Consider the following 72,089-nt stretch of genomic DNA (forward strand, 5'->3'; position numbering starts at 1 on the left):
CACACGTGATGCAATTAATACACCACAAAAGAAACTCAACACCAAGTTATATAAAAATAAACAGTATTGCACCAAACATCATTAGACCAAACACAACATATCAGTAATATCCTGCAACACAAGAAGTTGACCGATATATTACTCAGGTACTATTACTCTGTGAAAACCAACAGTAGTCATAATAAAACACATACGTTACTGGTTGTCCTGCAACATAACTAGTAGTCAGGTTGTCATTGTACTAAATGCACAGGTCATACTAAACATACCGTCATAAATGCATAAGCATAATTATGAATGCACATGAGGTGAAACATCCCCCAATAGACCTATGTCAGAGTGAACATATTGCCCTAAATGCTAAGAAATTATCATAAAAGCAACTGCGCTTATGTTGTAGGAGAGGCGGTAACCCCAGACTCATATGTGGAACACAGGAGCTCCTGTGCTCCTACTATCGGGGGTATGGTGGTCCGGGATGCACATGTTTGACCCTAGGAGCTCCTCCACTCTGATTGGAGAACATGCAGAAATAATGGCTGTGGGGCTTCCTTCGAGGGTCTGATATCTATGCCACCAAAAAGGGACGATGTTGCTGCGTTGCTAGCGGGATACTGGTCTCGGTCCCTGCTCTCCACTCTTGAGGGCCACGGACCCTGGTGTCCCCCCACTGAGGAGGGGAAAACAAGAACAGCCGGGCAGCTGCCCGATAACCTACACCGTGGCTATGTCCAGTAGGTTACAGCACCAGCCGGCTCCGTCTCTCTTCAGAGCAGCGGCTGCAATCACCCCAGTAGAGAACTGCCCATGCTGTGGGGCACTCCTCCTGTATTCCTGTGCCCCGGGGTCACCTCCTTCATGAGCCTTTCTCAGCCATGCTTTCCATGCAGTTTCAGATGGGGGAAAGCTGTCTCAACACAGTGGTGCTCTTCTGGGCATTCAGAAGCAGGGACCCTGGCAGTGCTTCTCTCGCACTGGAGCTGCAGATAGGACAGTGCTTGGACAAAGTAATGAGGATCGCTTCTCACTCGCTCAGCAGGGCCACCATAGAGCACTCTCTGGGTGCTTCCTCATTAAATAAATTGCTCCTCCTGGCGCTCAAGAAGAAAAAAAATATATAGCTGGGAAAGCACTCCTTTGCGCTGTGAGGCACCAAAAACATATAGGAGACAGGGGGCACACAACCCAGCCCCTGGAATAAACAGAATGGGCATGGGGTGGAAGGGCCCCAGCAATCAGGCCAGCAAAAGGTCCCAGCAGCAGTGGAAGTCTCTTTCAATGACCTAGCAGTTCACAAGTCAGCACAACAACCACAGTCCCAATGCAGTTCCTGGCTAGCCGGCCAGCAGTACCCATTGTCCAGGTCGGTCCATTTATGTGTCTCAAAATGTTGGTGATATCCCCCTGTACTTATACACATTTTGCACAGTCTCCACAAAAGGGGGAGAAGGGGATCCTACCAGTCCTAACTGTGGGGGGTAAACAAGCACTTTATGGGAGGCCAGGGCATAGCCTTTATAAATGCAGTTGTGCCTCTCCTCTCCCTCTCTCAGCCTAGGAACACCACTCAATATGTAGGTGCCTCTTTGTGACACCTTTGTATACAGGCTGTCTGAAGAGCATGCACAAAGCCCAGCTGTCACTCTGCCCCAGATGTGGATTGAAGTCAAGCTGAAGAACACCAGAGTCATAAGCACAAAGAAATGCACACTTTCCAGAAGTGGCATTTCCATAATGGTAAAAATCCACTTAGACCAGTAAGGAGCATTTCTCACTACCATTATAGCCATAAGAAAAACATGCCTCCGCTACTCCTCATAGATCAAACAATACCACCCAGACTTAAGGCAGGGCGTTTTCAATGCAGTATGCAATACTATGAGAAGGCTGCCCTCACAGCAGTGAGAAACCAAATAGGCTTTCACTACCAGGGCAGGTCACACAATGAGGCACATGTCCGGCCTTTTACATACAGAGCACCCTGACCATAGCGCTAGCTAGGGCCTACCTTAGGGGTGATTTTTAAGCAGTAAAAGGGGAGTTCAAGGCCTCACAAGTCATTTTAAATACCGGGTAACTGTGGCAGTAAGCTGCACATGCAGGCCGTGGGCTAGCTGGCCTTAGACAGGTTTGAAATGCTGCTTCTGTGGGTGGCACAAGCTGCGCTGCAGGTCCACTAGTCACATTTAATTTACAGGATCAGGGTACAGGGATACCACTGTACAAGGGACTTACAGGTAAATTAAATGTGCCAATCAGGTATAAGCCAATCATACCAAGTTTACAAGGGAGAGCACATGCACTTTAGCACTGATCAGCAGTGATAAAGTGCCCAGAGTCCTACCGTCAACAAAAAACGTCAAAGAAATAGGAGGAGGAAGGCAAAAAGTTTGGGGAATGACCCTGTGAAAAGGACCTTTGTATTTTTTGAGCACTAAAAGTTCTGTTTCTTTCATTCATAAATAGTGTTTTTGCAAACCTGCTTTCTGCTCTGCGAACTTCAAAATCGAATCATCTTTTTTATGACCCAAAAGACATTCCAGGACTAGTCCAACACTGCAGTAGCTGAGATGCTCTGGGACTGGCATCGTATGCTTTCTATAAAATGATATTCATCGCCATTTGATCAGGATCGGAGTAGAGAGCCCTGGCACAAAATGCTCATACCAGCCACGCTCAATTTGTATCCTCGTGCAAGCTCTCTTTCCATCCATTCGTTTTACCTTTCTCATTCTCTTCTCTCTCTTTTTTTCTCTCTTCCATCGCTCTCTCTCGAAGCCTCCCTCTCCCAGTTGCAACCAACCTCGGAGCTGGGAAAAGCAATAGAGGCACCAGGAACTGCCCACACGTGCTATTTAAGATGCATGTCAGCACAACTCTGAAATTCCTCTGTTTACCACTGGTGTGACATTGTAGCAATGAACAAACAGGGTAAATGAGAGCAATACAATTATTATAATTATAGATGAGTAACAGTGGATGACAGGGATGTGTTTTACCCATACGTTTTGAGTGACATCAAATAGGTGACAAGTGTGAAGCTCGAGTTGTCTAGAGCTCGCTGAGAACTTCGGCTACCGAGAAGTACTGAGGTGGTCATCCATTGCAGTGCTTCTCCTACCTGACCCAACTGTAATAAAACAAAGAAAATACATAACTAGCCTCCAGGCAATCATGCCTCCAGGCTCTGCCTTCATCACCCCACCCTCCCAGAGCTGTGTTCTCTTCTCTCCATTGGGGCAGAATGCCAGTACTGTGCTAACAACCTTTCAGAAAGCCCTCCACAGCCGCCTGGAATTATTTTATTACATGGCAACAGTCGAAAACAGTTTTTGCTACCCACTGTTTCTATCTCTTAGCAATGAATAACCAGATTTAGAATCTGGTATTCATCGTTGTGGCACTAAGTGAAAGCCGTATATAATATTTTAGTTTAGTTTTTTTAATGAAACTGCGGATTGAAAAAGAAAAAAAGATAAGGACATACTCGTATGGCATTTATTTGTACTACAAATGATAGGCATTTAGAGGCTAGAATGCATGGATACTAACAATCACAAAGTTATATAAAGACGTGTGTGTGTCTCACCTGGGATTGTCTCCAGGTATCTCAGATTCGACTTCTTAATAACCTGTCATAACGTCTCATATCTGTCTTGTTATCAAAGAACCTTATACTCTCTACCTTCGCATGTGTCATTAAATATGACTCAATAAAACAATATTGGCCTCTAACTGAAATATACTGAATATGTGCCAATGTTATTCGCTTGAAATAGTCATGCCATAAAAATAATTTTAGTAAACTCGCAGTAAATTACACGTGGAAGTCATAATCTGCAAACAGCAGTCTGGCATCTTCGTTTGTACTCCCACACAGGTTTTATTGCCAAGTGGGCGTATAGGTTTCATTTTGTACCGAAAATCAATAAAACGTTGTGCATGGGAGAGAGATTCCCTGAATCCTGTGCTGTAGCTAATGGTTGTGCTGAGAGTAATTTTGTTAGCTCCAGAGATTTTGTAGCCTCTGGGTAACAGGTGAGCATTTTCGATGACCAGCTGGAAACAAAGCCCCATGTGATTTGTTAGCAAGTAAGCAAAAAAAATCCCCTCGGTTATATCTTATGTTGAAAGGTACTGTATTGCTGGATTTTGAGGCTCAGTTGAATCTTAACACGTAAGACTGCAGGAAACGTTGTGCAATTTATGCCGCTCGAAATTGTAGGAAGGACAGTAATGAATCTGGACCTTCTTTACGTGATGATGATTTATTATTACTGCTTATCCGCGCTACCATCAGGAAATGAGAAAATTGAGAACCTTTTGGTAGTCAGAGGGATATCCTTGTGAAGTGTCAACCCTGTAGTGAATATCTCTCGTATAACTAAAACTGAAAAGGATCCATACCCTTCCAAACGACTCTTGTGAATAAAATTCCAAATCGAGGCTTCACACCATCAAGTCAAAGCTCGGAGTACGTTCTTATCGCTTCCATGGAATAGACGTTTATTCCGTGCTTAATTGTTAAGATAATATGTGATGGGTCCCAAAACCCTTCTCATAAGCCGTAAACCAGTGCTATGAAAATGTCAGCACGACGAATACCAAGGCAAAGCAGTCCTTAACCCACTTCACACTTCTTTAATCCGCTGCCAGATACCACCTTCCCCTTTGCCTCGCTCTTGCAGGTTCCTTCTTTCTCCTTTTTTGACGGATTCTCTTTGTCATCGTCTTTCTTTCTTCTTCGTGTTTTTCCCTCCTTTGCTCTCAGGATATGTCAAGTGAAGAAAAATAATTGTTGGTCCCTAAAAAAGGGTTCCAGTAACTCCTCCTGACGACCACCGGCTCAAAAAAAGCTCTGCACTTAATTGAACTTAGACACGAATAAGGAAAGTGCAGGATTCAGGCTTTATGTAATATGTGCAAGGGAAAATCATAATCGTCTACTTGAGGCAATTAAATAAAGGGGTTATCAAGAGGCCACAGGGGATGATCATTAAATCTTTCACACAGAGGTGATGGCAAGTGCTGATGGTGTACACAGCTTTGAATCACGTTTAGCCTACAGTCTTCATTTACACGCCCTCAATGATCTGAGGGCAAGAAGATTCTTATGTTTTGAACTCCACTCTGCGTTTTATTTTTCATGCTTGAGTCCCCTGTTTTACGTAACCCTACTAGCTACGACCCCTAGAGAACAGAGGTACCGTTTATGATAGTGCACCTAGCAAAATGTGAGAGTGGTGATATCTCAGGGAAACCCAAATTGTCCAAGTCCTTCCACAGTGTCTGCCTAATTGGTGTTAGCGTGTACGTTTGTGGGAAAACCTGCTGAACTCCATAGGTGAAAGACAGCAGAACAATGAAGAAGACTTCACAACTCTCTTGTTCTGATCCTAGAGGTGGGAATCAGGGAAGAGATGGAGCCTTGTCACTTGTAAAACTTGGATGAAAACCCGCCCAAGCAGGATCACCAGTGGTGAACAGCTTCTCTGGCTCCCGTGCCCTGACAGGGTCCTTTGCCTACTGCCTGTGCCCTGGGGTAATCCTATTGGTACAACCCTTTTTAAAATCCATGGGGATCCTACATAAATGCCTACCTGCTCCCACTACGTACATTTAGGGAAAAAAGAGAATAAAGATCATATTGTCTATATGTCTATATGTTTGTGTACATGCAATTCAGCAGTCAGCTTATAAGCTTATAAGTAGTTGTCAAATCCCCTAAATTGCTGTTTGCTGAGACACTGTTCACTGCCTAACCATCCCTTCTAGCGCTTGGCCATAACTAATCAACAATGACTAGCTAGTACCAGAGAATGAGGGATTCTACAGAGTTCTATCTAACTCTCAGACCTCGTTTTGGTGGCCACAGGAAAGAAAGAAGCAACAGGCCTCAGCAATGATTACTGAAGTCATTTCCCTGCTCATAACAATGAACCCAAACTACACTGGATCTGCAAGCTGAGCCAGTTACAACAATTTTTTAACTTGATTGTCAAGGTGTGGGATTTAATTTTAAGCCCCTAGCTTCATTCTTTTCAATAGGTGGGTGTTGTACTACAAGTGGATGGCCATACAAGGTGCAGGACGTTCACCAGCTCAGAGCTGAAGTATTTTTACTACTATTTTGGGTCTTTCTTTGGCTGAATGAACTTTAGAAGTGCAGTTTATAGATAGCATGGGCTTTCTCTTTTTTAGCCCTCCCCAAAACCATCCTTAGCTGCTCTTCCTTAACCTCTACTTACTCCTCCTGAAACTCCTCCCATATAAGTAGTAGGTATGCCAATTGTTCCAACGACCACACCCTTTGCCTCCCACAATTACTACTTAGTAGTAAACTGAGATATGTGAGGACTGCCTCATAGGAAAGACAGGAGAGTCAGAGGTAGAGCCCTGACAGGGCCAAAGCACAAACCAAGACAGTTCCAGCTGTAACTGGGCAGACGCAAATACAAAGGCAGTTGCACTTTCAACTGTTCTGATGTGTAGAAGCACATATACCCAGGCTACTCTTCAGACACATCCTTTGTGTAAAGTGATGCTTCTCAAAGCACATAGCACTGGATCTATCTCCAAGTTGAAGTACCTACAAAATGGGAACAAAATGTGAGGTTTCGGCAACTGGTTGCCATCAGCCTTCCAAATCAGTAATCACGGCTACACAAAAGGTCAGGCCTCTTTATAAAGTACATTATGCCTATAGATGTCAAAGCGCTACCAATGGGAAAGAAGCTCATAATAGACAATGGAATTACTGATGGAAGACTATCCAGGATTTGAGTTGCTTATGGAAGACCGTGAAAGAAACTAAACTGGAAATGTGGATCAGTAATGTGCTCCACAATGTTGCCATTGCTACCAATAAGGTACGACCATCCCTTCTAGCCTTCTGGAACCTAGGAATGTTGAACTTCCTCAGAGAAGAAGATCTCAGCTGTCTCTATGGAGAGTGCCAATGAGATACTGACTTGAGGGGTAAAGACCCCTAGAGGTGCAGTCGCCGATGGACCATACAGAGTACTTAAAGGTCACCAGCTTCATGACAGGCTGCCATTATAGAGAGTGCAAGAATTCCCTAGCTGAAAGGCTTTTAGATACATTCAATACCAGACCGGCTGCCGCATTTTGAATAGCCTGAAGTTTATTGAGTAAAAATGTATAAATGGTTAGGTATAGTGCATTGCAATAGTCAAGGCGGGACATAATCAGAGCAAACAGTACTGCAGTTCTGAGCTCCCCTGGTATAAGAGCAACCATCTCTTTCAGGATTTTGTTAATGTAAAAACATGAGTTTACGGTCCTATTGACCTGAGTATCAAAGATAAACATATTGGGGGTCTTTACAACCTCGGTGGTCTTTTTGCAAGACCGCCGAGGGACCGCCGTGCTGAAGACCACCAGTGCAGGCGGTTCTCCACTCTTCGAATTATTACTGCTGGCAGCCCTCCATCCGTTTCCGGACGGAGAGCCACCAGCAGACATACTGGCGGTCGGCGGGGAAGTGGAGGTTGCTCCACCTCCACTGCCCTGTCAACAGAACAGCGCCCACCGAATCACGTTCCGTGATTCGGCATGGCGGTGTTCTGTTGACAGGGTGCTGGCGGCGGAGCAGCCCCCATGGATCCCGTCCCCTCCCGGAAGATCAACGGACCAGGTAAGTGGATCGTCCATTAGGGGAGGGGAATGGGGGGGTGTTGTGTGTTGTGTGCATGCATGGGTGTGTGTGTGTGCGTATGTAGAGGGGGTGTGTGAGTGCGTGTATGCATGTGGGGGTGTAGTGTGTTTGAAAATGTGTGCGTGTCTGTCTGTATGTATGTCTGTATGGATGTGTGCGTGTATGACTGTGTGTGTGTCTGTTGACATGTATGTTGATGTGTGTGCGGGTATGTGTGTTGGTGGTGTCTGCATGCGTGTAGGGTGTGTGTCTGAGTATCAATGTTGGGGGTAGAGGTGGGGAGGGGGGTCCTGCCACCTTTGGGGGGTGGCAGGGGGTGGGGAGTGTGGGGGAGAACTCGGGGTGGGGGGTGGAGGAGACCCCTATCAGTGCCAGGGATGGAGTTCCCTGGCACTGATAGTGCTTACCACCATGGATTTCATGGCGGTTCCCAACTCCATGAAATCCACAGCGGTCAGCCGGGTCCTGATACCGCCGGTGGTCTTGTGACGGCCACCGGGCTGGAGACCCAAGTCTCCAGCCCAGCGTTCATCTCCACCCTGGCTGTCTGATCGGAGAAGTGGCGGATGACCATGGCGGTAACCGCCATGGTCATAATTCCAATTTATTTACCACCAGCCTATTGGTGGTAAGACTGCCACTTCTCTGCCAACCGCCAGGGTTGTAATGAGGGCCATTGTCAAAAATGACTCCTAGGTTTTTAGTGGTAACAACTGGTGAACGTATGAAGCACACCCCTCTGGCCTACCACAGCTCTGACCACACTGAGTGCTGAGCCCCAAAGACCAGGATCTCTGTCTTTTCGGCATTCAATTTAAGACAGTTCTCCTTCATCCAGATACAGATTTCCATCTACAAAGTTTGAATTTCTCTGCAACTGATAGCATGTCATCAGATAGCAAGACAATAATCAGGGTGACATCTACATAAGACAGGACCTGGAAACCAAATGATTGCACCATTTTTGCTAGCAGGGCCATATAAAGATTAAACAAGGTGGGACTGAGTGAAGGCACCTGTGAAATCCCACAGGGAGATGAAAAGGTTCTGCCCTGAAGTCACCACATCTGACATTCTGGGTCCTATTGGTAGGAAAGACAGCCAATAGAGCCTGATTGGTATCCCTCACCTCAGAATAGTACAATCTTGTCACCAAGCAGGATGGGGATGCTGTATCAAAAGCCACTAACAGATCTAGCATAACCAGGATGGATGTGCCACCTTGGTCCACCTGGCAACGGATCTAATCTGCTGCAGCAACCAAGGCTGAGTTAGTACTATGACCACTTCGGAAACTGTTCTGTAAGGGTCAAGAAGGTCCTGGGTGGTGATAAATTCAGTCAATGTCTGGTTAATGTATGTTTCAAAGATGCTGGACAGTGCAGACAGGAGCTAGATAGGGTGCAAGTGTTGTAGGTCATCTGGTTCCCCATTCAGCTTCTTTATGAAGGGAGTAACTATTGCCTTTTGCCAGAGTTGGGTGAAAACTCCTGTAATTATTATCTTGTTGTAGGCCCTCCCAAAATAGCAGCAGTCAAATCTGGTAAAAGTTGCAATGCTCTGGGGCAACAGGGGTCCTCTAGTGAACCTGATGCCCAGTGCATGAACAGAGTTTTTATTTGCAGCATGATATGGAAGTAAAGATGGACTTAGTTGCGATGGAATCCTGAACAATGGGAGCTTCATCGTCCCAAGAGAGAAGAAGCCTATCCTCCTTAACTTTAAAATCAGCATATATTTTCTGGATCTTCTCTTTGAAATAGGCTTCAACATTGTTGCAGAAGCTTTATGAGTTCTCCAATGACTGCTGAGTGAGAAAGTAAAAAGATCTTTCTCAATCTTATAAAGTTGATTAGATGTATTGTTGGCAGAACGTATTTTACAAGAGTAATAAGATGATTAAGCACCCAAAAGGCGCATTTGCAGGTAACTATTAACTCTTTGTGTTTAAATTTCTCCTCTAATGTTAGGGCTGCCCTCCATCTCCATTCCTTCCCCCGGCATTGTTATCTGAGGTCTTTTAACTCATCTGAGAAACAGAGCTCAGATGCTTTAATTCTTAGGCCAGTCTTGTATTTGAATGGGGCAACTTGTTCAATTGTAGCCACCACTCAAATGTTAAAATCTTGTTGCTGAGTGTTCTGTAAACTGTTCTTTTTCCTTAATAGCTCGAAGGGGGCTGATTCCATATCTATAAGTGAAATTTTATTCCACCTTCTATAAGATGCATGCTTACATTGCAAATGTTCTATTTCCATCGGCAGTTTGAATCTAAAAGTTACCCCTAAGTGGTCAGACTAGCTAAGTGGGAGGATGCCACTCCCCTCCAATACCAAGTGATTAGCAAAGATTCCATCAAGTGTATGGCCAGCAGTGTGTGTGGGAGAAATAACCAATCGGAGAACCCCAAATTGTTCAAACGTTCTAAAATGTGACAGCCTCTTTACACCCCTTATCTTTATTATTAAAATCAAGTTTAGATTCCCAGCAGAATGAAATTAGAAGACTACAGGGACAAAGTGGCTAAGGTTTCTGGAATTGCCTTTACAAATTCAGATGTGGACCCTAAAGGACGATATACCAGAGACCCTGAAAACGTAAATGAATGGGAGAGTTTGATGGAGAAAAGTAGACGGTCACAGTCTGGAAAGATGTTAGGAGTAGTTTTATAGTCTAGGGTTTGCTTAGTAATAGTAGCAACACATCCACCTACTTTACCCACCTGATCTGATTTGCAGATATGATATCCAAGTGGAAGTGCAACCAAAATGTCTGGCTCGCTGCCCTCCTTACGACATGCTTCAGTAAGGAAGACTATGGTCCTCATTACGACATTGGCAGTAAATACCACTTATCTCTGCGGTGAAGGGTGCCAACATACCGCTGTGGTGGCGAACGTCCGTTCACCAAATTATGACACACACACAGCAATCTGACAGAATACAACCATATACACAAATCCGCCAGCCCAAAGGACAGTGATAAAGTGGCAGTACGAACACTCATACTGTTACGCCACAAAAACAAAGCAAATCACATTATGGCCCGCGAATCACCACGGCAGACATTCAACTGTGGTAAACCATTGGTGGGACATACCGCCGCACTCAGAATGGACACCTACATACAAAACAACACTACAATGGCCAATACCAAAAACACATACCTGACCCTAGTACACACACCAAACCCACAGCACTATAAAACACACACCAACCTTACCCACAACCCTTTACAAACAACAATCACTGACAGAAGATTAACACAAACAGAATAAAGACAACTAGACACACACACCACTTACATCTATACATCCCTCATGCACCTCACAACACACACCCCACCACATTACTCAACACACACCCCACCACATTACTCAACACACTCTCACTAAAGGCACCCACAAAGGCACTGCCGTTTCACTGATGAGGAGTTAAGGGTCATGGTGGAGGAAACTGTCAGGGTAGAGCCACAGCTGTTTGGAGCAGAGGTACAGCAAATATCCATTGCCAGGAAGACGGAGCTATGGCAGAGAATTGTGGACAGGGTGAATGCCGTGGGATAGAAACCAAGAACAAGTGACAACATCAGGAAGAGGTGGAATGACCTACGGGGGAAGGTATGTTCCATTGCAGCAAGGCACCAGCTAGCCATACAGAGGACTGGCGGTGGACCCCCACCTCCTCCCCCAGAGCTCACAGCATGGGAGGAGCAAATCTTGCCAATACTGCATCCTGAGGGACTCGCTGGAGTAGCCGGAGAACCGGACACTGGTAAGTCAATGTTTACTACTTATCACCTCCCATACTGGCATGCCATCACAGCCCCTCACCCTCACTCCCATCACTCCACTACATCTCACATACTGCACCTACACATATGACTAACCACAATGGAAAGCCCTGCACACTATAAAAATGCATGGAAAGCCCTCACAGCCCTGCATGGACACCCATCACTAAAGCATGCACAGAATAGGTGTTGGGAATGGTCTTTCTGCAGGGTCACCCACAAACCTTTTGCTTTCCTCCTTCTCTTTTTTCTGACCTCATTTTTGCTGGCTTTAGGACTCTGCACACTTTACCACTGCTAATCAGTGCTAAAGTGCATATGCTCTCTCCTTAAAACATGGTGACATTGGCTCATAACCAATTGGCCTATTAAATTTACTTGTAAGTCCCTCGTCAAGTGTACTACATGTGCCCAGGGCCTGTAAATTAAATGCTACTAGTGGGCTGCAGCACTGGTTGTGCCACCCACATAAATAGCCCCCTAACCACGTCTCAGGCCTGCCTCTGCAGTGCCTGTGTGCGCAGTTTCACTGCCACTTCAAATTGACATTTAAAAGTACTTGCCAAGCCTTCAACTCACCTTTTTCTACACATAAGTCACCCCTAAAGTAGGCCCTAGGTAGCCCATAGGGCAGGGTGCTATGTAGGTAAAAGGCAGGACATAAACATGTGTGTTCTATAGGTCCTGGTAGTGTAAAACTGCTAAATTCGTTTTACACTGCTGTGAGGCCTGTAACTTTCATAGGATAGCAATAGGGCTACCCTCATATACTGTTCAAATGGTAGATCCTGATCTGAAAGGAGTAACCAGGTCATAATTAGTATGGCCAGAATGGTGATACAAAATCCTGCTTAATGGTGAAGTTCGATTTTATATTACTATTTTAGAAATGCTACTTTTAGAAAGTGAGCTTGTCACTACACTTAAATCCTTCTGTGCCTTTGAGTCCACATCTGGCTAGGTTTAGTTGACAGCTCCCTTGTGCATTCACTCAGACAACCCCAAACACAGGAAGCTCAGTCATACTTGCATACATCTGCATATTGAATGGGTCTTCCCCGGTTCGGAAGGCGGAGGGCCTGACACTTACATGCCAAAGGACAGTAGCCTGCCCTCACACAAAGGACTGACACACCCCCTACTAGGACCTGGCAGACAGGATGGAACTGAAAGGCGACCTTGTGCACTTCTAAGCCACTCTTTGAAGTCTGCCCCACGTCAAATGCACATTTGGATATTTAAGCAGTGTAGGAGGCTGGCCTGGCTTATAGTGGGTACCTTGTGGTTCTTACACCTTGTGCCAGGTCCAGTTATCCCTTATTAGTAGATTAGAAGTGTTCTAGCAGCTTAATCTGATAGATGTAGCTATGGCAGAGCAGCTTAGGCTGAACTAGGAGACATGCAAAGCTCATACTATACCACTTATATGACTTAGCACTATATCATAAGAAACCACAATACTCAGAGTTACTAAAAATAAAGGTACTTTATTTTAGTGACAATATGCCAAAAGAATCTCAGAGGATATACTCCCTTAGGAGGTAAGTGAAATACACAAAATATACACACAAACCAAAATCAGGTAAGTAAACAGTTAGCAAAGTAGTGCAAATACTGTAGAACACAATAAAATGCAATATGAGACAATAGGCCTAGGGGCAACACAAACCATATACTGCAAAAGTGGAATGCGAACCACAAATGGACCCCAGGCCTAGTGTAGTGTGTAGAGGGTCGCTGGGAGTGTAAGAAAACACTGAGGGTGTCCAAGATACCCCACCCCAAGACCCTGAAAAGTAGGAGTAAAGTTACCCTACTACCCCAGAAAGACAGTAAAGTCGAGATACGGGATTCTGCAAAGACAACAACTGACTTCAAAGCACTGAAGATGGTTTCCTGGACCTGAGGACCTGCAAAGGAAGCAGACCAAGTCCAAGAGTCACGCAAGTGCCCGGGGGGGCAGGATCCCACTAAACCCCGGATGAAGGTGCAAAAGGGCTGCCTCCGGGTGGAAGCAGCCAAAGATTCTGCAACAATGTTTGAACTCATCAAAAGCTTTTTGACAGCTAGCTGTCCACAATACCTTTTTAGGCATCGTTTTACTAGTGAGGTCATTAAGAAGAGCTGCTATGGAGCCATAATTCTTAATAAACCTCCTATAGTACCCTGTGAGGCCTGGGTTTGAGTTGTAGGGGGAGCCCATTCCATAATGGTCTGGATCTTCCCCTGCAGTGGTGCAATCTGTTCCCCACCTACCAGGTGGCCCAAATAAACCACTTTTACCCTGCCCTATCTGGCACTTTGAGGCCTTGATAGTGAAGCCTGCCTTTTGCAGGGACTCCAAAACGTTCCACAGGTGGACCAGGTGCTCATCCCAGGTGGAGCTAAAGACAGCTATATCATCTAGATATGCTGCACTAAAAGCTTCCAACCCTTGCAGGACTGTGTTCACCAACCTTTGAAAAGTGACAGGTGCATTCTTTAGACCAAAGGGCATCACAGTGAATTGATAGTGCCCTCCAATCGTTGAGAATGCAGTTTTAGGTTTTGCATCTTCTGATAATTTAATCTGCCAATGCCCTGCAGTTAAATCAAAAGTGCTTAGATACTTGGCAGAAGCCAGTGTATCTATCAGCTCATCTGCCCTGGGTATTGGGTGAGCATCTGTCTTGGTTACTTGGTTGAGCCCTCTATAGTCAACACAAGACCTCATCTCTCTTTTACCATCCTTACTGTGAGGTTGTGGAACCAGCACCACTGGGCTAGCCCATGGGCTTTCTGAAGGCTCAACATTTTCTGAACTTCTTGTTTAATGCAGTCCCTGAAAAGGTCAGGCTGCCTATAAATCTTACTTTTGGCAGGTAAACTGTCTCCAGTATTTATTGTATGCTCACACCAAGTAGTGGTACCTGGTATCAGTGAGAAGAGTTCAGAAAACTGTTATCTTTCCGCTCAGAAGTACGACAGTCTGCAAGTACTACTCCCTCCACTAAGCCATCAGCTTCAGTGGTGGAGAAGAGATCAGGGAGACGGTCACTCTCTTCTTCCTGTCCCTCATCATTTGCCATGAGCAGGGTGAGATCAGCCCTGCCATAGTACGGTTTTAGGGGGTTGACATGGAGCACCCTAAGGGGACTCCTGGCAGTGCCCAGGTCTACCAAGTAGGTAACTTCACCCTTTTTCTCAACAATTAGATGGGGTCCACTTCATTTGTCCTGGAGTGCTCTTGGGGCCACAGGCTCCAATACCCACACCTTCTGTCCTGGGTGGTACTGTGTCAGGACAGCCGTCTGGTCATGCCATTGCTTTTGCAGCTCTTGTGTGGCCTGACGGTTTTTACTGGCCTTTTTCATAAACTCAGCCATTTTTGATCTTAGGCAAAGTACATAATCCACAATGTCCTTTTTAGGAGCTTTTAATGGTTGTTCCCAACCCTCCTTAACAAGTGCAAGGGGACCTCTCACAGGGTTCCCAAAGAGGAGTTTAAAGGGGCTAAAGCCCACTCCTTTTTGGGGTACCTCCCTGTAAGCAAAAAGGAGGCAAGATAACAGGACATCCCATCTCCTTCTGAGTTTTGCAGGGAGTCCCATTATCATACCTTATGATGTTATTAAACCTCTCAACCAGACCATTTGTTAGTGGATGATAAGGAGTAGAGAACTTGTATGGTACACCAAACTCCTTCCACATTGCTTTGAGGTATGCAGACATGAAGTTACTACCTCTGTCTGACACCACTTCCTTATGGAAACCCACCCTGGAAAAGATTCCCATGAGGGCCTTTGCCACTGCAGGAGCTGTAGTGGTCCTTAAGAGGATTACTTCACTGTACCTAGTGGCATGGTCCACTACCACCAGGATAAACCTATTTCCTGAAGCTGTTGGAGGGTCAAGGGGGCCAACTATGTCAACCCCTGCCCTTTCAAAGGGCACTCCAACCACTGGAAGTGGAATTAAGGGGGCCTTTGGAGTGCCACCAGTCTTGCCACTGGCTTGGCAGGTCACATATGAGGCCAGTGAAACAGGGGAACAAGCTTGTCCCAAGTTTTACTTTGGCCCAAATGTCCAGCCAAAGGAATGTCATGTGCCAAGGTAAGAAGAAACTCTCTGTATTGCAAAGGGATGACCAATCTCCTGGCAGCTCCAGGTTTAGGGTCCCTTGATTAAGTATGCAGGAGGTTGTCTTCCCAATACACCTTATGGCTATCACTGACATCCCCATTCTGCAGTATGACAGCTTGCTGTCTCAAACCCTCTAGTGATGGACAGGTCTGCTGTGCCACACTCAGCTCTTCCCTGGCAGGCCCCCCTGCACCCAAAAGCTCAGCGCTCAGCAGTGTCTGCTGCCAGCTGATCGGGTGTAGGTTCTGCAAAGGGAGATAATTCCTCTTTCTCAAAAGGGGAATCTTCTGGTGAAGGAGGGATAGTGGGCAAGGATTTACCCTTCCTACCCCTAGCTTTTGGGAGCACTTGGTCCATTGTTCCAGGATCCAAGTTTCCCTGTCCTTTTTGCTTTTTGGCCTGAGCCCTGGTTAAAGCAAAAATATGCCCAGGAATGCCCAGCATTGCTGCAGGAGCCTCCAACTCCATTTCAGCCCAAGCTGCTGTCTCCAAATCATTGCCTAGTAAGCAATCTACAGGTAATTCAGTGGCTACCACAACTTTCTATGGACCAGTAACACCCCCTCCCCAGTTGAGATTCACAACAGCCATGGGGTGGCTAAGTGTGTTATTGTGAGCATCAGTCACTTGGTACTGCTGACCAAGTAGGTGTTGATCAGGGTGAACCAGTTTCTCTATAACCATAGTTACACTGGCTCCTGTGTCCCTGTAGGCCTCAACACCATTAATTAGGGGTAGTTGCTTGTACTTACCCACATTAAGGGCACAAGCAACCAAGGTGGAAAAGTCAATGCCACCATCAGAGACTAAAACAGCCTCTGTGGTCTCCCTAACAAGACCTACCCCAACTACACTGCCAATAGTGAGACCAGCTACCCCCTTTGGTTTGGCTATTTGTATTAGACTTCCCACCACCACTGCTATTACTAGGGGCACTAGAGGTTGCAGTTGGGGTTGTGGTAGTGGGGGCCTTGGTGTTTTTCTTTGAACAAATGGCATCACTTGCCCAATGGCCTTTTACTTTACATAAATAACACCATGGCTTTTTCTGATTGTGAGAAGAGGATTTGGACCCACCACCCCCAGAGGACTTTTGTGGTCCTGATGAAGAATTTTTTTTTTTATCTTTGTCCCCACCCTTGTCAGAAGACTTACCATCCTTCTTCTTGCCATCCTTGTCACCCCCTGTATGAACATTTCTGTTCACTTTTGTTCTGACCCATTTGTCTTCCTTCTTTCCCAATTCCTGGGGAGAGGTCAGATCTGAGTCTATCAAGTACTGGTGCAACAAATAAGACACACAATTGTTCAAAATATGCTCTCTCAGGATTAGAATATACAGGCTTTCAGTCAGTCACCTTACTGCCATGTAATCAACCCTTCAAGGCCTTCACTGAACAGTCTACAAAATCTGTCCAGTTTTGAGAGGACTCTTTTCTGGTGTCTCTGAACTTAGGGCCAGATGTAGCAAAAATAAAAATTGTGACTCGCATTTTGCGAGTTGATGCGACTCGCAAAATGCTAGTCGCAAATTGGAATGCCAGAAAAAAAAGCGATCCGATTTTGCGACTCGCAGCCGGACTCGCAACGCTGTGTGCGAGTCCGCAGTTTGCGAGGTCGCTGTTTGCGAGTGTGCAAAAACGAACTCGCAATTAGCGAGTGGGTGTCGCAAATTGCGAATACCTTCAAAATTGCTTGCAGATGCAGCAGAACACTCCAGAAAGCATACCAGAACACTCTGGAAACACTTCCTGGCACATGATGATGGTATCACAGCCAGGAAGTTAACAAATACACCTGGGAGGAGGGCTCAACAGTGAGCAGTGTCTCTGCCACTCACAGTAGGGTGCTGAGGAGTGGTGGGCACAGCACCATGGACGCAGCAGGGACCAGCCAGGCTGGCAGGAGGGGCAGGAGATCATAGATAACAGCCAGGACAGATTCATGTGGCACATGGCGTTAATGTGCCACATGACTGGTTGGCATTTTCCTGCCCATGGACAATTTCAAATTGTATATAGTTTCTTCATGACATTAATAAAACAGTTATTTTTGTTCCACTTAACAAATGGTTAATAGGTGAGTATGGTGGGAGTTGACACGTACCGTCCAAAATATTGCGTTGCAATGTTGTCCCGTCTCAGTCTGCCTTGATTAGCTAGACTCCTATCCCCATGATGGCGATGTGGTCGTTCTTGCTCTTCATCATCAGGATCTGGGTCTGCAGGGGTGAGAGGTAGCCCACGTCGGGTGGCTATGTTGTGGAGGATGGCGCATGCGACCACAATTTTGAAAGCGGTAATGGGGGTGTATTGGAGGGCGCCTCCACTGCGGTGGAGGCATCTGAATCTTGCCTTCAGCAGTCCGAAGGTGCGCTCGATCAGGTTCCTGGTCCTCTTATGCGCACTGTTGTATTGCCTCTCCGATTCAGTTCTGGGTGTTAAAAACGGAGTCATGATCCAAAGCCTGAGAGCATATGCACTGTCACCTGTTGGGCACAAAAGTACACGATCAGGAAGTCCAGATTGTCGTGCACAGTGACCTGTGTGTATGTCTGCAAGTGTCTGTGGCTCTACCTAGGAGGTAATCGTCTCCAAATTCCCCACGTTCCAGGCGTTGATGTATCCCACTATGCCTAAAAATGTATGAGTCATGGGTACTGCCAGGAAACTTAGCTACGATGTCCGTGATGACATAATGGGCATCACAAACAACCTGCATGTTGAGTGAGTGGGTACACTTCCTGTTGCAGAAAATGTGTTTCCAGATTAGCAGGGGGGCATATTTGAATGTGTGTCCCATCTACACACCCTATGACATGAGGAAAGAGGACAATGCGGTAAAAGTCCAGCTTGGTGCTGTTAATTTCTGCCTCATTCCTTGGTAAGTATATGAAGTGAGACATGTGCGTGACTAAGGCATCTAGGAATGCCCTGAGGAACCTTGACACTGCACTTTGGGATACCCCACCTGCCACGGCAATGACCCCCTGATAGCTCCCTGAGGCCAAGAGGTGCAGTGCGCATAGCACTTGCACATGCGTAGGGATGGCGCAGCCACGCAGAGTCTTGTGTTCTAGCTGTGGTTTCAGTAAATCTATTAATTCTAGAATGGCTGCGCTGCTAAGGCGGTATTTGTCATAGATCTCCTCTTCAGTTTGCTTAAAAAGAGTCTGCCTGGTTCTATATATCTTCTCCTGTCTGTGGCCCCTCCTCCTCCTCTGCTGGGCTGCGTAGACTCTCCTCCTCACTGCTATCAGGTATATCTCCGCCATCTTGAGTAAGCCAGATGCCTTCTGGGTCCCCTTTTATACTTTGGTAATGGTTACCACCTGCTCTGAGTTAGTGGTAAATGGGACATGCAAACTGGGCTTTTTGCGACTAGTCGCAATTTGCGAGTTGCAATTGCATAAGGTTTGCGACTCGCAAATTGCGACTTGCAATTTGCGGGTCGCAAAATGGGGTCGCAACGGATGCGACTCGCAAACGGGTCCCATCGCTTTTTGCGAGTCGGAAATTGGCTTTTTGCATCCCATTTCCGATTTTGCACTGTCGCAAATTGCGAATCGGCCCGTTTGCGAGTCGCAAACGTTTGCTACATCTGGCCCTTAATCCTGTATTGTCCAGTGGTTAAGCCAAATTCATCCAAGAGTGCATCCTTCAGAACTTCGTAGTTATTAGCATCACTTTTTCTGAAAATAAGGAGCCTATCCCTACCCTTACCAGTGAAAGATAGCCACAAGATAGCAGCCCACTGCTTTTGAGGGACCAACTGTACCATACAGGCCCTCTTAAGTGCAGCAAACCACTTGTTAATGTCACCCCCCTCCTTGTAAGGGGAGGACTATCTTATGCAGGTTTCTGGAATCTTGCTCTCTAACAGGATTACTATCAAAAACACTGCTGCTGCCACCATGGGGAAAAACCCCAACCTCTGCCTTTACCTTTCCACGTCCAGAGATTCCCTGTCTAAGGCCAGCTGCTGCTGTTTAAGCTTCAGCCTGGCCTCTTCCAACCTCAGCTTTCTGAGTTCCCTTTCCATTAAGTTATCCCCACGGCGGGAGGCTTGGGAATTGTGAGACACAGAAGTTATGTGGGAATTGGCAGAGTTGGACCTGTCCCTAAGGGACTGGCCTCTAGTAACCTGGCCTTTAGGAGTGAATGGTTCCCTACTAATGTGTGACCCCCTCCCACTACCAGTGTCACTAGGTGGTCTGTTAGCTGACAGGTCCTTTGAAGAACCATCCCCAGCAACCTCAGGGGACTCCTCTGATTTTGGCTGGGTATCCCTCTCCTCTACCTCCTGATCCTGGGATGGGCCAGACTGGTGCTGGTTACGTTCTAGGAGAAGGCTAAGTAGAAGATCTTTTGTAGGATTCTTTCCAATTGCTAAACCTCTTAGAATGCAGAGACCCCTCAAACTTTTAAAGTTTAAATTCCTATATGTTGCCTGAACAATTGTGGGAGTAAGCTCTACTGCAGACATGATAGAAAAGGTTTAGGATAGAGAGAGAAAAAAGTTTTTAGAACTTTTAAAAGAACAGAGAAAACTTTTTCAAACTTTTGAAAACTTTTTAGAAAGTTTTAGAGAAGGAAAGTTAAACTGTTTAGGTTACCGTGTATATTCTGAAGTATTTGGTATTTGTTTTTCTTATAAAAAGCACTAATGACAAAGTGGTAAAGCAGCTACAAGTACTTATCTCACCGCTGCCACCAATGTAGGAGGCTGGCCTGGCTTATAGTGGGTACCTTGTGGTACTTACACCTTGTGCCAGGTCCAGTTATCCATTATTAGTAGATTATAAGTGTTCTAGCAGCTTAGGCTGATAAAGGTAGCTATAGCAGAGCAGCTTAGGCTGAACTAGGACACATGCAAAGCTCCTACTATACCACTTATATCACTTAGCACTATATCATAAGAAAACACAATACTCAGAGTTACTAAAAATAAAAGTACTTTTTTTTTTAGTGACAATGGGGGTCATTACAACCCTGGCGGTCCAAGTCCGCCAGGGGTGTTATGACGGAAGCACCGCCAACAGGCTGGCGGTGCTTCCCAGGTCATTATGACCGCGGCGGAAGTGCTGCGGTCGCACCGCCGGAGCCAGTGGTTTTCTGCCACAATGGCCCCGGCGGTAGTAATCCACCAGGGCAGCGCTGCTAGCAGCGCTGCCCAGGGGATAACGAGTCCCCCTACCGCCAGCCTTTTTCCTGGTGGTTTGAACCGCCAGGAAAAGGCTGGTGGTACGGGGAGTCGCTGGGCCCCTGGGGGCCCCTGCACTGCCCATGCCACTGGCATGGGCAGTGTAGGGGCCCCCTGACAGGGCCCCGTGCAGCTTTTCACTGTCTGCTATGCAGACAGTGAAAAGCGCGACGGGTTGAACTGCACCCATCGCACGGCCGCAACACTGCCGGCTCCATTTGGAGCAGGCTCCTGTGTTGCACCCGAGATCCCCGCTGGGCCGGCGGGGAACTCCAAATGGCCGCGGCCACCCGGCGGTCCGATCTTGGCAGGCAGCTTCAGCCGCCCGCCAAGGTCGTAATGAAGGCCAATGTGCCAAAAGCATCTCAGAGGATTATACTCCCTTAGGAGGTAAGCAAAATACACAAAATCTACACACAAATCAAAATCAGGTAAGTAAACAGTTAGCAAAGTAGTGAAAATACTGTAAAACACACTAGAATGCAATAGGAGACAATAAGACAAAAGACAGTAAAGCAGAGATAGGGGATTCTGCAAAGACAACAACTGACTGCAAAGCACTGAAGATGGATTCCTGGACCTGAGGACCTGTAAAGGAAGGGGACCAAGTCCAAGAGACACATAAGTGTCCGAGGGGGGCAGGAGCCCACTAAACCCCGGATGAAGGTGAAAAGGGCTGCCTCCGGGTGGAAGAAGCCAAAGATTCTGCAACAGCGGAAGGTGCCAGGAACTTCTCCTTTGGTTAGAAGATGTCCCACGGTGTGCTGGAGGATGGAGAGTTGTTTCCACACAGAAAGACTGCAAACCAGCCTTGCTAACTGCAAGAGTCGCGGTTGACGATTTTGGGTGCTGCCAAGGCCCAGGAAGGACCAGGATGTTGCCCCTTGGAGGAGGAGACAGACGGGGTGCTCAGCAACAGAGGGAGCCCACGCAGAAGCAGACAGCACCCCCAGAAGCACCTGAACAGGTGTATAGAAGATCTGAGCACGGCGGTCATCTCAGCACAACAAAAGGGAGTCCCACGAAGTCGGAGTCCAACTCAGCGAGTTGGACAATGCAGGACGGAGTGCTGGGGACCTGTGCTGGCTGTGCACAAAGGAAGTCTTGCAAAAGTGCAGAGAAGCCCTAAGATTACTGTCTGGCGTGGGGAGGCAAGGACTCTCCTCAACCAAATTTGGACAGAAGGGCCACTGGGCTGTCGGGGACACTTCCATCCAGCTCCTGTGTTCCAGGGACCATTCTCGTCAAGATGAGAGGGGACCCAGAGGACTGGTGATGCAGAAGTTTGGTGCCTGCGTTGGCAGGGGGAAGATTCCGTCGACCCACGGGAGATTTCTTCTTGGCTTCCAGTGCAGGGAGAAGTCAGGCAGCCCTCAGAGCATGCACCACCAGGAAACAGTCGAGAAAGCCGGCAGGATGAGGCGCTATGATGTTGCTGGTAGTCTTCTTGCTACTTTGTTGCGGTTTTGCAGGCGTCCTGGAACAGTCAGCGGTCGATCTTTGGCAGAAGTCAAAGAAAGAAGTGCAGAGGAACTCTGGTGAGCTCTTGCATTGATTATCTGGTGAGAAACCCACAGGAGAGACCCTAAATAGCCCTCAGAGGAGGATTGGCTACAGAGAGAGGTAAGCACCTATCAGGAGGGGTCTCTGACGTCACCTGCTGGCACTGGACACTCAGAGGTGTCCATTGTGCCCCCACACCTCTGTATCCAAGATGGCAGATGTCTGGGACACACTGGAGGAGCTCTGTGCACCTCCCCTTTGGAGGTGCTGGTCAGGGGAGTGTTCACTGCCTCTTTTCTTTGTCCAGTTTCGTGCCAGAGCAGGGCTGGGGGGATCTCTGAACCGGTGTAGACTGGCTTATGCAAGGAGGGCACTATCTGTGCCCTTCAAAGCATTTCCCGAGGCCAGGAGAGGCTACTCCTTTCAGGCCCTTAACACCTATTTCCAAAGGGAGAGGGTGCAACACCCTCTCTCAGAGGAAATCCTTTGTTCTGCCTTCCTGGGACTGGGCTGCCCAGGCCCCAGGGGGGAAGAAACCTGCCGAGGGTTGGCAGCAGCGGTAGCTGCAGAAAAAATCCTGGAGAGTTAGTTTGGCAGTACCCGGGCTCTATTCTGGAGCCCCGGGGATGCATGGGAATGTCCCCCCAATACCAGAATGGTATAGGGGTGACAATTCCATGATCCTAGACATGTTACATGGCCATGTTCGGAGCTACCCTTGTGACGCTACATATAGGTATTGACCTATGTATAGTTCACACGTGTAATGGTGTCCCCGGAATCACAAAGTCCAGGAAATTTGCCCTGAACGATGTGGGGGCACCTTGGCTAATGCCAGGGTGCCCTCACACTAAGTACCTTTGCACCTAACCTTCACTAAGTGAGCTTTAGACATATAGGTGACTTACTAGTTACTTATGTACAGTGTAAAATGACCTAACAATTTAGACACTTCTGTGGCAGACACTCTACTTCATCAAGATACTTCCTGGAGATGAACCTCAACAAGAACCTGCAACCCTCCAAGAAGAACTGCCTGGCTGCCCAAAGGACTTACCTGACCGCTTTCTGAGAAGTAATGCTGCCTTGTTGTTGCCCTGCTGCCTTGCTGCTCTCTGGCTCTGACGAGAAGTTCTCTCCAAGGGCTTGGATAGAGCTCCATTTGGAGCAGGCTCCTGTGTTGCACCCGAGATCCCCGCTGGGCCGGCGGGGAACTCCAAATGGCCGCGGCCACCCGGCGGTTCGATCTTGGCAGGCAGCTTCAGCCGCCCGCCAAGGTCGTAATGAAGGCCAATGTGCCAAAAGCATCTCAGAGGATTATACTCCCTTAGGAGGTAAGCAAAATACACAAAATCTACACACAAATCAAAATCAGGTAAGTAAACAGTTAGCAAAGTAGTGAAAATACTATAAAACACACTAGAATGCAATAGGAGACAATAGGCCTAGGGGCAACACAAACCATATACTCCAAACGTGGAATGCGAATCACAAATGGACCCTAGGCCTAGTGTAGTGTGTAGAGGGTCACTGGGAGTGTAAGAAAACACTGAGGGTGTCCAAGATACCCCACCACAAGACCCTGAAAAGTAGGAGTAAAGTTACCCTACTACTCAAGAAAGACAGTAAAGCAGAGATAGGGGATTCTGCAAAGACAACAACTGACTGCAAAGCACTGAAGATGGATTCCTGGACCTGAGGACCTGTAAAGGAAGGGGACCAAGTCCAAGAGACACATAAGTGTCCGAGGGGGGCAGGAGCCCACTAAACCCCGGATGAAGGTGAAAAGGGCTGCCTCCGGGTGGAAGAAGCCAAAGATTCTGCAACAGCGGAAGGTGCCAGGAACTTCTCCTTTGGTTAGAAGATGTCCCACGGTGTGCTGGAGGATGCAGAGTTGTTTCCACACAGAAAGACTGCAAACCAGCCTTGCTAACTGCAAGAGTCGCGGTTGACGATTTTGGGTGCTGCCAAGGCCCAGGAAGGACCAGGATGTTGCCCCTTGGAGGAGGAGACAGACGGGGTGCTCAGCAACAGAGGGAGCCAACGCAGAAGCAGACAGCACCCCCAGAAGCACCTGAACAGGTGTATAGAAGATCTGTGCACGGCGGTCATCTCAGCACAACAAAAGGGAGTCCCACGAAGTCGGAGTCCAACTCAGCGAGTTGGACAATGCAGGACGGAGTGCTGGGGACCTGTGCTGGCTGTGCACAAAGGAAGTCTTGCAAAAGTGCAGAGAAGCCCTAAGATTACTGTCTGGCGTGGGGAGGCAAGGACTCTCCTCAACCAAATTTGGACAGAAGGGCCACTGGGCTGTCGGGGACACTTCCATCCAGCTCCTGTGTTCCAGGGACCATTCTCTTCAAGATGAGAGGGGACCCAGAGGACTGGTGATGCAGAAGTTTGGTGCCTGCGTTGGCAGGGGGAAGATTCCGTCGACCCACGGGAGATTTCTTCTTGGCTTCCAGTGCAGGGAGAAGTCAGGCAGCCCTCAGAGCATGCACCACCAGGAAACAGTCGAGAAAGCCGGCAGGATGAGGCGCTATGATGTTGCTGGTAGTCTTCTTGCTACTTTGTTGCGGTTTTGCAGGCGTCCTGGAACAGTCAGCGGTCGATCTTTGGCAGAAGTCAAAGAAAGAAGTGCAGAGGAACTCTGGTGAGCTCTTGCATTGATTATCTGGTGAGAAACCCACAGGAGAGACCCTAAATAGCCCTCAGAGGAGGATTGGCTACAGAGAGAGGTAAGCACCTATCAGGAGGGGTCTCTGACGTCACCTGCTGGCACTGGACACTCAGAGGTGTCCATTGTGCCCCCACACCTCTGCATCCAAGATGGCAGATGTCTGGGACACACTGGAGGAGCTCTGTGCACCTCCCCTTTGGAGGTGCTGGTCAGGGGAGTGTTCACTGCCTCTTTTCTTTGTCCAGTTTCGTGCCAGAGCAGGGCTGGGGGGATCTCTGAACCGGTGTAGACTGGCTTATGCAAGGAGGGCACCATCTGTGCCCTTCAAAGCATTTCCCGAGGCCAGGAGAGGCTACTCCTTTCAGGCCCTTAACACCTATTTCCAAAGGGAGAGGGTGCAACACCCTCTCTCAGAGGAAATCCTTTGTTCTGCCTTCCTGGGACTGGGCTGCCCAGGCCCCAGGGGGGAAGAAACCTGCCGAGGGTTGGCAGCAGCGGTAGCTGCAGAAAAAATCCTGGAGAGTTAGTTTGGCAGTACCCGGGCTCTATTCTGGAGCCCCGGGGATGCATGGGAATGTCCCCCCAATACCAGAATGGTATAGGGGTGACAATTCCATGATCCTAGACATGTTACATGGCCATGTTCGGAGCTACCCTTGTGACGCTACATATAGGTATTGACCTATGTATAGTTCACACGTGTAATGGTGTCCCCGGAATCACAAAGTCCAGGAAATTTGCCCTGAACGATGTGGGGGCACCTTGGCTAATGCCAGGGTGCCCTCACACTAAGTACCTTTGCACCTAACCTTCACTAAGTGAGCTTTAGACATATAGGTGACTTACTAGTTACTTATGTACAGTGTAAAATGACCTAACAATTTAGACACTTCTGAGGCAGACACTCTACTTCATCAAGATACTTCCTGGAGATGAACCTCAACAAGAACCTGCAACCCTCCAAGAAGAACTGCCTGGCTGCCCAAAGGACTTACCTGACCGCTTTCTGAGAAGTAATGCTGCCTTGTTGTTGCCCTGCTGCCTTGCTGCTCTCTGGCTCTGACGAGAAGTTCTCTCCAAGGGCTTGGATAGAGCTTGCCTCCTGTTCCCTGAAGTCTCAGGACCAAAAAGACTTCATTCCTGCAAGAAGAACTCCCTGTGAGGCGGAAATCAACGCACAGCCTGCAGAAAACATCACACAGACTGCATTGTGCTGAAAAATTTACTGCACGCTGAACCGGAATGACGCACCCAACTTCGCAAGGAGAAGATCGATGCAGCGCCAGCGTGGAGACCGGAAATTCGATGCACGGCCCATTGGATCAATGCACAGTAGAGCCAGAACGACCGAGCCAAACTTTCTGAAAGGAATCGATGCAGCACCTGCCGTGTAGTCAAATTTTCCATGCAACGCCCACCGGATCGCCAGAGCCCCTGTGACTTTGTCCTGCCAGTGCCAGATTTCAACACATTATCCCCGGGGATTCCGAAAACCCCGCAACCCGAAGAGGATCCAAGACCGAGAGCCAGAAATCGACGCAAAGCCTTCCCTGTGTGGAAAATAAACGACGCATCGCCGTGTGTGGCTCAAGAAATCTACGCACACCTACCTGTTTTCCACGCACCTCCTCCTCTGAGGTTCCTTGCGGAGATTTTGAATGCAAACCAGGTACTTTGTGCTTGCTAGAGACATTTGTTGCTTTTAAGAACCTAAAGACACTTTATATCATTTTTACAGTGATATCTCAACATATACCTATTGCATCTTAATCGTTTTGACCTGCATTTTACCAGATAAATATTATGTATTTTTCTAAACACTGTGTGGTGTATTTTTGTTGTATTCTACTGTGTTATTGCATGATTTATTGCACAAATACTTTACACATTGCCTTCTAAGTTAAGCCTGAGTGCTCAGTGCCAAGCTACCAGAGGGTGGGCACAGGATAGTTTGGATTGATGGTCCTTGTTTGGACACGGGTTAACCTGGCTGCCAACCAAAGACCCCATTTCTAACAATAGGAAAACTAACAATAACACAATACATCAACATACACAAGCAAAAGGTGGCAGGGCAACACCAATGATGGAGGGGGAGCCAGGGATGTACAATATGTCACAGACATGAAGAATAATACATCACTTACATCCCCACAGGTGCCCCAACCAATCCCACTGTAGAGCAGGTGCCACCACTATCCAGTCCCACAACAGAAGATGCCCCCAGTGACGACAGTAAATCTGGACTTCAGGATCTGCACCAACAACCTGGCCCATCAGGGACCACTGGACAGCCTGTCACCCAAGCCCACTCACAGTCCACCACAGAGCCTCACCCATCAGTATCCAACACCAGAGCACCAACCCAGCGTACCCACACCTCTGTCCCAGGATACGTCAATCAGAAGTGTGCCCACCTGTACAGGGACCCCAGGCCACACCTCATACCCAAGAGAATCAGAGACCTAAGGTCAGTGGCAGTGGGCACACTGTTCAGTGGACAGAGACACAGGCAAACAGGGAAACTGGGAGGACTGCTGTGCGCCAGGGGGAGGACAGGACCAGGGAACCGACTCTCCAGGAGGCCCTCTCCAAGATCCTGGAAGCCTACCAACATTCCCAACATTTCCAGGACACAATGGGCCAGATCCTTGAAAACGTGCAGGAGAACAGGCAGATGCAGGCGGGACAGTATCAGAGGATCAGGGAGGACTTGCATGTCACTAACACCACCCACCATCTCCATAGCAGGGGTGCTGGCAGACATGGTCACCATCATGAGGGAGGCAACAGCACACTAGTGGGCCTCCACCACTAGCCACTCCATTGACCAGCCCTCCACTTTCACTGCAGCTAGTGGGCAGGATGCCCTGCCACAGGACCCACAGGCCACCAGCACCCTTTCCCCTTTAGAAGGTGAACCACCCAGCAAATGTTCCCTGCAAACCACACAGAAGACAGAGACATTTGCCAAGACCGCCACCAGGAAATGAGACTCTCCCGATTGTCCCCCTTGTGTCCCACCCTGTCACCTTGTCCACTTTGAATTGCTTTTGCACCCCTTGCTATGGCCCCTTGGACACTGCATCAGTGCTACAAACAGACTGGAACAATACCCTGGACCTTCCTCCATCCTCACCCCATTCCATTGCACTTTTCCCTCAATTTCTTAGCACTACAATAAACACCCTTGAACACAACTTGACTACTAGTATTTTATATTTTGAAAATGTACATATATGGAAACAGTCACATCCAGTGCAAATGATCTGAACGCTATGAGAGCATAGAAATAAGGATCTGTAGCTGTCTGTAGTCAGCACATCAATACACTGTCATCATATCACGAACATCTGTAAAATGACAAACCATAGGTAACAGTAAGTTGAGATGCAAAGAAGTAAATGTCATCATGCTACAGCCACACAGAATACACCAATAGTCATAGGAATGGTCAGTTGCACTGCCTCACATGTGTGTCACTAGAAGTTTTGATGGATAACTGATGTTCTGTTGTCCTCATCCTCAACTACTTCATCCTCACTGTCCTCAGGGTCTACTGCTGCCACAGGGGTATCTCCAGTCTCCTCCTCTGGCAGACCTTCTCGGGTGAGTAGCACAGGGATCCACCTGTCAGATGGAGGCACCTAAACCTGGCCTTCAGGAGCCCAAAGGTCCTCTCGATGATCCGTCTGGTTCACCCATGTGCCTCCTAATAACGTTCCCCTGCCCTTATCCTGTCATTCCTCACAGGGGTCAACAGCCACAATAGGTTTGGGTAGCCAGAGTCACCTACAAGTATTGAGGGATCACATTTAGCCTCACACAATGATTTGGGGATGACACCTAAAGGCATACACTAACATGTAGTGGGTGGGGACCAAGGATCACCTATTAGCCACATCCTGTGCCTCTGTAGTCGGGTCATCACATTTGGGATGCTGCTATTCCTCAGAACAAAGGCATCATGCACCGACCCAGGATACTTAGCGTTGACATGGGAGATGTACTGGTCCGCCAGGCACACCATTTGCACATTCAGTGAGTGGAAACTCTTACAATTCCTGAACACCTGTTTATTCTGGCGGGGGCGGGACAAATGCAATCGGTGTCCCATCAATCACCCCAATAATATAGGGGATATGTCCCATTGCATAGAATCCGGCCTTCACAGTGACCAAATCTTCCACCTGGGGGAAAGCAATGTAGTTGTACATGTGTTTGACCAGGGCAGACAACACTCTTGCCAGCACGATTGAGAACATTGGCTGTGACATTCCTGTTGCCAAGCCCACTGTCACTTGGAAAGAACCAGTTTCCACGAAATGGAGCACTGATGGCACTTGCACAAGAGGAGGGATCCCAATCGGATGACGTATAGCAGATATCAGGTCTGGCTCTAATTGGGCACACAACTATGTGATTGTGGCCCTGTTCAGTCTATAGGTGAGGATAATGTGCCTGTCCTCCAGTGTAGCAAAGTCCACAAGGGGTCTATACACTGGGGTATGTCTCCACCTCCTATTCATCCGCAGCAGTAAGTATCTAAGGCACACAGTACGCTGTCACAATTTGAACAATGGAACCACAATCTAGTCTGTGACGCAGTTATTGTCTATATGACCGTTGTCCCCCCCCCCTAAAAGGGCGACCGCCTGTCCTGTATGTAGGGACAGATATAAGTGAGGTAATTCTGCCGACGTTGGGGGTCGTGGCAGAAAGTGGTCTTGCACTGCTGTGCAATTCCTCATTGCATGATATGGGGATCTATGGAGTACAATGGCCAATGGGGATCTGTGCCGGTGGTGACGGTGTACACCGCCACGGATGTGACCGCCATTTCCTATCTGATTCCTCACTTGTTTTCTGACCTTCAACAGGAGAACACCTACACTGCGTGTGCTGCTGTGACCTGTGTCTGGAACCTACCATGGCCCGTGTGTCTGGGGAAAGGGCACCTGCCTTCACTTCAAAGGAGTTGGAGCAACTGGTGAATGGGTTCCTACCCCACTACGGACTGCTGTATGGGCCGCCAGACCAACAGGTTAGTACACATTGGGCATGATGCATGTGGGAAGGATGCATGGAGATGCATGGAATGTCTTGTGGTGGTGTACATAGTGTGTGCCAGGCTATGTGTGGGCCATATATGTGACAGGCTGGACTGTTTGTTTAATGGTGTTCTCCTGTCTGTATTGCCTCTGCAGGTCGTGCCCATCAAAAGAAAGGATTATGGCATGCCATCGCCAAGGACGTGCTGACCCTGGGGATCTATGGCAGGCGGAGCACCCACTGTTGGAAACAGTGGGAGGACCTGAGATGGTGGGCACAAAACACCGCGGAGGCCCAGCTGGGGATGGCTTCCCAGCGAGGAAGGGGCGTCCATCGGATGCTGACCCCCCTGATGGCCAGCATACTGGTGGTGGCCTACCCAGAGCTGGATGGATGCTTGAGGGAATCACACCAGCCACAAGGGGGTGAGTACAGTGGGTATTATTCTAACATTTGGCAGGTGGGATGGGATCTGGGTGGTTGATGTGAGTTAGTGGGTGCCCCTAAGGCCAGGCCAGACATTGCAAAGTCGGTCAACTCTAGGGTAATGGGTGTATGGCAAATGCAGGTAACATAGCTTGTTAGCATTCCATTTCAGGCAGGGCTTTTTGGGTACCAGGAGGGGTGCATTTGGCGGTGTGTGGCCCGCATCTTGCAGTAGCATCTAGCCAAATCACTGGCAGTGCAAAGCATAGTGCTCAAACCTGATTCCTATGTGTGACGGTGCTGTGTATCCCAACTGTGGTGTTGGTGCAGTAATTGAGCCAGTGTTTCCTTTTTCTCTCTCCCCCCTTTTTTGTTCTGTCATCCTGTCCGTGTGTGCATTAGCATCATCTGGCAGAGGAGCAGGCGCACCGGTGACAGAGGGAGCTGCATTCCACAGGACCCTGGAGGCAGAGTCCACCGACTTCGAGGAGACCAGTGGGATGGAGGGCGAGGGGAGCACCATGGCGGAGACAGGAGGTGAAAACACAGACTCAGATACCTCCTCCGATGGAAGCTTCCTGGTGGCGGTGGACACCTCTGTGAGCACCCCAGCTGCAGGTACAGTTGCCACCCCTGTACTAGCACTGTAGTAGCACAGTAGCCCCTCAGCAAGTTGCCTGTGCCTGCTCACCCAGGAGGGTGGGCATTTCCTTTGCCCCAGGCATTTCAGGTCCTGCCCTAGTGAGCTCTGCTCCCCTGAGTGAGGAGGCTTTTGCCCTCCAAAGATCCATCTCTGTAGGGCAGTCAACAATTGTGAGTGCCATCCAGAGGCTGGCATCCCAGATGAGCAATGCAATGCATTCTTGGCGGGCATTCATGGTGGTTTGACGGCTCAACAGACATCAATTCAGGCTCTGGCCTCCTCTCTGATGGCAGCTATTGTCCCTGTTTCTCTTGTGCCCCCTCCAACTACCACTTCCCAGTCCCAGTCTTCTCAACCCCAACCCATCCCATGCACACATACCGAAGAGCATGCACACAAGACAGCACCCAAAGGTGGCACAGTCAAACACAGGCACCACACTTCATCCCACAAGCACTCACGCAAATACAAGACAGTGGCAAACACAACCACATCCACTGCCTCCCCCTTTTCCTCCTCCTCAACCTCCCTCCCAGTTACGTCCACACTCACACCTGTTTGCACTGCACTAACATCCACCACCAGGATCACCACACCAAGCAGCACACACACCTTACTAGCAGACACCTCCACAACATCCATGCACACTTCCCTGTGTCCTCTCCCACCCTGTCTGTCCCCCCTCCTAAAGGACACAAATGCAACCACTCACACACCCAACAGCCATCCACCTCACATCAGCATAATGCCCTTGCACCTGTACCTAAATCTAGCAGATGTACACCTCCTACAACCACTCCCTCAAACTCCACTCCCATCCCTCCTCCCTCCTCCCACCCCCCCATCCCTAAGAAGCTTTTCCTTTCCTAACTTGACCTCTTCCCTTCCCCCGTCCTGCCCATAAGAGCCTGGTCCCAATGACCCAGCCCAGCACCTCACTCAAACAGTTCACGTGGACAGTGGTGACCCCACCTAGCCGTGGTGGCAAGTCAGTGAAGGATCCCATTCAACCAGCCAAGAAAGGGAAGGATCCCACACCTCCTGCCATGAAGGGGAAGGAGCCTGCACCTCCTGCTTTGAAGGGGAAGAAACCCTTGACTCCTGCTTGGAAGGCTAAGGAACATGTACAACCTGCCATGAAGGGGAAGAAGCCCTCAACCCCTGCCAGGAAGTGTAAGGATTCCATGCCCCGTGACATGAAGGGGAAGAAGCCCTCTACTCCAGCGGTAAGATGTCAGGATGACACCTCCATCACCAGTGGTCACGGGGCCCCCACTGCCAGCTGTGGAATTGCATCCCTCACCACCAGCATAGGCTGCCCAGGAGGCACCTCCATCTGCTACCAATGTGCAGACATCACCACCAGCAGAGGCAGCCCAGGAGGCACCTCCATCTGCCACCAACGTGCTGCCATCACCACCATGAGAGGCTGCCCAGGAGGGACCTCCATCTGCCACCAACGTGCAGACATCACCACCAGCAGAGGCTGCCCAGGAGGGACCCCCATCTGCCACCAATGTGCAGCCATCACCACCAGCAGAAGCCATGTAGGTAACCCTCCCGGGGCTGCTGTATGAGGGGCCCCCTTCAGAACCAGTGGGAAAGTCACCCACTCCAGAGACTGTGGCCTTGCACTCCCAGCAAAGAGAAATGGGCATGGAGCCCCCTCCAGAACCAGTGGGAAAGTCACCCACTTCAGAGACTGTGGCCTTGCACTCCCCAACAAAGAGAAATGGGCATGGAGCCCCCTCCAGAACCTTGTTCACGACTTCGGCTAAAGTGTCCCCAACCCCTTATCCCCCTGAGGCGCCTGCCCACTTGCAACTGATGCCCCTGCCAAGCTCTGCCTGAGAGTACACCAGCTCACCTGTGCTCAGAAGGGCATGATGACTGTCCCCTGGTCCCAATCGGGTGCGGACAGGTTTGCCTTAGGCATGCCTTCGAAGCACCAGCTGTGTGTCCGCACACTGGCCTCCATTAAATAAGGAGGAGTGCACAAACAGACAGCAGTCAGCAGCGTCCCATTAAAAATAGAAAATAGACTATGGCACCGAACACAGCCGAGTCCACAATGCTGCAAAGTGTTACTAAATAGTGAAGCTTCTCCCCGTCTCCACTCTTGTCACCAATCTCTACACCCCAAAATACACTATTTAGCTCATTAAAATATTAAACACGCTGTTTACCTCAGTAAAATCTTAAGAGCACTAAAACAGAGCAAGCAGGAGTCTTACCGACACCTTCCTCGCGTCTACAAACTGGTCTCCATTTAATAGGGAGGAAGTGCACCACCGGACCGCCAACTGCTGCATCACGTTCAAAAGAGAAAATGGCCTCCACTAAATAAGGAGGGAGTGCACAACCAGACCGCAGTCCGCAGCGTCCCATTAAAAATAGAAAATAGACTAGGGCACTGAACACGGCCGAGTCTACAAAGCTACAAAGTGTTACTAAATAGTCAGGCTTCCCTCCGTCTCCACTCTTGTCACCACTCTCTATACCCAAAAACACACTATTTAGCTCAGTAAAATAGTAAAAACACTATTTAGCTCAGTAAAATCTTAAAACAAGGACGGCAGTAAGGCAGGCTCTTACAGGCTCTGCCGGAAGTGCCAGAATGAAGTGCAAACAGCACTACAAGTATATAAAATAGCAGCAGGAAGGTGTATCAAGTTAATACATCCCCCAACAGGGTTTACAGTAAAATTAAAAAAAGTGCACAAGAATTCTAAAGACTGTTTTTTAAAACAGGCAGAAAAGAAGTAATGTATCACTTCAAAGTGCCCCCATACAATAGTAAATCCCAATTCAAAACAAAAAATATTATTAAAAAACATACACAGAGAGCAAGGGGAGCACTCTGTGTTAAGTGTGAGCTTCTTACTGAGGCCTTCTCACCTTGCAAAACTGAAAGTGCAGTGGGGCTATTCACCCCTACCACTCACTAACAGCCCCTTGCTAAAGACGTCTTCACAAGCCACTGCTTATACCCTTTTATATTATATCACTTATACCATGTGAAATAATACAATTCATAGCAACACTTAAGACACGTCAACTGACTCTATTTGTGAGAATACTGTGCATGGTAGAGGACTGAGTTACAGTTAATGTACTATGGCTATCAAGCTATGTAGGGAGGTGAGTGACATAGTAATTTGAAGGTGGTGTGATGAAAATTATAAGATGAAGTTATAACTATACATTTAGAATTTATAGTGTTTGAGTAGTTTAAGTGGGGTTTGTGTAGAAAGAGTAAATTAGAAGTTTAAGTTACAACTATAACTTTAGAATGCATTCCTAATTTTTGTGTAGTTAAGTTGAGTTTCCATAGAAAGAGTAAATTATAAATTTAAGTTAGAACTATAATTGTAGAATTTCCAATGTTTGTGTAGTTTAAGTTGGATTTGTACAGAAAGAAGAAATAGTTTTCCTAACTATGATTGAGCTTTAACCTTTGTTTTTTATTGAATATATGCATATACAACTAGTTTGTTACTCAATGCAGCTGCTGTCTTGAAAGCTTTGGGGTGATCTGTCAAGCAGAGGCAGAGAAAAAAAGGGGGGGCAAAACTCTTTTCCCCTGGTAATGGATTTTTACCCACCTACAGCCCAAACCGCTGGAAAGAATTACATCATATTTGTCAGAAAGGTAGCTTGAGTCCAGAAAACTTTTTTTGTTATTTGTTAATCCGTTCAGCAGTTTTTGAGATATTAAAGGAAAAAGAAAACTTCTATATTTGGGTGGAGCCTAAGCCCAGATCTCATGGTGAGGTCTGATTGGCTGTCAGCACTTTAACAAGGAAGTGCTGGCAGCCATTTAATATATGATAGCACCCCGTTGATATTCATTGTAGTGAATGTCAGATTTTGAGGGTCACAAAATGAGAACGTATAAAGGATGATAACAGATTTTAGTTACAAGGTAAATCATTTGTTGATGGGACCATACTAATTTTTAGGAATTGTTGTGTTTTAATTTTTATAATTTCTAAAAGGCAGGTGTGAGGAGCAGTGGCAGCACAACCAACCATGGAAAGCAGGGTGGAGGATAGCAGGGACAATAAATCAACCATGCAAGACATGCAAGAGAGGTGGTGGTAGCACAACCACACATGCCAACAGACCCGATTAAGGCAGGAGACACCTGATGTTTTTAAGCCTAAAAGGGTCCTATTTTATCTGTCTCCTGCCTAAAATCTCCTATTTTTCAATTTAAGTCAATGGGGAAAATCTACCTCTTTCCAAGGTTGCACGTTGGCAATTTTTGAATATTGTATTCCGGAAGACTGGAGGATTGGAATAGAGACATGGACTCGGATAACAGAGGGCAGGAGGGAGATGAGCATGGGCACCAAACTGACCTTACAAGGCAGGTGTCAGTGATTGCAGCAGCACAATACACCACACAGGGCAAGTGGTGTGGCAGTGCAGCCCAATGGAGCATGGAAAGCAGTAGGGAAGGGACAGGGCCATGCACATGGACAAAAGAAAGCAGAGGGGAAAGAGGCAAGGGAAGCAAGCTGACCATACCAGAGAGACAGGAGGGACAGCTACAACATAGCAAACCATTAAGGACAGGGGGAAGTGGTCCAGGGCACAGCAATGGACCAGTCAGGAGGGAGGGAATGGGACATGCACATGGAAAGTTGAGGGATTAGGGAAGGGGAAATGGCAGGAGCAAGCTGTCTATGGAAGACACGCCGGATGGGCACTAGAAGAACAACATACCATGGAGTGCAGCAGAGAGACTATAATGGCATACACACAGACAATGGAGGGAAGGTGGAAGGGGGTCGAGGGCAGTAAGCTGACCACACAGGACAGGTGAGAGGGGCTGTGGCAGCACAGAACACCGTTCATGGCAAGCAGGAGTATTAGTGGCAGCACAATGGCCATGGTGGGCAAGATGGAAGGGGCAGCGGCATGCACAAAGGACCTCCAAGGAGAGAAAGGAAGGGTAGGGCTGGACACAGACAAGAGAGGGCAGGAAAAAGGGCTTCACAAAAGACCATGCAGGGTAGGCAGGAGGAACAGTTGTAGCACAACAGAGCATGGAGGGCAGGAAGGAGTTGGAGCAAAATTGACCATGTAAGACAGGAGGGAGGGGATGGGGCACAGACCTCAGACATGCAGCATCAAGGTGGCAGAGATAGGTGGCAGCCACCTGACCATGATGGAAGGAGGGACAGTGGCAGCTCAACAGAACACTCAGAGTAGATAGGTGGGACAATGGCAGGACCCTGGAACACGATGGGCAAAAAGAAGGGAGCAGGGGCATGCACACAGACATCAGAGAGCAGGGGGAAGGAGGGTAGGGGCAGCAAGCTAAGTACAAAAGCTAAACAGGAGGGCAGAGAAGGGGCATAGAATTTGGAAACAGAGAGCAGGTGGAGTGGGCAGGAACATCAAGTTGAATGGAGGGCAGTGGCATTACATCGGATCATGCAGGACAGGGGCGGGTTGGTGCATGGACATGGATGGTGGGGGAGAGGTATGGGGCAGCAAGCTAACTGTTTCGGGCAGGTGGGATGGACAGTGGCAGAACAGTCACACAGGGCTGTAAAGAGGGAACAGAGGCATGGACTTGGACAATGAATGGCAATGAGGAGGGTGCAGAGTAGCAAGCTTGGATGAGGCAGCACAATGCCAGGCCAGTACCTACGTCCAATCCCCCCACAGTGGATTGCAATGGGCATCTTACATAACATTAAAAAACCCTAATACTCCACTGAGAAACCAAGGTTACAATAGAGTTAGGAAATAGAAGTAAAAAACCTTAGAAATTCACTAAAAAACCAAAGGTCACCGGGACGTTAGGTTCAGATTTTACACATACAAAACAATAGAAATTCAGCTGTTATGTTAGCGTTATTTCAAGTAACTACAGCTCATGCCCTTAGGTACCTATAACTCCTGCATTTGCCATGCACTGCTAATTATCCCATATATTACATCACTCATGACATCTTCTATGAAATTATTGTTAATGTCACTATGACATTTGCAGTAAAATTATTGATGAGAAAACTGTGCACCCACCGGTAAGGATGCTGTGCACTTCAGCCCATCAGAAAAACTTACACTCATAGAAATTGTTTATTTAGTAGACAGGGTGGTCATAAAAACAACCCAGTGTGTTTCAGAGCTACAACCATGCACCTTGCTCACAAGATGAATTCACATTAATTACATCAGTGATATAGGTGCAACATGATATCAACAACGTAAAAGAAGGAGTGAAAATAAAACATAACTTGCTTAAAGTATAAGTAAACATGGTGGCCATCTTGATGTGTGTGAATGCAGTTCTATGAAAATTGCGTATGCAGATACCTCAAGATAACTGTGCAATCAGAAAAAATACCAATTCATGAAACACAACATCAAAATCAGACATTACCTAGTGTCTCTAGTGCCCCCATGATATTGTACATGATAAGCCCTGTAATACCTCTAATCAGGTCCATCAATAGATAATACAGTTGTGTCCAAATGGGCTGATAACACCAATAGCATTCCCAAAAGCATAAAGTGTAGCAGAATACCATCAATCTGTCGCAAACTTAGAGATACTAACTCGAGTAGGTCATATGTACACATATGATAGAGACTTCCCTAGTTCACGAGTCTACCAATAGGGACAAGGGAGTTATGCCTAAGTGTCCATGTCTAACGAGCCACTTGCCAAATATGTACGGTGTGAAAAAGTATCAGAATCATGTCTGTAACAAAGGATGGCTGACCCAAAGAGGTCACATGTAAATAAAGTACAAAATAGTCCCTTGTTAAAGCACAGCATTGTGGCAATCATGTGATAAAGGTTGAACCCACCAAGTTCACATGAGACCCAATGCATGCCCAAAGTAGAAATGCATGTCATGGAAACAAATAATAAGTACTGTCCACTGAAGATAGTATAGGGAGGGCAAGGCATGTGTGTGCTATCATAGGGAATGTAATGGATATTGACAAATCGGAATGGAAACAGGAGGCATATGACAAATTTAAAACAATTGAGGCACACCAAGGAACAGGGTAATAACCTCTTAAATGTGAAAAAATGATAACTGCCACATATCTTATATCATTTGGCATTGATCATCATTCAGGATTGAGGAAAAAGAGGCCAGTATGTAGAAATTCAGAGTCACAGCAGGGATAGGGGCGCTTGCTGTGTCCAGAAAGGGTCCACAGCCCTATGTAAAAACATATAAAAGACTGAAGTTAAAAAGAACGAAAAACATGGAACAAACTGAGCTGCAAAGAGGAGAATACAAGTGCACAGTAAATGCTTAAAACATCATTATAAGATATAAAGATAGGAGCACTCAGCAGATATTAAAAAGCAAGGGAAGGGGAAAACTGGGAAGTACTGACAATTATGGTACACAGTTTCAATCATCCCCTAAATGTATGGCCATTTCTAGAACAGTGTTCAATCCATAAGGAATGTTGGTACTGAGTTCCAAAATGAATCTGAATTCAAGTTGTCTCAAAATTCGAGTGCAGATACCCCCTCAGTTTATTTCTGGTACCAATCAAGGGAAATGTTTGTAAGCATTGCTCTCATGGAAACTGGCCAACTGTGCAACTTGGTATTGTCCCTCCAAAGTCTTTTATTGCACAGATGTGTTCCAGGATCCATTTCTTTACTGAATGAACAGTATTACCTATATATATCTTCTCACAAGGACAAATCAAAGTGTGCACACAAGACTGCTCCCCCAGAAAATTCGACAAGGGATCCGCAGTAGACAAAACTTCCGAACATTCTTTCAATATGGTACTTACTCCCTTAGACTTTTGATTGAATGTGCTTATAAATTTAACCATGTTTGTGGTATCACTTGTCATTGGGTATTTGGTAGCTAAAACATCCTCCTGTTAGATATTCTGTGCTTTAGTTAGAGCATTTTGCAGTACCATTTTCTTGTAACTCCTTTCCTTGAAGCTTGCTACCATGGTCTCACATTCTGCTGAAAATGCTTCATCTGAACTGCAATTCCTCCAGGCTCTCACAAAATCCCCATATGGGAGGCTGTTAATCAGATTGGGAGGGTGACAGCCCTGGGTGTGAAGCAAAGTGTTCCCTGCTGTATGATTCCTATTCAACTTTGAAATACATTTTTTCTCTGTTACTTCTACTTCAGTATCAAGGAACTCAACCCTATTTTTACTAATAGTTTCCTCAAATCTCAAGTTTAGGTCATCGTTATTGAGCTCAGAAATTAAACTAGTATCCTGTGCCTCTTCACCACTCCAGATCCAGAAAAGATCATTCATGTAATGAGATCAGAGAATGATGTGTGAATTGTAATCATCTATTGTTTCCGTCACCTGCTGCTAGCACCACACCATTAAAAGGTTGGTGTAGCTGGGAGCAAATTAGGTGCTGATTGCCATACTCTGTAAATGTCTGTACAATTGGTTGTTGAACCAAAACAAATTGTTTCCAAGACAGAATTGAATCATAGTAAGTATCATTGCAGTATCAAACAATAAAGAAAGGTATCTCAACGTCACAAACATGGATCCCGTCAGCATGTCAGAGTAATGAATAAGTAATTATCCTCCTAGGGAGTGAATGCTGTAAATCTTGCAGAGGAAATCCTTACTGTCATATGTATGAAGGCAAGGAAGCAACATGAGAATGTAAGTAGAGATCAATGTATTTGGAAGTATTCTCCAGCAGTGATCCCTTGGATTATGCAATAGGACTACCAGGTGGACTGCAGGTGTTTTTGTGAATCTTAGGCAAGAGGTAAAAAAATAGGTATTTTGAGAAACCTTTTTTTGTAGGAACTGGTATTCTTCTCATACTAAGAGGCCTTGGTCTCTCCAGTCAATCAAATGCACATAAAGCTTTACCTTGGCAGCCTTGACCTCCCTCTTGGAAACCGTGGCATAACAATCTTTGCCATTAAGTTGTCTGAGACCTCCCTTAGTAAAGGCATCTGTGGAGCCTGTTAAATTCTGGGAGGATTTCCACGTTCTGTTTACTTCATCATATTTGTGGCTAGACATCAGGATTCTGCTTAATGGTTGTCTCTTTGATCACGTTGGAATTTCGTCTGCTTTTAGAGTTAGATTTCTTCCTCATATTTCCCAAATCTTTTTGTGAACTCACTCTTCCTATTCTTGAATGATTCTTTAGTGTTGCTAGCTTTTAACTTTTGAGTAATTAAATCAATCTCCTTGAGAAGCTCACCACGTTCCAACCAGGAAAATTTAATGAGTGTTTTCATCATGCGGTTTGAACACTCAACTAAGTAGCCCGTCCTTTCTTTAGGTAACTCTGCTTTGGAATGCTCAATTGAGAGGGCACTCAGGGCCATATTTATACTTTTTGACGCAAAACTGCGCTAACGCAGTTTTGTGTCAAAAAAATTTGCGCCGGCTAACGCCATTCTGAAGCACAATGCAGGCGCCGTATTTAATCAATGACGTTAGCCGGCGTTAGCTGCCGGCGCTGCCTGGTGTGCGTGGAAAAAAAAGACGTACACCAGGCAGCGCCGGCGTAGGGGGATATGGAGCTTGGGCGCCAAAAAATGGGGCAAGTCAGGTTGAGGCAAATTTTTCACCTCAACCCGATTTGCGCCATTTTTTCCCGACTCCCAACCCCCATAGAAATGACTCCTGTCTTAGCAAAGACAGGAGTCATGCCCCCTTGCCCAATGGCCATGGTCATTGGGCATAGTGGCATGTAGGGGGGCACAAATCAGGCCCCCCTATGCCACCAATTTTTTTTAAAAAAATGACTTACCTGAACTTACCTTAATGTCCCTGGGATGGGTCCCTCCAGCCTTGGGTGTCCTCCTGGGGTGGGCAAGGGTGACAGGGGGTGTCCCTGGGGGCATGGGAGGGCACCTCTGGGCTCCTTCAGAGCCCACAGGTCCCTTAACGCCTGCCTTTTCCAGGCGCTAATAAACGGCGCAAAAGTGGCCGTACGTCATTTTTTTTGACGCGCCCACTCCCGGGCGCGAATTTTGCCCGGGAGTGTAAATATGGCGCACATGCCTCGGAGTCGATTTTTTAGACGGGAACGCCTACCTTGCATATCATTAACGCAAAGTAGGTGTCCACACAAAAAAAATAACGCAAACTCCATGGACTTTGGCGCTAGACGCGTCTAACGCCAAAGTATAAATATGGAGTTAGTTTTGCGTCTGAATTGCGTCAAAAAAAACGACGCAATTCCGGCGCAAACAGAGTATAAATATGCCCCTCAGTATTCTCTGCCCTCTTGGCACTTGTTCACATTGAAGATATTCTTCCAATGTTGCTGCCTCCCACCATTGGGAAATCTCTTTCCTCAAAAACTCTCCAACTTGCAATATTGTTGATTAACTGTTGATGTTACTGTATTCCCCAAAACACTGCCCTGTTGTGTGGCTTGATTAGTGAAAAGCTCATGTGCTTTTACTGTCCTACTCAAGTTAGTTTCATCTGAAATGAGTCAATTAGAGTAATATATATATATATATATATCGCATGAGCCGTGGGGACTGAAACACATAACAACTGATGTTGCACTGAGGAATTGTGACCCTGAATAAACATGAAGGAATTGGAGAGCTTGTTGTCCATGCCTGCCTTTGTCAACTGTCGACTTTGATGGTGACAGGTGGATATAGATATATAGTTGTAGTTTTGACCTAGTTTCTACAGAAAAAGCTGTTTTTGCTTGCCTACATCTTTGGTTCCACTTGACGAATCTTCACAAACATTTCTAAAAAAATTTAAGTTTCAGGGTGATCCCTGAAGTGGGGGGCCAAGATAAAGTGGAGGTGAAATTTAGAGCATTTCCAATCTTACATCCAATATAAAAAAAATGAACAGCAATAGTGGCAAATCCACGAAAGTACACAAAATTTGGCAGAAAGGTAGTTCTTGGTCCAGAAAGAGCCCTCTTTATTATTTGGTGTAAATCTGATCAGTAGTTTTTGAGAAAATAAAGGAAATACAAATATGCACATGTATGGACACAAAGGATTTGCAACTCCTCCTGATCTCATGCTGAGATCTGATTAGCTTCCAGTACTTCAACAAGGAAGTGTTGGTAGCCATGTTGGGACTTGGCTTGAGTGGAGTCCCAGACAAAAATGTAAAAAGAAGAAAAGGGGCCAGAGTACAGACACCTTGACCCCTTAGCTGTGGGGTCCCACAGAGACCCCCCCCCCCCCGGACTACAAATCATTTTTTTAAAATGTTCAGTGGGAGTCGCAGTGGATCTGCTTAAATATGTTTGAACAAATAAAGCACAGTCTCCTGAGCTTCATTTATTTCAAGCCCCGGGTGGTCCAAGTACCAGAGGCATTGTTTTAAGGTAACAGGGGGGCTTCCCCTTCCATAGCCCCTGGGACCGCCACCTCCCCAGGGCAATGCTAAAAATATGTGTGGGTGGAATCATGGCCCTCCGCACCCCAGAGACAAAATGGGGCAAAAAAATGTATTCTGTAGGAAAGGCCCATCAGGCCCCCTCACAGCCCCAGGGACCACCACATCCCCTTAGCTTCAACAGTTTGGGATGGAGGGTGCTACGTGGCCCCCTCAGGCCCAGAGACCACTACCTCCCCGGAGCTTTAATCAAAATTAATGCTGGGCCAACCAGACCCCCGCAGCCCTGGGGACTCCCCCTTCCCCAAAGCATTGATAATATTGTGTGCAGGGGTGCACAGTCTCCCAGCAGCCCCAGGGACCACCACATCCCCAGGGCCATATCAAAAAGAATCATAGGTTGTTCATTTTGGACCCACTGTAGTTCCAGGAACGCCACCTTCCCAGAACTATTATTAGAGGGAAGGCCGTCTGGCCCCCCTTTGAGGAACCACTGATGGCCCTGGGGACCGCAACCCCCTATGGCCAGCTCCTGCTGTAGCCCAAGGTGCCCACCGCCGGGACATAGCAGTTTGCTGTGGTTTGGCTGTAGCTTTGACAGATGCAGCCAAGTCACAGCAAACTCTCTGCTTTCTGACAAACAGGTCCTGCTGTCAGAAAGAGGAGTTTTCATCTCTGTTTCCTGCATGCAGAAATGCAGGGAACAGAGATGAAAGCATTTCTTCAACAACCACGGAGCTGCTACTTAAATCAGCTCCTTGGTTGCTGGAGGACTGGGACCATGAAGGAGGCCTTGACACTCCCCCCCACAGTCCCAGATAGCCTGCAAAGGACAAAAACATTTTTTTTAAACCTGTGAGGGTTCCCCCAGTATTCCCAGGTAACCCACAGAGGGCATATAGTAAAATACATTTTACAAAATCATCAGGGACCACTGGAGAGGCCATGAGGCTCCCCCTGCAGTCCCAGATAGCTCGTAAAGGGCATATAATAGAATACATTTAAAAAATCATCAGGGACAGTGGGGGAGGCCCTGAGGACCTCCCCACCAGTCCTAGATAGCACATAAAGGGCTAAAAAAAATACCAAAAAAAAGAAAATGAAAGTGTGATGTTACTCTTTTTACCTGACAAATACATTTTTCTTTTCAAACTGTGCAGAAATATCTTACTCTAAGTATATCATACGTCAAAACCTAAAAACCTCTCTGTCTCTCTCCCTTCACTCTCTTTCTCTCTCTCTTTCAATCTTTTTTTCCCACTCACACACCCACCCAGACACTTAGGCACCTACTCACAGACTAACTCAGACTCACACACCCACACACAGACCCTCCCAGACCCTCATGCACTCACTCACAGCCCCAGTCAGACCCTCACGTACCCACTCACGGACCCACTCAGACCGCTGCACACCCACTCACAGACCCACGCATACTCCCACACACCGACTGACCGGCCCACTGACACCCTCGTGAAACCACTCACAGATCCGCACACACACACTGATACACCTACTAAAACACTGATGTGGCCAACTCCTGAGGTGCACAGCTAAACATTCCCAATTACATAAATTAGCCTAACAAAGGGCCTTATTTAGATTGTGGTGGATAAGTACTCCATCACAAAAATGATGGCTATCTCAATTAACTTGTTACATGTGCCATATCATTGAATGCATTTGTACACAGTGGACCGGATATCTATGATGGAGTGCCTGTCCACCAAGCTTTAAATCAGACTCGAGGTCAAAATAATTCTGCTTTACAATGAAACCCTTACAAAATACATTTAAAATATACTTACCTGAACTGGAAACCAGCAATGGGAATTCTCAACCACAAACTACACAAACAGCCCAAACGCTGCAAAATCACTCAAAGAAACTTTAAAATTCAGTGGAAAATAAAAATATAAAAGATTTCCACACTACAGAAATCAGTGCTAAAAAAGCCAGTTTGTTTATAAATGTTTATAAAATATTAAACAACAAATTAAAATGTTTTCCATGACTAAAAAAGTGCAAAAAGTGCTTTATGATTTTTAAACTAAATATAGTTAAAGTATAACCAATTTTTCAAAACCTTGTAATATGTCACAATGTTAAAAATATGTATGCAATGTAAAGAATTACATATTTTAATAAATTGCATTGCAATATGATAACAAAATTCATATAACTATAAAGAAGAGTATGTACACTAGACGTTTTTCATGTGTATAAATATAATTATTCTGAAACCAAAATATTTATTAGAAATTCAAAAACATTTAGAGCAAATAATGCATGGACACAATGTAATGCATATAAAAAGAGAGTTTTATAAAATGATATGACAGTTCTTCATAAAAATAATACTTCATGAAACCTACAGTAAAATAATACAAACAATTTATACTAGAAAATGAGTGTAACTTTTCAATGTACAAAATGAACATTACAATCAAGTTGTAACAATAAATTAATATCACATTCACAACTCCCACTTTAAACATAACCACATTGGGAAAGTGGTGGATTTGAAATGGTTCAGATTTATTATTCATATTGCAAACTTGACCACATTGTGAAAGTATTGGAAGTTGGGGGAGACAAGAATTACTATTCCCACAGAAAACTTAAGCACAGTGGGCCATGTGTTGGACTTTGAATAGTTCGAATTGACTAACTCAGCCCCCACCATAACCACATTGTGGAAAATCTCTAACTTTTGGATGGTTGGGTCCGATTTACAATCCCAACTCCAAACTATCTGACATTAGTGATAGTGTTGGAGTTTGAGTGGGGTTTATATCTGCTACTGCCAATCCAAACTTAAGCACAATGGGGCACGTGGTGGTCTCTGAGGGGTTCCGATTTGCTATTCCAATTCCAATCTTAACCATATTGGGGATTATGATGGACTTTGAGTGGGTCAATTTTAATATTTATACTCCAAAATTAAAGAAAGTAAAGAAATGTTGCACTTTTAGATTTCAAAATTAAATACTAATATAAATGTATAATACACATTGCCCTAATAGGACTACACTACAGAAATTCCTTTTATTATCCTAAAAATTAAACTAAGGAATATAAAAAACTAAAAACAATAAACTGAGAATACCAGCAAACAAATTTAAATGTAACAAATATTTACTCTAACTTTCAAACTGTTACCACTAAATAATTAAAAAATAAATATACAAAATTAAACATTTTATAAAAATAATATTAAATAACATAATATACCACTTAAATAAAACCAATAGATATACATATTTTAAATGTAAAAATATAGAGTTGTAAGCATTATTTACTACAAATATTTAAAACATAACAAATGTAAAAAAACAACGTATTAATTGCTCTTCCCTATACCCCCTTATAGATCTAAAATACTGTTCCTAAAATTGTTAAACACATAAACACATAAACAAACATTTTGAAAGCATTCAATTTATCAAAACCAAAAAAATAAACAAAATTAATCAAAATATAAATTACAGGTTTCTGTGCTTGAAAATAAGATTAAAATAAAAACGAATATGTTTTTAAATGTAAAGAATCTATTTTAAAAACATTACAATGTACAATATTTAGTAAACATGTCAATTATTGTGATCCACATACATTTAATTCAATATAGTACATATCAAATAATTGTTATAGTGCTACTGAGAGTGTTTCTTTTAATTTTGATTAAGAAAGTTGATAAAGCGTATTAAGTTTTTCCATGTATTGTCCCATGGGAGATATCTGCCCCATGTCAATGATCTGTGCCTACCTGTAAAAATGTACTTTTAGTAAATTTAGACAAGTACATTTTGTCTTAGATGTCTCCATTACAGGATTTGCCAGGGTGGAAACATGTAAGTGAATGGTGAAAAAGTATAGACTTACTTTAGGTGCAAAGTTAATTTACTGGTGAGTAAATGCAAACATGTACACTGCCCATTGTTTCCAAAGAACACCTTGCAGGGAAAAACATCAAGGGGTTGAAGACTGTGAACTGCTATAATGGTTCAGTGACACTGAACAGGGAGGCATTCATTTGATAAAATGGTGGGGTTCAAGGAAAACCTCACACTCAGATGCCTGCTCAGAAATATATGATTGAGCTTAAAATTCTTTCATCAACTATATTTCAGTCACAGTCAATGGCTCAAAAGTGTTCTAACAAAAAGGACCTTTAGATTTGAGATTTTATCAAGAACACAAAGCAGGATTGCAGTGGGTCTAACACTGTGAAGTCATCCAAAACACCCATCATATTTGTTGTCCTTATATGGCTGTTACCTTTGTTGATTGTCAGGACTGCTTTATATTAACAACACTCTTGAGTAAGGAAATGTGTTTAAGGGAAATGTATGGAAATCACATGCCCTTGACCAGACATGAGAACAAGTGCTTGGGTCAATATGTTTAAGAGTCAGCCTCTTTAATTAGTGTGCATTTGGCTCCTTAACATTAGGGCAATTGATGAAACCATCTTGTAAAATTGGATTTCTGATGCAGTCAAAATTAAATAGACAAGGGAAAAGCCAGCATCTCATGTTTATTGGCTCAGCATGGCACATATATAGAAAAATAAAGCATGACCAATCCAACTTGCCAGTTGTCTGGGAGGGTGGGTGATCTGACAAAGGGCCATGTGAGACCATCAGTGTAGTGGAGGTCCGCTTGGGTTAAAGATAGGCATAGATATTAAAATCTACTAACATCTTAAGTGAATACTCACATATTTGTTATACTGGGCCCTGCCACTATCTACCCCCAAACATGTGGCACTCAGAAGTATGTCTATCCAAGTCTAGCCATGTTTTGCTATTTTGTCTGTGTTGGTTTTCCAAAAGAAATAATTTTTGATGAGTGCACCAAATTCCTGCCCATATAGAGGAAGGCCTGGTAGCCTGGATATGGAATGTACATTTTTTATTTTTTATTAATAGTTGAGAGTGATTGGATGTTTTACTCCCAGCTAATGGATTGAGGTAAGCCCTGTAAACCTTGTGACAAGTGCTTAGAAATTTGAAATTAATTATAGATTCTATCTAGATTTTAATGCTATATTTTTGAGAAGTGACAGGAGAGTAGCTTGGCTTTATTTAACTCTATGGGCATTATTAGGACAGCCCAGATAAGCTTTGAAGGACTTGTATGGTTTCAATACTATAAGGTGTTCATGGTTGGGAAAGGGATGGATTCCACAAAATCATGGGAAGAAGGTAACAGCAATTGGAGGCTGCAGTACATGATATACTGGCATAAACAGATCTATACTGGCAGGGCTTACCACAAGCAGGCTGCCTTTACCAGATATGTCTTATCATTCCCGACCCGATCCTGGGGCCCTAGACCAATAGCAGTGCTGACAGAGTACGCTGGAATTTCAATAGGGTGCACATTTCCGGTCTCCCTGGAGGAGCAGACATGAGCATCAAGAGGAAACAGGAGGCAACCTCTGTAACAATGCTGCCTAGGGCAACAAGTTGAAAATGGATCCAGGGAGGGAACAAAAGGGAACATGAGAAAACCTCCAGTTAAAAGAGAACCTTTTTTCTACTATTGATGGAAAACTAGTGTGACTGCAGCAAATCTGAGTTGTGGTTTTGACAATATTTTTTTAACTCTGCACACTGGGCCTCGTCAAGGACATTGGAGTTACAACTTGAAATCAGTAAATGGGCTGAGCAATTTTGAATGCACAAACTGAGATGTAAGGGCAGGCAGTATAGTGTGCTGCTTACTGGAACTACCTATTCTCATATTAATGATCTCCCCAATGGGGATTATGCAAGGGAGGACAGGCTGATTCACCACCTATTTTGCCAGAATGGAGGGCTGGTCAATCATTAAATTGTCTAGGAATGAATGTTTGATTTTGTAACACTGGCACCGTGACACTAGTATGAAGATGCATCAAGGGGGCAAAAACGGGGAGCGTGAGAAATTGGGATTTTGAGGTGGGGTCCTTCTGAAGCAATGGACACAATCCTTGTCAAGGTGGACCACAAAAATCACTAAATTAAACTGTGATTAGTCCTGTGGTAGCATCACTCCAAAGTAGTCAGACTGAACTTGGAGGCAACGTGTGAAGTATTCATGAAGCTTATAAACAATAAACAATTGAAACTAAAACATAATAAACAAAATAATAAAAAGACTACACCACTTTAGAAAAATAGACTGCAATTTACTAAATTATTTGACACCAAAATAACAAAAATCCAATGAGTAGAACTGGTTACATGAAATTTTGAAGATTTAAGTAAGTAGAGCACATAAAGACACAAAACACTACTTGTAGTCATCTGATCGAACCCGACCAGGAGAATAGTCCAGCTGAAAAGTTGTCTTCTCGAAGTTCGGTGCAAAGAGTCCAGGAGGCTGTGATGAGCAGTGAAAACATCAGGGATGGTCGTCGCTGTAGTGCGAAATCTGGTTGGTCGTCGCTGATTGTCTTAACTGTAATCCAAAGATCCTGTTGGGCATCACTGATGATTGATTCTAGAGCTTTGTGTTCATGGTCAACACAGGCTGTCATCACTGTAGCATGAAGTGCAGATCTTGCATTGTCAGTAATCACTGGTGCTCACTGTGGTGCAAATAGTTAGGTTCACCTGGGCTTTGCGTTGTCTATCATTGCGGCTGGCAAAATTGTGGTATGTCCTGGCCCATTCACAGTGGAGGAAGAGCCCAAAACCTCAGGATTTGTCCTTTTCCTTCAGAGGAGTGTTCTCTGATGAAACCAGGTGTCTAAGATCTGATGAGATGCCCCTTGGGGATCACAGACTCCCTCTAGCAGAGGCCAGCAGAGCTCAGGCAGGGTTAGTTGCAGCAGGTCGGCTGGGTAGCTGCAAGGAGGCCTCTGGAGCTTGTTGTGTTCATGTAGCTCAGAACAAGAAGTCAGCTAGCTGACCATTGGAGTGACTCAGGTAACCTGGGATGAAGAGATAAGGTCTGGTCTTTTCTCTCGGAGAGCAGGACAAGCACAAGGCAGCAAGGCAGTCCTCTGGCATTAAAGCAATCCTTTTTCTGCATTGTCCACAGGCCCTGGAGTGTACTGAAGAGCTGGTTTGAGGGTTCAATATTTTTATGAGATGCAAGCCTTAAAGTAGGAGTAACTTCTAGACTGCCTCACACATCTGGTTCTGGAACATCCTTCCTTCCCCTACCCATGGACCAAGGAGTCTAGGGTGACAATAGCCTGGCAGCTCATTTGAAATGTAAGTGGGGCAGAGAACAATTCTGCACATCCTATTATAGATTGCAGGGACTTTAACATCAATATAGTGGGATAGCTGATGGATGCTGGCAGTGACTCCTATTCTGGTCAGAATCCCAAGGTTTTTCAATCTTTACCTGCTGAGGGATTATGGTCATGGGGTTGTTGATGATTGGCATACAATCAAAATGTCAGATCCCGCCTTCATTTTTTTTCTACCCCATGTAGGTCCCATGCCTACCTAGTTTACCATTTTATCTCCTGCAGCTTGCTCAGAGGAAGCAATGTTGAGACATTTCCCCGGGTTATGGCCGACTATAACCCATTGCTCTTATGAGATTTCAATGACAGGTTTGATGAGGAACAGACAGAATTGGGCCTTTAAGAAGACACTGCTTAACGACAAAGAAATTGGATCCCAGAATTCAAAGATGCATTTAAGGCAGAAGTGAGGCGGGGGTAGACACTTAGCTTTAGCCTGAATGGGCAAAAAAAAGAGAAGTCCCACCTGATGGAACTGCACAGGGCATTTGGCAAAGTGGAGACACAGCTAATCCTGACAGCACAGGAAGGGATGGATCTTGAAAGGCCACAACATCAGGTGGCGCTAGCCAAGGGCATGACTAATGATATAGTGGCAAAGAAGGCAGTGGATAAATATCTTGCCTGGAAACAAGAGTGCCATGAGTATAATGAATAGGTGGGTCATCTGGTCACTCGTCACATCAGATAGAAAGCAATGTAAGGTGAGATAACTGAAGTTAGGGACACCTATGGAGGGGTGGTTACCGACCTAGAGTATATTCTAGAGGTCTTCCAGGGGTACTATGAGAGGCTTTATAGAGAGAAAGAGGGGAAGGATGATGAGGATATAAAGCAGCCTCTGGAGTCTATACCAGTTAAGTGCTGAAGAACAGCAGGTTTTTGGATGCTTCCCTCTCTGGTGAGGAAATGGTAGAGGCCATAAGGAGTCTTCCTTCAGGGAAAGCTGTAGGAATGGATAAGATCCTGTTAGAAATTTACAGTTTTTTTTCCTTCTAGGAATAATTCTGACAAAATAATTTTCAAAGCTACAAGGGGGTAGTTGGCTCCAGAGTTGTGGTTCACGGCAAATGCAGTAGTGTTTCCAAAAAATGATAAACCCCTACAAAAGCCTAGGTTGTACAGATCGATCACCCTGATTAATAGCGACACCAAGATATACTCAAAAGTATTGACCAAGCGCCTAAGTCAAATTATTTGTAAGGTTGTTTCTCCTAGACAACACTGTTTCATTTCATGAAGGTGGTCTGCAGATCATCTTTGCCAGATAATTACACTCTTCGATGCCTCTGCCATCTCTGGGGACCCTATGACCTTGATTTTATTCAGTGCAGAGAAAGCGTTCAATATGGTCTCCTGGAGTTATCTTTTGGCCATTATGAAATAGTTCGGCATTGGCCCTGGCTATATAAATGCAGTAAAAACAGTTTACCATGGGCCTACTGCTAGGCTTCAAGTGATGGGGGGGGGGTTCTTGGGTCATGTTAGCTTTTTGTGTTTCTCCCCATGGCTATAGTGCATTTGTGCATCACATCCGATTGGCTTGACCACTCTCCCCTTATATTTCTTCAGTGGCTTGCATGCTTGCTAGCTGTATAATTTGGAAATGTCTTTGTTCTTGCATAAAGGCATTAAAGCTTGTAAGAAGGGAAAATGGGTGTGGTCACTTCTATCAGTCTGGGCTGCCAGCAAGCAGGGCTTATAGCAAGCTGGAAAGATTAGAAATCATGGCAATGCAACACGAGGTAGCCCGCTAGGCTTGTAACAAACCCTTCTCACTTTCTCCTTGTTTTGTACAGGGTATACCCATTCTATGTTGTTATCATGTGCGGGGAATCACTTCGGAAGGCACCCTGTACACCTTGTGTTCGCTGGGGCCTGGTTTCTTTGCATGAAAACAAGGAGCCAAAGTATGTTTTTTGTATTTACTCATTACTTATGCTTATTTTCATAACAGAAGTATTGTCTAATATGTTTTTAATTAATTACATTTGGCTCTGTTGAGGTTCTAAGTTTAAAGCTTATTTCCTCAAGTTTGGGTATGTCAGGAATCCCAGCCCCCACCATACTATATTTATTGACTATCAGCATGAAATGTAAGCTGTAATATGGAATAATAATTGCTGACAGTGAGAGTTGCAATTAAGCACTTTACTGATTCTACTAGATGTGGCTGCTCATAGAGGGGAGTTGGAGTCATCCAGGAGGGTATATGTGGGTATTGCACTATATGCACTATATGCACTTTTTTGGCTCAGTTGCATTTCATATCATTGTGTCGATTGGATTGGGGTCTCTGGTATCCTGAGCGCTCTGATTTTTTATGAGTATGGCTTCTTCCTGTAATTTTTGGTATTCATCAATAGTATTTTCTTCTTGTGTAAAATGTCCAATAAAAATGTTTAAAAAACAGCTAAATGACAGGAAATGAAATACCCACAGCCTTCCTGGATGTATACCTGAGGTGTTGGTAACAGAACTGTGGGAACACACCTTTATGATTAACAACAAGGTGGTAGTAAGAGTGATCAACAAATTCTTTGCAAATAACAGATGGGTACTGAAATTGTTGAGACAGCTGGTCTTGAGGTGCTTGTGATTAAATATGTGGCGGAAGTGGATCGACATGTGGAGATGGCAACAGATGAAAAGTAGGAGGTAGGCACATGAGAATGTTGAGGTTTGCAGACGCTTTCCTGTCAGGCATTGGGGAGGATTTAATATAGTTATGATGGGTAGAATTCATTAAGAGCAGAGCCAGGAAGAGTAGGAGTAACCTGGAGGTGATATGCAACAGGAGACAGAATGTGATGAATTTTGTGATGTCATTGGTTGGAAAAAGATTATTACTAGTTACCTTTACCAGGAGAATTAGCTGGCATAGCCTTCTATGGCACATACATTTGGGGTTATGACCTGAGTGAAGGTGAGTTTGTGAAGTGGGTCTTGGAGAGATGTGCCTTTAAGCTACCTGGAAACCTGCATTTCATGATATGTTTTTGTGATGGCCTTTGTGGCAATTCGGTTTTTGGGAGTAGTGAGGCCAAAGTCTTTTCTAGTCATCTGTTTAGAGCACTTGAGTCTAAAAGTAAACAGGATGCATGTATGAGTCAGCAGACGTAACACAGTTCATTGTGGGTTAGAGGTATGGGTTAGCTTAGGTACATCCAGTAGGGCAGTGATATACAAAGTGAGGCTGTATGGAGACTACCTGGAGAGAACATTTTTTCATGATGGTGGGGACAGAATGACCAATAGGAACGTTTTGGAGATGCTGAGGGAATACTTTCAGAGGGGAGGCTGGACAGAGAAGTGCTTTGGGACACCTTCCTTCACAAGAGAGAAAAATAACAGTGGCATGAGGATTTGGTTGGTGGGAGGACAAGCTAAAGGAGCTGATAGATGAAGGTGAGTAGGATTTTGAGGAATATGAGACATGGGATGGAGCAGTAGGTATTTTTTAAGGTCATTATTACTCGCACCTGATATTGATTGACGAAGAGTGATTCACAATTAGGGGGCACAGCTTATTCATGTATCTTATGTTACAGGAGACGAATGCTGACTTAAGCGCATGCACCTTATATGAACCTCTATTCATTATCAAAAGGAGTGATGTTATGATCTACTATTTTCATAGAGTTTATACATTTAGGTAGGTGTTAGAGAGTAATGCATATTAGTATACATGTATGTGAACAGTACCTGTTGAGATTCTAATCTTGAGTTCTGTGTACTAGACATAGTGAAGTCTAGCCAATAGAATCATGCACCTAAAAGGGAGCAGGGACAATAGGTAATAAACGTGGAAGGGAATCTCAAGGTATATGTTTAATGTTCTAAAGTTTTTTTAAATGTTTTTTAGAAACTGTCAAGATGACTTACATCACACAGTGGAAACTTGGTGCTAGCCTTGTTAAAGTTCCGTCACGTTGTCCTAGGGGCTCAGATGTGACCTCTTTTGGAGTCCGTTTTGGTTTGCAGGGAAGCAGGGAACTACGTTGTGTCAATTTCACTCCTGCAAAAAACGTATTGTGCCTGACACATGTGAAGTGACAGTGATTTGGGTTGCAAGTTGGGTTGAATAAAAGCAAGGCGGAGGTGTGGAGGCATGGTGTGGGGATGATAGGATAAGGACAACTCCTTCCCATGCTCTGGAACTAGACAAGGGTCATGCTAGACCAGATTTGATTCTATTGCGATTGGGTGAAAATGATTTGGTGCAGATAATGGGCCTTGAGTTTTTAACAATGCTGATGAAGGACCTGTTGCCAATCCAGAAAAAAATGAGACAGGACAGTTATTCTGCGGACACAGCAGATGCTGGCGAGAAGGGAATGGAGGGATTACAAAAAAATCTGTGATTAACAAGGCATGCCGATAAGTAAATAGGAAAGTTTCCAGATTTTGAAAGGCTTAGAACATTGCAATAGTGTGAGACAGGGACAATGATTATAAATGGCCAATGTTGTTAAGGCAAATAAGGATGTACTTGTCCCTGCTGATTAATGGGATTTACATATTGATAGTGATGGAGGTTCTGGAGGATTGGTGGGGCAAGAGGGGTTAAAGAGAGGGCAAATGGAAAAAAAATCTTCTAGTAACTGATATTCTGGTGTAGAAAAAATAGACCTCATGATTATTTGGGTTGAGAGATGTAAAAGCTGGGGGAGAAAAGTACGAGGGAAGATAGCACTGAAGATGGGCTACAAGGCAACTTGGGTCTAGGGAAAGCAGGCAGATGAAGATGGCTTTAAATGCTTTTGATGAGGGCATTGCCCAAGGCCGATGCCCGACTCCAACTCCAGTGCATCTATTGTGTGATACTGGGGAGGGTTGAAAAGAAATCTCCGTTGACCGCACTGGAGGTTTCCTTTCCCAAACTCATGGGTGGGGCTGAAGTGGAACGGATTTCGGTACACCACACCTTGCCATGCCTACTTGTAACATCAGCATGCCATGAGGCACACTGACTTCACAAATCCTCATTGGACATGGAGGAACAAGTAGATAAGTGATCTTTCACAAATTGGGTAGGATTTTTAGGGCAAAGAATGCCTCCTCACATTTGGGGAAGGCATTGTTGAAAAGGCAGAATCTCCCCTTCCCAGCGATGCCTGCCTCAAATAGCTTTCTGACTGTGGATCACTTATGCACTATGATCCATGATCAGGAAAACACCAGGGATGTCTGTTTTTTTAGGAGTTCACCCTCCACAGCATATGGGCCGACGTGCAGAGATATCCATCTGTATAGATATATGATTTTAAGCTGGGGCACTATCTCACCCCCAAGGATGGTGTGATCAAACCTCCCAAGGGAAAATAAAATGATGGTCGGGCATTGTGGGGGTTGCCATCCCTAGACACAGGCTAAACCCCCTCAGGGCAATTTATTGTATGAAAATGTATGCTTTCCCCTAGGGGGAGCAATCACGCCTCCCAGGGAAAATAAAGTGGCAGTCAGATGTTTTGGGGGTTTTCCCTCCCAAGACACCGGCCTAACTCCTGGGGGCAATTTATTTTACAGTATAGAATTGTATCCTTTCCCCCAGGGAATAGAATGGCCCATAATAGCAAGAAAATCATGCACACACTCATTTTTAGACAGCTCTCGTCATCAATTGATCTGTTGTATCACTCACATAATTCTACCACCCACTAAAACAAGAAGCACACCAGCACAAAAAGTAGAACGTATTAGTCCTGGGGCTACTATGTGCTTCATGTAATCAAAGTTAGGCAATTCTTTTTATACTGGCAATGGCCCAGCCCAGACAAGCTACTCCCTTAGTAAGAATGTTTTGCAAAGGCCATGACAAATCTTGCATTGATGAAGTCAGAAGGCTGGCAGCAAATTCCAAGCCCAATGACTTTACAAATGGTTGTTTAGCTATCTGATTTGCTGATGAAGGACATTTGTATTATTTTGCTGGACCTAGTTTTTAGCCCTATCTCACTCTGGTGTGCCTTTTTTTAGTCGTCTACCACATAATATTGTCATCACTGCATGTGAACGCCATAATAAATTAACAGTGTCTAAAGTGGGCTCACCCCTTGAACCTTGAAGTATGATGTGGTATTGGGTATGTGACAATGTCCCGGCCCAGGCAAGCTGCACCCCTATCATGAATATTTTGCATCAGCCATGACAAAGCTTGAATTGATAAATTCAGAAGGCTGACAGCAAATGCCAAGCCTGATGGCTTTGCAAAAGATTGTTTAGTTATCTGATTTGCTAATGAGGGATGCTTTTATTATATTTCTGGGTCTAGTTTTTAGCCTTATCTCACTCTGGTATGGCTTTTTTAGTTATCTACCACATACAATCATTGTCACTGAATGCACATGCCATAATAAACAAACAGTGTCTGAAGTGGGCTCACCCCTTATATTTTGAAGTATATTGTGATATTAGGTATGTGGCAAGTTGAAGTAATACTTTGTTCATTTTTTGCTTACTTTAGCACCTTTGGAGAAGTTTTTGAAGGAGTTCTTGGGATTGCAGTATATCGAAGCTAAGTGCTTTCCCACTTTGACATTTCACACACACACACCCACCCACTGCATATATTTGCTTTCTAGTTAGGACACAGTGTTTCAGAAAAAATGATTTAGATAGGCTTTAGACAGTCAGAAAAATGGTGTCTCAGTGGATGATTCTGCCCAGGCTCTAAAACAAATTATGGAGGATGATCTCCACGACAGAATAAAATATTGAGACAGTATTTGAGAGAGAGGAAAATGGAGTAAAATCTGAAAGGGATTTTTCAGTCAGCGGACTTCCATCCAATGACTTATGTTCCAGTGATTCTAAGGAATAAGGTAATGACAATTGTGATGTCACTTCGCAAGCAAAATCTGTGCAGTGGAAAGGGACTTATCAGAATCTGCTTCTGCAGCTCCAGAACCCGCAAGGGTGGCACGGTCAGAGACGCCATTCGCTCTGATCCTGCTTATGCAGGGAAGCCTAGTTGCAAGCCAGTCATCACCAGGTGTATTTGCTTGTCAGATAGTGCTCCAGCATTCAAAAGCTTTTGACTTTAATAAAGCTAAGAGTGGGACTCCCTGAATTCAGACTGCTAGTTGGGCTTAACCTGGATGTTTCCTATAAATGTTAATACTACCACTTGCTTGAGCAGAGTGGGAATGTAGAATTCACCTATGAAATACTAGAACTTTGATCTTAGGGGACAGTGTATATTGTTTCTAAATGCCATATTTTACTTTGGAGCCATAGATAAATAATTATTTTATCACAAAAATGAATACTTAACTGGACAGTCATTTATAGATGCTACTGCACGTATTTTAACCTGTGATCCTGTGTTCACCCCTATATGTCTACTGCCCCCTTGAAAAGCCTTGGAGTGATCTACATGTACTATCACTGAGAGTCAAGTTCTAAAGGGGTACTTGGTCCAGTTGCTCAGGATCGATACTAGATCACTCCCCAAGATATCAGAGGTAACTCTGTGAGGTTAGAACCCTATACCTCCTAGCCAAAAGCCTGTTTTTTAGGGTTCCTAAGGGGTCATCATTATCTCTTCATCTATTCAACCTCTTTATAAAGCCCCTTATTTGCTGAATTGGCAAACCGAAGTTGTACAATTATGCAGATGACATCCAGTTAGTATTTCATTTGGATGACTCGCCTTCAGTGCAGAAATATTTTCAAGACACCATGAGATATATCTGGTTGGATGGAGAGGAATCAAATTAAATTATATCCTGACAAAGCAGAAGTTATCTTGTTCAGAAATAAGACTAAGGTTTGGAATCAACACTATTGGCCGATGCACAAAGGCTCAACACATTCCTCTTCAATTGTAGTTGTTAGAAATGGAGTCTGTGGTTGTCAGTCAGATTACTCCCTGTCCAAGCAAGGACCCTCACTCTAGTCAGGGTAAAGGAGAATTACCCTCAGTTAACCCTCGCTCACCCCGTTGGTGGCTTGGCACGTGCAGGCAAGCTTAACTTCAGAAGCAATGTGTAAAGCATTTGTACCAACACACACAGTAATACAGTGAACTACTATAAAATGACACAACACAGGTTAAGAAAAATAGGTAATATGTATCTAAACAAAAGAAGACCAAAATGACAAAAATCCATCATACACAAGTCAAGATATGAATTTTCAAAAGAATAAGAGTCTTAGGCCCTCATTGTGTCTCTGGCGGTCAGGTGACTGCCACACCAGCGATGGCGGTAGTACCGTCGCCAGGCTGGCGGTAATGACTGCCATGTTATGACCATGGTGGTGATCCCTCCCATAGACAGCCAATGTACCACCCCAACTGCCAATACGGTACGGCCACTGACCACAGTGGTAACCACCTACAAGCAGGGGGAAAGCAAGGATCTGCCCACCATATTATGACATAGCAGACCTCCAGGATTTCAGGGGTGGCAACACATCATGAAAATAGGAGACACTCTTCTCCAGGGACACAGAGGAGTCCTCGACCGCTATAGAACCCAAACTGGAAGTCTTCACGATGCTGTACCACGCAATGGCCGTCCATGAGCACCAATGCCGACAAAGGCAAGAACGGTGAGTACAGCCGCCTAGCACACAAGGGAGGGGGGAGAGTGACACACACATGCATAACACACACCAAACACACATGCCACACAACCAGAACAATCTGCAGAACAAATCAACAGGAACATAACTCAGGAGCAAAGAAAGCCAGGACACATACCTGTTGTCCAACCACTGTAATTAGTTGGAAACAGTGATCTCAATTGCAAAAATAGATAACTATAAACATATAAATGACCAGAAAGGGCCATTGGCCAGTCCAAAGTTCTTAATGGCCACAGGGCAATATCCAAGGCCCAAATTGACTCCTGACAACCTAGGCACTCCACTGGGCAGGGGCATCATAGAAATGGCAGGCAGGCACATCAGGGGGCAAGAGGGTGGAGAGGGTGGTGGGGATTTCTTGGGAGGGGGTCCGTGGGCTTGGGTTTGGGAGAGGGTGGCTCTTTGCCCTTCCTGTGTGCCCTTCCCAAGGCCAGAGGAGTGGCCTTGGGAAGGGGGGCCGGAGTGCCACTCTTGTTCCCCTTAGTTGTGGGGGAACTCTTAGGGGGAGGGCAAGTGTCGAATGGGAGCTGGAGGTACTGGGCTGGAGGGGACTTTCCTCTTATGAACAGGACGCAATGGGGTGGGGTAGGGAAGAGGTCAAGGCAGGAAGGGAAAAGCTTCTTAGGACCAGTGGGTAGGGATGTAGTGGGAGGAATGGGAGTGGAGGTAGAGGGAGTGGATGTAGGAAGAGGAGGTGTTCATGGACAGTGTGCATGTGTGAGGTGGATGGCTGTTGAGTATCTGAGTGGGAGCGTTTAAATGTCTTTGGAGGGGGCAGACAGGGTGGGGGATGACAAACAGGAAATGTGGATGCATGTTGTGGTGTCTGCAAGTGAGGTGAGTGTGCTGCATGAGATGTTGGTGGTGACTGCACATGTAGTGTGTGGGGTGCATGTCTACATGTCTGATGTTGTGGTGACTGTGGGCAAGGCTGTACAGGTGGCAGGATCTGGGACTGATGACGCAGGGCATGCAGGTGTGAATGCTGATGTCACTGTGAGGAAGGAAGAAGAGGGGAGACAATTGAGGCAGTGGTAGTATGTGCATCTGGGTGTTGGCTGTGTGTGTGTGTGGTTGTGGAGTGAAGTGTGGTGCCTATGTTTGTGCAAGTCCTGTCTGTTCTGTGGTTTATGCTTGTCAGATTGTGTGTGGGATGGGTTGGGGGAGAGGGCTCTGGGACTGGAAACAAGTAGTTGGAGGGGGGATGGAAGAAACAGGGACACTGGCTGCCATCAGAGAGGAGGCCAGAGTCTGAAATGATCTCTGTAGGGCTGCCAACACAGTGAATGCCCTCCAGGAAGGCATTGCTTTGCTGCATCTGGTATGCCAGTCCTTGGATGGCATTCACTATGGTTGACTGCCCTACAGAGATTGATCTCAGGAGGTCAATAGACTCCTCACTGAGGGCAGCAGGGCTGACTGAGGCAGGGCCCGAGGTGCCTGGGGCGAGGGGGATGCCCATCCTCCTGGATGGGGGGCAACTGGGAGGGTGGTTCTGGTACAGAGGGTGGCTTGTACAGACCCCTTGTACACTTAGCTACACTGGAGGACCGGCACATCATACTCACCTATTGTCTGGACAGGGTCACAATCACAGAGCTGTGTGCATAATTGGAGCCTGATCTGATACCTGCTATCCGTAGCACCGCAGTAATGCCCCCTCTTGTGCAGGTACTGTCAGCGCACCATTTCCTGGAAACTGGTTCTTTGGCTGCAGGAATGTCACAGCCAATGTTCTTGATTGTGCTTGAAAGGTTTCTGGGTGCCTTGCTCAAACACATGAGACGCTATATCGCATTCCCTCAGATTGATGATTTGCCGACTGTGAAGGCTGGATTCTATGCAAAAGGGCACATACCTCATGTGATTGGGGCCATTGACAGGGCCCATATTACCTTAGTCCCTTTCAGGGCAAATGAGCAGGTGTACAGGAATGGGAAGAGTTTCCACTCTCTCAATGTCCAGATGGTGTGCCTTGCTGACCAGTACATCTCCTACATCACTGCCAAGTATCCTGGATTTGTGCATGATGCCTATGTCTTGCGGAATCATTCAACAAAAAAGGAATCTACCCAATTAACCCCACTATACCTAGGTAAAGTTAAGCAAAAAATAACAGGTGGTGGCTGTTGTGAAAGGACATGAAGGGAAAGAGGATTGTGTCTGACATGAACAGAAACCAATAAAGTGGCAATTTCATGATTGAGGTGCCGGAGGTGTCCTAAGATAATATGTGTTTTATGTAATTGCATCCATGAGGAGCCATGATGGCCCTCAGGTTAGTTACGGCAATATTCTGCATGATTTTAACACAATAGGATAACTGCTTAATAATAACAGTATCTTGTGCGATTGCGGCCTATAGAATTAATATCTAGTGAAAGATGGCTGCCCTCAACAAGATATTTAACCTAAGATGTCCGGCACCCTTGAGTGGGAAAAGTTATGCAATCATTTTCTAAAATGGCCGCCTGTTGGAAATGGCCTTTCTGAAGGGTCACCCCCAAACTTTTTGCCATCCTCCTTTTCTTTTTCTGTCCTCATTTTTGCTGGCTTTAGGACTCTGGGCACTTTACCACTGTTAATCAGTGCTAAAGTGCATATGCTCTCTCCTTAAAACATGGTGACATTGGCTCATACCCAACAGGCTTATTTAATTTAATTGTAAGTCCTAGTAAGTGCACTGCAGGTGCCCAGGGCCTGTAAATTGAGCGCTACTAGTGAGATGTAGCACTGGTTGTGCTCCCCACATAAGTAGCCCCCTAACCATGTCTCAACCCTGCCTTTGCAGTGCCTGTGTGTGCAGTTTCACTGCCACTTCAAATTGTCATTTAAAAGTACTTGCAAGCCTTAAACTCCCCTTTTTCTACAAATAAGTCACTCCTAAGGTAGACCCTAGGTAGCCCATAGGGCAGGGTGCTATGTAGGTAAAATGCAGGACATGAACGTGTGTGTTCTATATGTCCTGGTAGTGTAAAACTCCTAAATTCGTTTTACACTGCTGTGAGGCCTGCTCCTTTTATAGGATAGCATTAGGGCTACCCTTACGTACTGTTTGAGTGGTAGATCCTGATCTGATCTGATCTGTCACATTTAGTATGGGCAGAATAGTGATACAAAATCCTGCTTAATGGTGAAGTTGGATTTTATATTGCTATTTTAGAAATACTACTTTTCGAAAGTGAGCATTTCTTTACACTTAAATCCTTCTGTGCCTTCCAATCCACGTCTGGTTAGGTTTAGTTGACAGCTCCCTTGTGCATTCACTCAGACATCCCCAAACACAGGATGCTCAGTCACACTTGCACACATCGGCATATTGAATGGGTCTTCCTGGGCTGGGAGGGTGAAATACCTGACACTTACATTTCAAAGGACAGTAGTCTGCCCTCACACAAAGGACTGCCACACTCCGTACTGAGACCCTGGCAAACAGGATGGAACTGAAAGGGGACCTTGTGCACTTCTAAGCCACTCTTTGAAGTCTCCCCCACTTCAAAAGCACATTTGAGTATTTAAGCAGGGTCTCTGACCCTACCAATTTAGACGCTTCTGAGGTATACACTTCTACTTCACAGACACTTCCTGGAGAAGAGAATCTGAACCTGAACCTGCAACCTGCCAAGAAGAACTGCCTGGCTGCCCAAAGGATTCACCTGACAGATTTCTGTGAAGGACTGCTGTCTTGCTGTTGCCCTGCTGCCGTGCTGCTCTCTGGCTGTGCTGAGAAGTGCTCTCCAAGGGCTTGGATAGAGCTTGCCTCCCGTTCCCTGAAGTCTCAGGACCAAAAAGACTTCATTCCTGAAGGAAGAACTCCCTGTGCGGCAGAAATCCACGCACAGCTGGCAGAAAACGACACACATCCTGCATTGTGTTGAAAAGTTCACTGCACGCCACCCGGAATGATACAGCAAGACATCGCAAGGAAAAGATCGACGCAGCACCGGCGTAGCTACCGGAAATTTGATGCACAGCACACTGGATCGACGCACTTCTGAGCCATTACGATGCATCCCGACTTCCTGAGAGGAATCGACGCTGCACCTGCCGTGCGGTAGAGTTATCCACGCAATGCCCACCGGATCGATGCAGCCCCTGTTACTTTGTCCTGCCAGCGCTGGATTTCAACGCATCATCCCTGGGGTGTCCAAAAACCCCACAAACCGAAAAGGATCCAAGACCAAGCAACGGAAATCAATGCAAAGCCTTTCCTGCATGAAAAACGAACAAAGCATTGCTGTGTCCGGCCCGAGAAATCAATGCACACCTCCCTGTTTTTCCCACATCTCCTCGTCTTTGCTGGGATTTGCAGAGATTTTGAACGCAAACCAGGTACTTTGTGCTTGCAAGAGACATTTAATGCTTTTAAGAGGCTAAAACACTTAGGCGGTCATTCTGACCGCGGCGGTCGCCGCCCGCCAAGCGGTTCCTGCCGAAAGACCGCGGCGGCCATTCCGGCTTTCCCGCTGGGCCGGCGGGCGACCGCCAGAAGACAGCCGGCCGGCCCAGCGGGAAAGCCCCTTCAACAATGAAGCCGGCTCGGAATGGAGCCGGCGGAGTTGCAGGGATGCGACGGGTGCAGTGGCACCCGTCGCGAATTTCACTGTCTGCACAGCAGACAGTGAAAATCTTTGTGGGGCCCTGTTAGGGGGCCCCTGCACTGCCCATGCCAGTGGCATGGGCAGTGCAGGGGCCCCCAGGGGCCCCACGGCAACCTTTCCCGCCATCCTGGTTCTGGCGGTGGACACCGCCAGAAACAGGCTGGCGGGAAGGCGGTCGGAATCCCCATGGCGGTGCTGTAAGCAGCGCCGCCATGGCGGATTCCCTGGGCCAGCGGGAAACCGGCGGGAAACCGCCGGCTCCCCTTTTCTGACCGCGGCTTTACCGCCGCGGTCAGAATCGCCCAGGAAGCACCGCCAGCCTGTTGGCGGTGCTTCCGCTGCCCTCCGCCATGGCGGTCATGGACCGCCAGGGTCAGAATGACCCCCTTAATATCATGTTTACAGTGATATCTCAGCATATACTTATTGCATCTTAATCGTTTTGACCTGCATCTTACCAGGTAAATATTATATATTTTTCTAAACACTGTGTGGTGTACTTTTGTGGTGTTCAACTGTGTTTTTGCATGATTTATTGAACAAATACTTTATACATTGCCTTCTAAGTTAAGCCTGACTGGTCAGTGCCAAGCTACCAGAGGGTGGGCACAGGATAATTTGGATTGTGTGTGACTTACCCTGACTAGAGTGAGGGTCCTTGCTTGGCCTGGGGGGGGTAACCTGACTGCCAACCAAAGACCCCATTTCTAAGATCACCCCTGTAGGACTCTCAACGAAACAGGAGGGGGCTCCCAGACACATGGTGGCCATCAAAGGGGCCTCCAATTTACTATCCTATGGCCGGAGTGTCCCGTAAATAGGGTGCAAAGTATGCTACTGCATCCAAAATGAACCATCAACTCGATGCCAGAGCGATATATAAGTGAGTCACGATTGTGAACATGAATGCGTTGGCATTTATTGAGAGGAAAGAAATTGTTTTAACTTTGTTTATGTACTTGGTAAGTCATCCAGGAAGGAGATGATCGTGGTCAAGGAAAACAGTTATATTTATTGAGGTTTTTGGCATGGCTGTGTCAGATGCGGTAGTATTGTTTTCACATAGATTATATAACCCGCACAAGAGATGTGGCACCTAGAGGGCTTCCGTGTTGGATGATTATCACTCAGCCATGCATGAGAATCTCTAAGTTTTTAATGAGTCTAGTCTGTGGAGACACTATTTGTGATTTTAAGTTTCAATAGAATTCCTCACAGTGGCTGTGTTGAATGGTTTAAAGTTGTTCTTTTAGTAATTCATTTTTTTGTATTTATTAGACACTTCTATCTCCGTTAGTCCTGATGAGGCCTGTATTTAAAGTGGGCCGAAACTCAGCAACCTTTTCAAAAGAGCTTGCGAGGAAATCAAATATGCTTTAGAAGGATTATTCCACACATCTTTCTTTGAATATGCATGAAAATAAGGATGATGTAGAGATGTGTAGACAATGGAACCATCTCTGTGTTGTAGATTTATATTGAAAATATTGGTGATAAACAGTGCCTTAAAATAAGGAGATGATGGAAGGACTACTTGTTTGATGAATTTCATCATTTGTGTGTTTGTATGTTGATTTATGTGTAGTATACCTTTTATACAGTCTATATGGTATTCGTATGTGTGAGCAAAACACAATGAATTAAGAATATGTAATTAAATTGCAGTTTCAATGAGTGATGTATAGCTTCATTGTTTAATATTGCGAATTGCATTTTCCCTACTATTTCACCACTTGTTATCTTTTGCTATGTCTTGAGGAATAGCAGTGTCCTACAGGTGATAGCACAACTACAGAGGCAAAGAGTGTGGCTTGTAGGTGAACTTGAGGCCCCACTCAATGTGTCAGTGTATGCCTACTGGAGTCATACCCCATGCCATTGTGCGTGGCTAATGTGTGTCCCTCACTCATTCCAGGTGACTCCGGCTACCCAAACCTGTCCTGGCTGTTGGCCATTAGGAATCGGAGAACAGGGGCTGAGAATCAGTATAATGATGCACATGGGCGTACCAGGATTGTGGAATGCACTTTCGGTCTCCTGAAAGCCTGGTTCAGGTGCCTCCATTTAACAGGTGGATCCCTATGTTACCCCCCTGAGAAGGCCTGCCAGATTGTGGTGTCCTGCTGCATGCTGAACAATTTGGTCCTAAGATGCCATGTGCCCTATCCTGCACAACAGGACACATATCATTCAGCAATACTTCCAATGACACTCAGGTAAGACTGTTGACCTATACATGTTTTAGTAATGTGTTCTGTGGCTGTTGTGTTGTGCCAGTCACTACCTTTGAATCCCAATTGATTGTCACTTATGCCTTACTTTATTGCATATGTTGGTTTGGTTACAACAGTGTACTGATGTGATGACTACAGACTGTTGAGGCACATTTGTTGGATGGATTCACACATTACAGGACATTTGCACAGGATAATGCAGGTCAATACAGTTCAGTGTAGTGGCCCAGTCTGTTTGTAGCACAGGTCCAGTGTCCATGGGGCTGCAGGAGGAGGAGCAATGGCAGTCCAAAGTGAACAAGGTGAATTAGTGGAGCACAAAGGGGACATTCTGGAGTGACTTATCTCCTGGCTGTGGTCTTGGTCTTGGCAACTGTCTCTGGTGTCTGCATGCTGTCAATGCATTGCTTTTGGGTGTGCATGTAGAGCTGGGAGGGATGTGCTTGCAGTGGGTATGGCATGCAGGGGTATACATTTAGGTGTGGTAATTGGGGTGGTGCACTGTGTGGGATGGAGTGCCATGAAGGAAGTCAGGATGATGGGGTGACATGGCATGCAGGTATGGGTGGTGGTAGGTTGGTAGTGGTGACTCACCAGTCTCCAGTCCTCCAGCTACTTCAGCCCTCAGGATTCAGCATTGCCAAGACTTGCTCCTCCCCTGCTGTCAACTGAGGGGGAGGAGGTGGGCTCCACCGCCAGTCCTCCTGATGGCGAGCTGGTGCCTTGCTGTAGTGGAACGCACTTCCCCCATAGGTTGTTCCACCTCTTCTGAATGTCATCCCTTGTGCATGTGTATTGTCCCACGCTGTTTACACTGTCCATAATCCTCCGCCATAGCTCAATTTTCCTGGCAATGGAGATCTGCTGTACCTGTGCTCCAAACATGTGGCTCTACCCTGACTATTTCCTCGACCATCAACCGCAACTCTTCATCAGTGAAACAGATGTGCCTTACTGGGGACATGGGTGCAGAGGGTATTGAGTGATGTGGTGGGTTGTGTGGTATGTCGTGCATGACAGATGAATGGGTAGTTGTGGGGTGTGTGTGCAGTTTTCTCTGAGATTGGCCTGGCAAGGTGTAGTGGCCGTCTCGTGTTTGCAAAGGATTGTGGGTGATGTGGGGGGTGTTTTATAGTGCTGTTGGTGTGTGTGTGGGGTGTGTGTCTTTATGTTAGGTGTGTTTTTTTTGGACTTGCCGATGTTGGCTTGTTTTGGTTTTCGGTGGCCATTTCCGCAGCAGCAGTGTACACCGCCAATAGTTTACCACCGTTTACTGTCCGCTGTGGTGATTCATGGGTCATTATTTGGAGGGTGTTGTTTTGCTGGCATAACGGTTTTGGTGCTAGCTCCAACAGTTTCTTGTGTTCATTGGGTCTGGCAGATTTGTGCTTGTGGCTGGTTTCTGTTGGTTTTGGGCATGTGTGTCATAATATGGCGGGTGGATGGCCTCCTCAGTGGCAGTATGTTGCGGCTGTCACCACAGTGGTATTTGGAAAATACCACCAATGTCACAATGAGGGCCTTAATTCTTAAAAAACAGTGACAAAGTACCTGGTTGGAAATAAAAATAAAGCCACACAGGTGACTGTGCGTTGGAAAAGTCAGCAATGCGTCGATTCCTTACTCGCAAGTGAGGCCGTGCATAGTTTCCTTCTCTGGTCGGGTCGGCGATGCGTCGGCTTTTTCCCTCACAAGGGAGCAACACATCTATTTCCGGATGAAGACCTCGGATCCACACAGAGTCGTGTTGACTTTGACATCCAAGGACGATGCATTTAAAATCCGGTAGCACAGTGTTAGAAAACTGCGCTGTGTGGGGTTTGCGTTGTTATCAGCCTCCATAAGCAGGTGTTGTGCGTCGTTTCTCCAGCTGTGTTGTGTCAATCTCCCAGCCACGATGCCGATGGAGCATTGATTTCAGCTGAAAAGCAGGTGGCACATCGTTTATCAGCTGCGTTGCGGAAGGTGTGTTGTAAATTTCCCCTAATGGCGTTCCTCTTGGGGGAGTAGCTTGTACCATTAGAGGAATGGCCGCAAGGTGTTTTCACCCCATGAGCTCGAAAATCCCTGGCTGGCGATCCTGGCCCCTGAACTCAATTTACCCTAGTCCTCATTCATCAGAGATCTTAATTGAATTTTGGGGTTCTTTCAATCATAAAGACTTTTGGATCACACAGTGTGTATTTATCAAATCACCTTTTTGTCCCCCTTTCAAAGAGCCTCTGTTCTAGGGTTTTGTTCTTTCCCTCTACTTACTCTAAGACCACCCATCGCATATCCTTAGTTGAATGTCCCATCTGCAGGAAATGCTCAGTCAATTTTGTAGTACTTCATTTACAATGGATATTACTGCGATGTTCTTCACCTTCCTAGTTGTCATCCCAGTGTAACATAGCTGGTAGGGGCAGGATATTAAATAGACAAGATTATTGGTGTTACAATTGATGTGTCCCCTTATAATCCAAACTTTTCCTGTTTCTAACACCGTAGATTTCACCAAGCTTGTGATGTGGCATACACTGCAAATTGCTACATGCATAATGGCCTGTAACCCTAGGTAATCCCCAGGTATCCCATATAGTTGTTGTTTGTCTGGGTTTCTCAGCTTGGCCACATTTCTACCAGATTGTCCCTTAGGCTTCTAGGTCTTCTATAGGAAAAAATGTTTTTTACCAAGCTATCTGCCCTGTCCATTGTATTGCCCAATTTTTGTTAATCACCTTTTTTACCTGATTGGAAATGGGGTAGATGATTACACATGTCAGGGGAATGAGTGTTGTCTCATGTGGTATCTCTTTTAACAAGGACCACCGATTCTGGTTTCTAGCTCCTTTCCCAGCTTTGGAAATCTCCATGTCTGGGTATCCTCTTGACTGTGACTTTTGTGTCAGGTTATTTGCCTTTTTTATTTAAATCTGAAACTTTTGTACAATTCTTCCTTAGTCTCAAGAACTGTCCACAAGATAGGTTTTCCCACAGGGGTCTGGGATGGAAACTATCAAAGTGTAACAGTTTGTTTTTCTCTGTTGGTTTTTTAATGGTACTTGTGCATCGCCTTCCTCCCTCAATAAAAATAGTGATATCCAAAAATTTTATGGTATTAGAATGCACTGTGTGGGTGAACACTGCAGTAGGATCACGTTCGGTAATCCAGGTTAAGAAAAGAGAGGCAGTATCAAGGGCTGCTTTCCGAGCAATTAAATCAATCAGATCAATCATCGATTTGTAAAGTGTGGCTAATCACCCATAGGGTCTCAAGGCGCTTAATGTAGGTATGCTGCTCAGTCAAAGAGCCAGGTCATGAGGTTCTTCCTGAACTGCTTCAGTGATGCAGTCTGCCTGAGCTTGAGGGGTAGTGTGCTCAATGTCCGGGATGCTAGTTGTAGAGGCTGGCTTGGTGTGTGGTGGGTTCCTACGGTACTTACACCTTATACCAGGTCCAGGTATCACTTATTAGTGTAGTGTAGCTGGTGTCTAGAATCCAGGTTCTCTAGAGGTAGTTGTGGATGAGCAGCCACAGCTTATCTAGGAGACTTGCAAAGCTAATGCAATACCACTATAGTCACACTCAGTACTTACACACATGAAAGAAAACACTCAGTGTTACAAAAATAAAGGTACTTTATTTCAGTGACACAAATACCAAAAATACCATAGAGCCTGTACTCCCTTAGGAGGTAAGTAATACACAAATCATATACACTAGTTTGCAGAAATAGACTGAAAAACAGCTAGAAAACAGTGCAAATAGTGAAAATCGCAATAGGAAGAAATGGGCTTAGGGGGAGCACAAACCATATGCTAAGAAAGTGGAATGCGAAGGTCGGTCCCCCACCTAGGTAAGTGCAGTGTGTAGAGAGGAGCTCAGACTACTAGGAAAGCCCAAAGGTAAGTACCACAACCCACCCCAGCGACCAGGAAACCAGGAGTAAATCACAGTAAGTTTCCCAGAACACACACAGAGAAGTAAAGAAGAATATTGCAAAACCCAGAAGAGACTCAGTGGATTCCTAGACCAAAGGACTTGTGGAAAAAGGGGACCAAGTGCAAGAAGCACAGCAGAGTTCAGGAAAGGCAGGATCTCCTACCCACCAGGATGAAAGTGCAAGAAGTGAACCACCGGTGAAGAAGAATAGTAAGAACTGCACCCAAGAAGAAGAAGTCGGGTTCCTGCTGTGCAGATGATGTCCCACGCCAGAAAGAGGATTGCAGTTTGGTTTGTGTCATAAGGTTTCGCTAACAAGCCTTGGCACGCGCAAAACTTGCGTTATGGAAAATGGAGCTGCCGGGGACCAGGGAGGACCTGTTTTACTCTACCCAGGATAAGGAGTCAGAGGGGGCCATCAGCAACACAGAGAGTCCCCAGAAGCCCAGGCATCACCCACAAGAGTCCCACAGGACAAGGGCAGGAGAGTCAGAGAAGAGGCCTTTGCAGCACTATGAAAAATGATCCCAGGATGTCGGAGAACCACTCAGGGAGCTGAGCATCACAGGAAGGAGTACTGGGGGCTGGAGCTTAAAGATGCCTGAAGATCTTGGAGGAAGAATGTCAACAAGCCTTGGCGGCTACAAAGGACACGTTGCACTGGGGTACTCTCCTGCGTGGGCAGGCAAGGGATTACCTTCACCCAAGTTGGACAGTTGGAAGAGAGGACTGTCGGGACCACTTCAATCTACTAACTGGATGATTGGGGTTGGCTTCCAGGTGCCCTTTCTCAAGAGCGGGGGCCCAGGCTCCCGCCACAACCCTCCTCCTAACAGAGGTTTAAAAATTATTTCCTGGAATGCAGCAGAGGTAAAATTTAGCAGGGAAAAATTATCCTACCTTAGCTTGTTAAAACCGGATTTAATTTGTCCTCAGGAAACTTGGTCATATACGGACTTACTATGGGATGACTACTATGTTATTGATTGTAAGACCTCCTCGTCTTGAAGGGGACATGCTAAAGGGGGGATAGACTGCCTTCTGTCCAATACACTTAAATGGGACTATACCTGTTATAAAGACCCCAGTAATCTCTTTATGGCCTTAACAGTTCAGTTGCATATTACTGCTCAAGGCTCAACACCACTGCTATTAATTAATGTTTATGTTCCTCCTGAGGCAGCCTATGATTCTTTGTCACAGCCGGTTTTTGCCTATCTTGAGGATGCCTTAGGCAGTGAGTCCCCCCATGTATAGCAGTAGTGGGAGATCTAAATTGCAAAATTTTCAACTATGCCCTATGCCAAATACGTGAAGCAGAGAGAGAAACCGTGCTTTGAATTCCAGCTTGCGTTTCCCCCCCTTCAATAACAACCAATAAAAGAGGAAAACTTCTCCTCAGCCTTTTTATGAAAAATGACTGCATTATTGTCAATGGTAGGCCTTCTTCTGATTCTCCTGCTTCTTTTTCCCATATATTTTTGGGGGAAGGGCAATTCTAGATATTTGGTGCTTGTTTATTCCTCCTACTGTTTATTGGAAGATTTTAGGATTATAAACACCCCCTACAGCAACCATAATTTGCTTTATATTACGCTAGAAACAAACATACCATCTATAGAATCTTGGAAGTTTGGTAGGCTATCTCAGAGATTTTGATAAAAGGACAGGGAGGACACAATGGAATATTAAAAGGGTTACTGGTGTTAGTATCTGTGGTTTCTGATCTGATTAATTGGAAGGGAATGGAACTGCAACATTTTTCCAAATTAATGAAGTAGCTGTTAGTTAACACCTCTTCTGGAAAGTTAAAAATGGACCAGAAAATGATCCCCTGCACACTACTTGATCTAAATAGAGAAATAAATAACTTGGTCAGATCCCAGTATTTAGTATTCTGGGGAAAGGCAAGCCATGGTCGCTCTGTTAAAAAGGAGAAAGAGGTATTTGAAGGCCCGCCTCAAAAAAGAATCTGGGGACAGGCTTTAGAGTCATTTCGGGAAAGCAGCAACTAAGAGTCAGGCAAGGTGCTTTTGGGCATTGGTGGGTGATGTTTGCGGATCTAGAGTCCGTCCATCACCTGTCACTATCGCTGAGGCCCGTTGGTCTGAATTAATCACCTTCCTCCAAACCTCAAATGGGGTCAAACTATTCCAGACCCCAGAAAGTAAGGGGACGCACTCTCTTATCCCTCCCTCAATCAAAGAGATAGATTTTCCTATTTGTTCTATGCGTTCCTCTGCCTCAATGGGACCTGATGAAATTCCCATCTCGGTAATAAAACAAGACAGCATCTCTTGGAGCAAAATCTTATATGTGGTCTTCAGAAGATGTTGCCTCACCAGAAGCATACCTCCCTCTTGGGTTGGTAGCATCATTGTACCCTTATTTGACTTATTTGAAAAGGGCGACCAAAATTGCCCTGTCAACTATCAGCAGATTGCTCTTTTGGACTCAGTGGGTAAAATTTTCACCAAATGTCTGCTTTCCAGACTCACTCCTCGGCAGAGGAGAATATCATCATCCACCTGGAACAATCTGGATTTAGGCGCAAACGTAGTACCCTGGACAACATCGCCGTGTTACAAGTTATCTAAAAAAAAGATGTAAAACTGAGAGGCGGGGTGGTATACGCAGCCTTCATTGATTTTTCCACTGCCTTCGATAAAGAAGACAGAGATCTATTATTGGCAAAGTTGGCCAGTATGGGGATGCCTCTACTCCTCCTAGAGCTAGTCATAGCTCTCCACTCCAATACTCGGTATAGAATCCTACTAGGGGGTGATAAAGAGTTATCCCATAAGATACCCACTTCGAATTGGCTAAAGCAAGGTTACCTATTGGCACCCTTGTTTTTTCCTCTATACATCTCAGACCTCCCCTCTTCCCTGCCCCAGGGCAAGGGACTTCTCCCGCAATTAGGTAGGTACACAATATGTTGTCTGTTATATGCTGCTGACATCATAATTTTTTATCTAACTCCTTAAGGTCTACATTTAAAGGTTAACTGAAGTGAAAGAAAGGAAGTAACTCGGCTGCCTTGCACC

The sequence above is a fragment of the Pleurodeles waltl genome, chromosome 2_1, assembly GCF_031143425.1.
Source record: "Pleurodeles waltl isolate 20211129_DDA chromosome 2_1, aPleWal1.hap1.20221129, whole genome shotgun sequence".
In the NCBI taxonomy this organism is placed as follows: Eukaryota; Metazoa; Chordata; class Amphibia; order Caudata; family Salamandridae; genus Pleurodeles; species Pleurodeles waltl.